Here is a 72,089-nt window from a genome sequence, read left to right as displayed (position 1 = left end):
TGGAATAAGCGTTTTTTAATTTCATGGCTGCAGTCACCATCTGCAGTGATTTCGGAGGCCAGAAAAATAAAGTCAGCCACTGTTTCCCCATCTATCTGCCATGAAGTGATGGGACCAGATGCCATGATCTTAGTTTTCTGAATGTTGAGTTTTAAGCCAACTTTTTCACTCTCCACTATCACCACCTGGAAAGCCCAACAAGTGTAGCAACTCCTAGTATTCACCTGTGTGTCTCTCCAACCTAGGGGTCAGCAGTTTGCCCTGGACCTTCCCTTCTGGTGAGCATCCAGGAAGGACTGTCTTTTTCTTTTCATTCTCAGTATCTTACTGGTTGTTAGGACTGAGTGGCCACCTCTAGTCTCCATGCATGTGGCCCTGGAATGTGGGAGTCTCTTTTCCCACCACCTTCAATATGCTACTTGCTTGTGTTCCAAGATCAAAAGTCTGAGATCCGTGTTCCTCAGCTGAAAATAAACCTTGAAATAAAAGAAATGTAAAGAACAAAAGAAGGAATAGTTGGCCAATAGTTTGCCTGCAACAAGGACTCATGAAATGCCTCTCTATGTCATTTGGAGTGATGGGTAGTAGACAGGTCAAAGAGATGGTTTTCTTTGAAAATATTTGTACAGATCAGACAGGGTTCTTCCCAGAATAGCTTCTGTTACAACATGGTAGGACTATGTGCTCTGATTCTCTCTGGTCAGGGACTGAGACAAAGGCCAGCTTTTGTGGGAGACATAAAGGTGTCCTGCTCTGAAGGTACAGCCATGTTGGGTGTCACATGTGATGACCTTACAGGACATGCTGCTGCTGCTGCTGTTAAGTCGCTTCAGTTGTGTTCGACTCTGTGCGACCCCATAGATGGCAGCCCACCAGACTCCCCCGTCCCTGGGATTCTCCAGGCAAGAACACTGGAGTGGGTTGCCATTTCCTTCTCCAGTGCATGAAAGTGAAAAGTGGAAGTGAAGTCGCTCAGTCGTGTCCGACTCTTCGCGACCCCATGGACTGCAGCCTACCAGGCTCCTCCGTCCATGGGATTTTCCAGGCAAGAGTACTGGAGTGGGGTGCCATTGTGTTCTCCTATAGGATATGAGGCAGCTCCTTCCCTGAAGGAAGTTAGGGAACCTTGGGCAGCAACCCCAAGTGATGGGTATGTGTGGGACATGACCCTGTCTCATGGTCAGGGAGAAGTCCTCCTTCCTGTTCGTGGTGGACAAGAGGGTCTGAGGCCTGAGTGCAAGTCGAGGTTCTGACTTCAGGGGTTCTGAGGAGATTCTTTGTGACCAGTGCAGTTTGGGAGAACAGAGGAAGCAACCTTGGCTGTGAGCTGTATCTGTTTAAAATGATCTTTACTATGGTCTGAGATATTCTATACGCCAGGCCTTGTCTTGGCCACTATGTCTGTTACTGGGATCTTCTTGAGCTGGACTTGGATCTGCAGACATTGGAATTGGGCATGGAACTTAAGTCTTCTCCTTGACCACCACTGAGTTCCCAAAAGACAGTTGAAAACCTTAGTTCTGAGGGAGGGTTTGAAACTTCAAATTGCCTCCATCCCATGGGGTCAAGCTGTTTTAATGGTTCTAGCTGTAGTTGTAAATGAGAAATTTTATGTTACCTTTATGCCCGAGTTCCTTGTCTCATAGGTTTCAACTCAAGTCTTCTCTGAAATTGGTCAAGTGGCTGAATGTCACTGTTCTGCTTTAGATGTATTGCAGATTTCATTACTGGATCATCTTTGGGACTATATGAATGAGAGAACCTATAGTAACTCCTGTAGTTTATCTACAATTTCTTTAGGAGGTGTTGCTGCAGTATGATAACCCCATCCAAAGTCATCTTAGAAACTGATCACAAAACTGAACTTCATGTCTTTGAGTAGGTAAACCAACACCAAAAGGTGGTCCTTGCCCTTGATCATGGAGGTTAACAGGTCTTAAAGGATGATAGTTAATGTCAAAGCTAGACCTGTGATTTTCAGAGTAGGATCCCCTCGGGGAGATAGCAGGTGTGAACTCAGAAGGCTAGCCATCTTACTGTGAGCTAGTTTTAGAGAGGAGACAAGTTAGATCCTTCTTCCACATTTATTCCCACATTATCAGTCACACACCCCTGACTTTGTTTTAGGAAACCATCTGTTCCCTGGTTTTCTTCCAGGCCCAGTGAGTCTCAGTCATGGGTCTGACTGGCTTCACCTCTTAGAGTGTCCCATTTCCCTCCTATCGATGATGTCCGCAGTGACTAACTCAGGGAGGGATATGCTGTCTAATCAGCCCCTACAACCCAGAGAGATTGCTGGAAAGGTGCACTTTGTTTTTTGAGAAGGTCTTTTGGAAAATATATTTGAATGAAAATGAAGGCTAGAGCATTTGCTGTTAGGAAGGGAGAGCCTTCCCAGAAGGTGGGAGCCAGAGTCTTGTGTGGGTCCCCCAGGTTGACACTGAGGAGTGAATGTGAAAAACCAGTGAGAGCTGAGGAGTGATGAGGAAATAAAGTTGTCTGGTTCTTGGAAAAACTGATGTCTTGATTCAGCCTCAGTGGACAAAATACCTAGACTCTTCATTTTGTAAGCCAGTGTGTTCCTGACTCAAAGAAATTATAGTTGGGGTTTTCTATCACTTGCAAGCAAAATAATCCTAAGTGACAGAGTTCAGTGGACCATCACAAAGATGTTGGTATTAGAATAAACTGGATTCTTCCATTGTTTACAATATGAAAGCCGACTTGCAACTTAAGAAACTTGGGATATGTAGTAGAAATGTATGTTACAGGCTTTTCAGAGTAAGTTCACAATGGGGCAGGGGGAGAATGAAAAGGCCCTCAAGTGGAGGCTGGCAAGTCTTGTCCAAGGCCAGTTTTAAAAAGCCTATATCTATAAGGCTATCCTAGTTATAACTGAGTTTACAAATAATGGTGCTATTTTTACAAAGACAGTGTGTCTTAAATAATACAAGTCTAGAAAACTTGAGAAGCCATCCTGATTCTGGGACTTCTGTCTAGAAATGATGAAACTTGAAGCAAGGAAGAAAAAATCTTAAAATAGAAAGTGAGTTGCTATGTCCTCCTCCAGAGGATCTTCCTGACCAATCCAGGGACTGAACCCACATGTCTCAAGTCTCTCACATTGGCAGGAGGGTTCTTTACCACTAGCACCACCTGGGAAGCCCCCAAATAGAAACAACAGATGCCAAATGGGAGGATGAGCTGAGTGATGTCATGGTTACTAACACCAGGGTTTGTGCTAGCTGTGGTCTTACAGAGTTGCCTAGCTATCAGTCAGTCTGGATCCAGTGAGCCTCTATGTAAAGGAACAGCTCTGATCCGGTCTCCCTGGTCAGGCTGGGTCCCTCTAGCCACTTAAATTTCAGATGTCCACGGTCTGCTTCTTTTTGAGGCACAGTGAGGATGTTGATGGCTGTCACATGTTGACAGCTACATCTGGGGTGGTGGTGAGTTAATGTGGGTCAATAGGAAAATGAAGTGGTACCTGGTGAAAAGTGAAGACAAGAACAGAATAACCCAAAAGGATTGGACCCGAGAGCAGTGAGGTGGAAACTTGGCCAACTGTTCCCCTGTCTCCTAACCCTTATCCTTGAGGAACTTTGGGAAAGGAGTATCCTTATCTCAGGCAACCCATCAATACAGGATAAATGAATATCCACAGTGATGAGGTCATTCAGGAGTTATACCTTCACCTCCCTGCCCTGGGTGGTCACTGTCCCAGTGACTGGGTATCTGCAGGTACAATATATTCAGATATAGCTTTGTCCTGTATATGCTGCTTAAGATTTTGGTGCGGTCTGAAGAATTCTACTGTGGGTTTGCATTCTCTGAGAGGCAAATGCCAAGATGGGATGAATGTCTGAGAAATTTTTTTGTGTTGAGAAACAGGTTTGCAGTGGAAATTTAAAGGGAACTGGAATATCTGTAGGTGCCATAACCATAATGCTGGTCTAATGTTGTGAAGGTAAGAAGGAAGGGATATGGATAGGAAATCAGCTAGACTGTGCTGCAATACTAAGTGCCTTGGCATCATCAATGGCAATGGAGAGATCAGAAATGACCCCTCAGGAGACCATGGTCCCCACGGGATGGACCTTTCCCAGGTCCTTGTTGCACTCGGTCATTGGTTGGAAACAACCCATGGGGGATATGGCTCTAATGGTCACCAGAGGCCCCCTGTGTTCACAGATTCACTTCTCTACCAGGTCTGCAGAGCAGCCCATCATGGTTCCCAAGGCCTCCCTTTCAGAGGATGTGAGTGGGGTGAAATACAACTCCCCCTGGGGGGCTTGATCTTGGGTCATGACTGATAGCCCTCTTCTCCCTTTTCTCCTCAAAACTCTCTGATGAAGAGAGTTTTGGCTCTCACTTCATTTGAAGATTGGTGTGGTGTGACCCTAAGTATCATCTGTAGGGTGTGAACCCTCACTGGTAGACCCTTTTCAAGCCTGAACAGCTGACTGTATCTGAGCTACAGTGACACAAGGAAAGGAAGTCTGATCACTTGAAAAGTGGATCATTCTTGTTCAATACACATTACTGCTCCCATCATGTAAATGTTGCCCAGCCTCTTGATCAGTCAGTTTTGCCAACAACAATGACTCATGAAATGCCCCTTCACGTCATCTGGAGTAAGGGGTAGTAGATAGGTCAAGGTTTTACCTCATGATTACTGGACCCTAAAGGTCTTCCTAGTAGGGACACAAGAGTACATAGATGCCTCTTTAATGTAAAGACCGCATCCTAAAGGACAATCCTAAACGTACAACTTTGTGTTAACTAAGTTAGTGCATCTACCAAGCTTTCTGAAGTTTTTTCAACTTTCTACTTAAAGGGTAGTCTCTTCCTAGTGCTATGTTTTGTGATAGGGCCATGAACTCCATGGTCAGGGGCCCATTCTGTACCTTCTTCTTTCTAAAGTGATCAATGGTTAGGTGTGTTCTTTTATGGGGTACATGCCTGTGGCTGGAACATTGCAGAAACTCCCAGAGAGTGGTACTGTTTGAGGCTCTACAGGCAGGAAATACTAACCCACACCAAGATTAGGAATCCATTCATGGGTGTCTTCATATATGGTTGTTTTCTAATGGAGAGGCCTTCATGTAGTTGAGGTAGTTAGCTTGCTACCAAGTTGCAAGTTGGCAGCCTTTACAAATCCTGCCACGCTGAGAGCTCAAAATTGCCTACAAGTTTGACTTTCAGAGGGAATGGCAGAATGTCACGTTCCAGAGAAAGTCTAGCTATGTTGTTTGGTGCTAAAGTACCTCCATGTCTGCAATCATGACCACTGCATTCATTTGCCCATTGAAGGCTTGCTGATGTCAACAGGCAAAGACATTTTCTCTGTCTGGTCATATCATGCTTCTTCTGTGATGGGTACTTTGTAGTGGATATGAAAATCTGCATAGTTTGTATGTCCACATGCCCTTTCCTACATCTTGTTTAATCTTCCAGTCCTTCTCCACCTAGACCCTGACTAGATGGCTGGGCCTTTGCCCACTGCCCAGGAATCAGTATATATTCACCATATCTTTCACATGAAGCTGGTTTATACAGCAGCAGCTGGAGCTGTGCCTTCTCTCCCTTAAGTAGGAAGACCCAGAGATGCCTTGTCAAGGCTGCCACACTTGTAGTGTGGATCAAAGATGCTTTGGTATTAGAGTTAGTATTCACCTACCAAGTGTAACATAACTCTCTTCGCCAAACCACTACTAGTGATGCTAACAGAGGTTTCTCTTTTCTCAGTTAAAAAAAAAAAGGAACTTACCTTTCAACTTTTGCCAACAGAAAACCAGGATCTGGCCCTTAGATATTGTACTTAGTATCTAGATATGTCTTTGTATACCACCCCCCCCCCACTTGGCTCATGTGACTAAATGGGTCAAAACAGGTTAGAGCGTGTGAACTGGTCTTCTTCTGAGTAGAAGCCTTGTGGTGTCTAGACTCTGAGGCTTCTGACTCCCTATGATGTTGCCATTGGATAAATTCCTCAGATTTCTGAGTTCCTTTCTCTTCCTGGTTGGAAGTGCAGGTGGGGGGATCAGATAAGCCCCAGGGGTGATCTGTATGTAGCTTAGTTAAAAACAAGGTTTGCACTTCTGAATCCCTTTGGCTTGCAGGCTTTTTGGCCCTGAAGAGATAACATGGACTGGCTGGGAGATGACAGTTGTTTCTTAGGCCACTTGGTTGAAGAAAGATAGTGGTTCTTTCTGGGAGCATGTTATAGAGGTGGCAGCAGGGGCTGGTTTTGCTGTGTAGGCAGCCAGCATCCAGACAGGGACCACAGTGTCAACTAACAAATTGGCACTTACCAAGAGAATTTGCCAGTGACTGAATGACAAGGGCATTTGCCTTCTGCCTCTGTGGAGACTGAACCCCCTCGCTGCTGCAGCTGTTGACCTTCAACACCCCCTGAGGGGGTTCAGGGTGGAGAGTGAGGCCCTCTGTGCTCCAGGGAATCTGGTGGGATGGGTCTTTAGATAGTTGGATATTTTCAGGAACTGACTTCCTGATCCCAATCTTTGCATTGGCAGACAGAATGAAAACCACAATCACAGAAAACTAATCAAACTGATCACATGGACCACAGCCTTGTCTAATTCAATGAAACCATGAGCCATGCCATGTAGGGCCACCCATGACAGACTGGTCATGGTGGACAGTTCTGACAAAACATGGTCCACTGGAGAAGGAAATGGCAAACCACTTCAGTATTCTTGCCTTGAGAACCCCATGAACAGTTCAGTTCAATTTAGTTCAGTTGCTCAGTCGTGTCCGACTCTTTGTGACCCCATGAGCCGCAGCACACCGGGCCTCCCTGTCCATCACCAACTCCCAGAACCTACCCAAATTCATGTCCATTGAATCGGTGATGCCATCCAACCATCTCATCTTCTGTCATCCCCTTCTCCTCCTACCTTCAATCTTTCCCAGCATCAGGGTCTTTTCCAATGAGTCAGTTCTTCCCATCAGTTGGCCAAAGTACTGGAGTTTCAGTTTCAACATCAGCTCTTCCAATGAACATTCAGGACTGATTTACTTTAGGATGGACTGGTTGGATCTCCTTGCAGTCCAAGGGACTCTCAAGAGTCTTATCTAACACCACAGTTCAAAAGCATCAATTCTTTGGTGCTCAGCTTTCTTTATAGTCCAACTCTCACATCCATACATGACTACTGGAAAAACCATAACTTTGACTAGACAGACCTTTGTTGGCAAAGTAATGTCTCTGCTTTTTAATATGCTGTCTATGTTGGTCATAACTTTTCTTCCAACGGGTAAGCATCTTTTAAATTCATGACTGCAGTCACCATCTACAGTGATTTGGAAGCCCCCCAAAATAAAGCCTGCCACTGTTTCCCCATCTATTTGCCATGAAGTGATGGGACCAGATGCCATGATCTTTGTTTTCTGAATGTTGAGCTTTAAGCCAATTTTTTCACTCTCCTCTTTCACTTTCATTAAGAGGTTCTTTAGTTCTTCTTCACTTTCTGCCATAAGGGTGGTGTCATCTGCATATCTGAGGTTATTGATATTTCTCCCGGCAAACTTGATTCCAGCTTGTGCTTCATCCAGCCCAGCGTTTCTCATGATGTACTCTGCATATAAGTTAAATAAGCAGGGTGACAATATACAGCCTTGACGTACTCCTTTTCCTATTTGGAACCAGTCTGTTGTTTCATGTCCAGTTCTAAATGTTGCTTCCTGACCTGCATACAGTACGAAATGGCAAAAAGATAGGACATTGAAAGATGAACTCCCCAGGTCAGTAGGTGCCCAATATGCTACTGGAGTACAGTGGAGAAATAATTACAGAAAGAATGAAGAGACTGAGCCAAAGCAAAAACAACACCTAGTTGTGGATGTGACTGGTGATGGAAGTAAAGTCTGATGCTGTAAAGAACAGTTTGCATAGGAACCTGGAATGTTAGGTCCATGAATCAAGGTAAACTGAAAGTTGTCAAACAGGAAATGGCAAGAGTGAACATCAACATTTTAGGAATCAGTGAACTAAAATGAACTGGAACAGGTGAATTTAACTCAGATGACCATTATATCTACTACTGTGGGTATGAATCTCTTAGAAGAAATGCAGTAGCCATCGTGGTCAACAAAAGAGTCCAAAGTGCCATACTTGGGTGCAATCTCAAAAATGACAGAATGATCTCTCTTCGTTTCTAAGGCAAACTATTCAATATCACAGTAATCCAGGTCTATGTCCCAACCAGTAATGCTGAAGAAGCTGAAATTGAATGGTTTTAAGACCTACAAGACCTTCTAGAACTACTGCCCCCAAAAGATGTCCTTTTCATTATAGGGGACTGGAATGCTAAAGTAGGAAGTCAAGAGATGCCAGAATAACTGGCAAATTTGGCCCTGGAGTACAAAATGAAGCAGGGCAAAGGCTAACAGAATTTTGTCAAAAGAACAAACACCATTTCCCAACAACCAAAGAGGTGACTCTACACATGGACATCACCAGATGGTCAATACCAACTTCAGATTGACTATATTCTTTGCCACCAAAGATGGAAAAGCTCTATACAATCAGTATAAGTAAGACCTGGAGCTGACTGTGACTCAGATCATGTGCTTCTTATTGAAAAATTCAGGCTTAAATTGAAGAAAGTAGGGAACACCACTAGATCATTCAGGTATGACCTAAATGAAATTCCTCATGATTATACAATGGAGGTGACAAATAGATTCAAGGGATTGGAGCTGGTAGAGTGCCTGAAGAAGTATGGACAGAAATTCATAATACTGTACAGGAGGCAGTGACCAAAACCATCCCCCTAAAAAAAGAAATTCAAGAAAGCAAAGTGGTTGTGTCTTAGGAAACTTTACAAACAGCTGAGGAAAGAAGAGAAGCAAAGGAGAAAAGGGACGATATAGCCGACTGAATGCAGAGTTCCAGAGAATAGCAAGGAGGGATAAGAAGACCTTCTTAAATGAAGAATGCAAAAAAAAAAAAAAAAAAGATGAAAACGGTAGGGGAAAGACTAGAGATCTCTTCAAGAAAATTGGAGATATCAAGGGAACATTTCATGCAAGAATGGGCATGATAAAGGACAGAAACAGCAAGGACCTAACAGAAGCAGAAAAGATTAAGAAGAGATGCAGTGCCCACGTAGGGACCACAGCAGAACATTAGCAGCCCCCACAGAAGTGATGGCACATTGAGTAGGAGGTGTAATCAGCAGAATTTGGTGGTGGGTGTAGCCACTGAGGGAAAACTCATTGATTGAACTCCTGTGTTTCCTGGCAGGGAATATTGGGGAGTGATGGTTTTCTCTACCAAGAGAAGCTCTGGAGAGGAGATCTGATCTCTGTGCAGAGACTACTGTTTTCAAAGGTAGAAGCACTTGATGGAGACTCCTATAGGGAGAATGATCCACTGTAGAGTGAATGAGCTGTAAACTGAACTGCTCTTGGTTACTTAGCTGATACTAGATTCTTACTTCAGGGAAGCCACTCCAACTCCTCAAGAGCACTAGGTCCTCATCTTTGCTGGAAGTGTTCTCTGAGAAAGCTGTTTTACTACCACAGCAGTGTAGTGTCTGGTATGATTGTGGAAGCTTTGAGTGTCCTTGTGTTTTTCTCTGAGAGACTGTACCTGATCTCTATTATATCTGGGTGAGTATTTGAAGGAATTTGAGTGGAATGTTGAAAATGTAGGTGCACTTTCCAATTCTTTAATAACTTCTCATGCATTCCTATTACCAGGGCATTTAAGAATTCCTGAAAGCAAGCCAGTACTCTGCATCATTCTCTAATCTTTTCTGTCCTTCAATTTGAAATGAGACTATTCTACTACAAGGAAATTGAGTACTTTTTAAGTGCTTAATAGGTATTTAAAAATGACCTGTGCCAGGCCTTTGACGTTTTACCTTAAACATTTTATTTGTAATATTTTTTGATATTAGGACTATTAGACATGAGTGTATCACATTTCTCTCAATTCACTTGCTTTGGTCTATTTAGCTGTCTACCTTCTTGTATTTTTTTCACTTTGCTTATCCTGTGTAGGATTGAAACCATGTAGTTTTCCCCTATTCTTTCTGCAAACAACCCAATTCTCTCATCTATAAGAAACCCTCTTTCTTTCCTTCTAGATATTCTATGCGTGCACTTCAATTTCCACAAAGTAGAACCAAACTACAAAGAGTATTTTGTGTGTAAGTCTGAGGAGAGTTTCACTTTGCTAAAACAAATAAGTAGGCAGGGCTGCATTCTTTTGGGAGGTTTTAGATGGGATATTAATCCATTTTCTTGATTTGTCCGGCTACAATGGCTTTGAGTTCCTTGGCTCCTGGCCCCATCTGTTTTTAACACCAATGATGGCTGGTCTAGATTCTTAATTCCATTACTCTGATTCATCTGCCTCCCTCTTCCAGTTTTAGGACTCTGACTGTACCTTCCAGCTGGGATAATGTAGGATAATCTCCTTGTTCTGTGCTCTGCTGATAAACAACCTTAATTCCGCCTGCAGTCTTAATTCTCTCTTTCCATGTCTCTTAATCTGTTCATGGCTTTGGGGAGTTAGGATGTAGACCTCTTGGGAGGCCATTCTTCGACCACAGAAGGGAGTGGGAATCAGTCTCTACCTGGAAAGAACAGGTGCTCATGAAGAAGTCACTGAGGTCCACTAACTATGCAGACACTGTCTGTGGGATACATGCCGGGCACTCTCGCTGCAGTAGAGATCAAGTCCAAAGCTTGTTTCCTATGGAGACTGAAAGGACAGGTCTGTGTACCAGAGAGTCTGAGGCTACTCTTGGAAGGAGGACATGATCCTTCTTTGATCTTCCTCTCCTTTGACCTGAGAGCTTTTCTTGAGATTTCCTTATATTTCCTACCTCTTCAAACATCTGGTTATAATTTGAGGTGCTATTAGATCTGTTACTTTCCATTCTTGTATCTGGATACAGAACATTTGGACTTAAGGACGGGTGCTGAAATTCTTCCTCTGTAGCCTGACCATCTTCTTAGCTTTGTATAATTAATTAAGCATTCATGTTGTCCTGGTTTCTGAGTGATTTTTCTGCTTACATTGGTTTGATCTTCAGGGTTCCAATTGCCCTTCTCTCCTAAATGAACATATGAGACTGATTACTTGGATGCGACAGCCAAGAAGCAGATAGGCCAGCCTTAGCATGCTTTTGATTCTTCTACTAGGCTAGGAAAAATACAGCATCCTTGATTTCTAAATGGCCAAATGACCTCTACCTTTGAAATGACGTCTACTTTTGAGCCCCAGATAAATATATCAATTACTTGAGTTACATTTGGGTTAAAGCCTTTTTTAAATTACAAACAATCAATTCAGATTCACTTCTGCTTAGTTAGGTTTCCTAAAAAGCAGCCAGGAGAGATGAGTATTTGCTGCTCCTGCTGCTGCTGCTGCTGCGTCGCTTCAGTCATGTCCAACTGTGTGCGACCCCATAGACGGCAGCCCACCAGGCTCCCCTGTCCCTGGGATTCTCCAGGCAAGAACACTGGAGTGGGTTGCCATTTCCTTCTCCAGTGCATGAAAGGGAAAAGTGAAAGTGAAGTCACTCAGTCGTATCCAACTCTTAGCAACCCCATGGACTGCAGCCTACCAGGCTCCTCTGTCCATGGGATTTTCCAGGCAAGAGTACTGGAGTGGGTTGCCATTGCCTTCTCCAGACAAGTATTTGGGTGCAAGTCAACTCCTGGAAGGTAATGCCAGGAAACACAGAGTTACAGAAGTGAGTTAGGGAAGGCAGGTCAACCACTGCACACACATGAGTGGAATGATCACTGAGGATCACTTGGGCCACCTCTGCTGGGACAATACTGAGGAATGATCTAGGCAGACTCTGAAAGGGAAGGCTGCCTACTCCACCTCACTGACTGAGGGTTCTTGCTGGGGCACTTACTAAAGGACTCTTGGCCTGCCCTGCACAGCATTGACCTGTGGCAGAACAGACACACAGGAAAAACTGGCATGTGGATGTGTCTGTAGGTTTCCTCTGGGTGGGCTGAGCAGTTCAGCAGGAGAAGTGAGTGTCTGCTCAGTATACTTGGTTCACTTTTGGAACCACTATTCTATTTGGAACCACTTGTGCCCCATATTGAGTGCACGTCCCTTCTCTTGACTGGCCACCATCTTCAAGAATCAACCTGTACAAGGAAATTGACAATAAGGTGATTAGTGTGAGAAGCCACTTTTCCCACAGCTGCCATGATAAGTTCCTAGACTGCAATAGATACTCATCTCCCTCTTTAACTACACATTTTATATGTGTAACTACACATCTTCATCTTCTGCCAGTACCTCTGCTTATTCATATCAGGACACAGATATTACTTATCCACAGAGCACCCAAGCAGTTGGCTACTTTGTCTAATCACATGACGGTTCCTACGTAAGTATACTTGTCACCAGTCTCACTAACAGAGCCACCCAATCCCAACAATCTATACATGGTCCCCCTTTGTGTAGCAGAAGCTGGTTTCTTCATGATGTTCGGGGTCAGTGATCTCTGCCTTATTTACTGCTCGTTTGGTCTACTTGCCTCCTGGCATGAGGTCTGTAGCCTGACCAATTGTGGCTGTAGATCTCTGGATCGTATTCTGTACCTCCTGGTGGAAGTCTTCCTCTTTGGGGGGTCAGAACCACTAATCCTGCAGGGCCTGGAGTTGTGGGGACAGGAAGCACCTCCTCTCCCAGTGGATCACAGGGTAGAATGGTGAGAAAACCTGTCCTACTTCTGTCTTTTGTTCTGGAGAGCTACAGTACTATATTCATAACCAAAATACCAACTAATAGAATATAATTTGGTTATGGTATTGCAGATACTGAATCATATCCTCAGTGGACATGAGGCTAAACTGCTAAGATCCTGGATAACAGTCAGGCGAAGACAGGAAATACAGTGTTGAACTGTGCTGAGTCTAGGTGACCCTGTTCAACTTGAGGTTGAGTATCTCTGAAAGGTCCCTCCCAGCTAGTCTGGGGCTTGTCTTATCTGTGCTGTCTGCTCAGGAAGCCACTCCTCTTAAGGCGTTGTAACTTCAGGAAGTGGTTCTCCAGGTCATCACAGGGGTGGGCATATATCTGTGGTATGCAGACTCAGGGTATGTAGATTCAACAGGGTCAGGTTCAGATGTTTATGTAGATGAACTGTGACCTCATCCATTCTGTGGAGATGGTACAGCTAATTGACTGACTCAGCAACTACAGGATGTCTTCATTACTTTCTTCTTCCAGGGCCTAGGGAAAGTAGTTCATTCTGTGGTTTCCACTGAATATAAGTGTAACTGTAGTATTAATGAGTTGGAGACCATCTGTAGTCTAAATATTGGCATCTAAGAATCATTGTAGTTGCTCTGAAGATTGTTCTGTAGTATATTTCAAAGGAAGGGCTTGTTGGAGCAGGATTCTGGCTGTATGTTATAGCTTTTGAACTTATTCTTGAAAGTCATTTCTGTTTTTCTTGTAATAATGAAGTCATTTTCTTGATAGAATTTAAGATTTCAAAACTGTCTCCTATCTTAGTGCTGCTGTAGAATTAAGAATGATTTGGTTTTGTTGCTGAAGTTCTCAGGATTCTATTTTGAAGTCCAGTGTGCCCCCACGTTGCCCATTATGAGTAGATTTTTCTCTGGAAAGCTTATTCTGGGGAATGCCCATGTGGTGGAAACCATGCCTTACACGGGATTGACAGAAGAAAAGGGGGTATAATACATACAATATGAAAGATAATGTGTTTTTTCTTCTACCATTTTGTCTTTTGCTATACCTTGCAATTTTTGTGTGTGTGATAGCAAGACATGATGTATCGGGTAAAAATACTGTGAGTAGAACTTTGATTAGTCGGGTAACAAATGGGGGAAGTATTTCCTTATCATAGGATGAGGTCTAAGGGTTTCAGTTTCTGTTCTTTGGAACTATGACCTTCACAAGAGTTAATCAGTAGTTTTTCTCCCTTTGAGGGTGGACCAAGCTGCTTGAGTGAGTTGGAGTTGGGTATTTCCCTTCTGGTTCTCATGTGAAGGTGAGGATCTGGTGTACTAGTTCCCTGAGGGTAGGTCTAGTAACAGAATGCACTGACCTTTCTAAATGGCTTTTTCTCCTTTCCCTGCCAGACACAAGAGCAGATTGTACTCAGATTTTTGCTGTGGGAACCCAGCTGAGGTCCTGTGGAGAAAAATGAAAGTGAAAATCGCTCAGTCGTGTCCGACTTTTTGCAACACCATGGACTTGTCCATGGAAACCTCATGATATTCTGAAGGCCTCCTATGGCTGGGTCCCACAGGAGTTTTTAAATCTCAAGTGTGTCTGCACTGAACTTTCAGAAATTGATTAAGTATAGTTCAGGTTTTCCTCCCCCTGCTGGTTCTCCCTGGGTTTTTCCCTTGAGTCCCTGCTCATGTAAGCAGGAGCTCCCTCTGTTTACCTGTCTCTCCAATCTAGGGGGCTGCAGTTTGCCCTGGACTTTCCTCTCTTGTGAGTGTCCAGGAAGGACTGTCTATTTTTTTCCTCTTCAGTCTCAGTTATTTACTGGTTGTTAGGACTGAGTGGCCACCACTAACGTCTATGCATGTGGCACTGGAATGTGGCAATCTCATCCGCCACCATTATGAATACTACCTGCTTGTGTACCAAGACCTAAAGTCTGAGATCTGTGGTCCTTGGCAGAAATTAAACCTTGGCAGAGAAGGTATGTGAAGAATGAAAGAGGAAAGAGTTAGTTGTGTTTTTAAATACTCGATTTAACATATCAGAAGCTATTCTGGGAAGCGCACTGTCGGTTATGACATGATGGGACTAAATGCCTTTTTTTCCTCCCTGGTCTGGGGCGAAGAAGAATACCAGATTTCCTTGGAGACATCAAGGTCCTCTGAAGGCACAGCCACGTTGGGTGTAACATGCGATGACCTCACAGGACATGAGGCAGCTCATTCCTTGAAAGAGGTGGGAGAACCTTGGACAGCACCTCCATGTGATGGGTACACATAGGATCTGACCCTGACTCATGGTTAGGGAGAAGTCCTCCTTCCTGTTCCTGGTGGGCAAGAGGGTCAGAAGCCTGAGTACAAGTCTAGGCTCTGCCCTCAGGGTTCACAGGAGATTCCTAGGGACCCAGTGCAGGGCGGGAGAACAGAGGAAGTGACCTTGGCTGTATCTGTCTCACAGTTCCCTTTACATGTGCCTGAACTATTAATATTTGCCAGCTCCCATCTGGCTCTTATGTCTATTGCAGGACCCCTCTTGGTATGGACGTGGATCTGCAGACATTGGAATAGGGCATCAAATGTAAGACGTTTAGGACTGTGTTGCTAACTGCTGAGTTCCCACAAAGAGGTTTGGAAACCTACTTACCTCTGAGGGAAGGTTTGAATCTTTAAGTTTTCCTCCAGCCCAGGGGATCAGGAGTTATTAACTGGTTTAATGGTTCCTGATCCAGCTGTAGTTGAAACTGAGACATTTTCCCTATTAGTTCTATGCCTCAATTCCTGGTGTGATAGGTTTAAACTCAGTAAGTCTTCTGTAAAATTGGTCAAGTAGCTGGATGTGTAGTTGGGAAACTTATTGGAAGTACAATGCAAGCACTGTTCTGTCTTGGATGTCTTGCAGATTTTGTTACTGGGTCATCTTTGGGGCTATGTGAATTTGAGAACTCACAGTAACTATCGTAGTTTATCTACAATTTCCTTAGGAGGTGTTGCTGAACTATGTTGCCCCTATCCAACGTTAACTTAGAAATAGATCATAAAACTGAATTTCATGTCTTTGAGTAGGTAAACCAATACCAAATGGTAGTTAAGACTTTGTCTCCTTGCCCTTGATCATGGAGGCTAACCAACAGGTCTCAAAGGATGACAGATGCATGCATCCTAAGTCACTTCAGTTGTGCCTGATTCTTTGCAATCCCAGGGACTGTAGCTTGCCAGGCTTCTCTGTCCATGGGATTCTCCAGGCAAGAATACTGGAGTGGGTTGCCATGCCCTCCTCTGGGGACTCTTCCTGACCCAGGGATCAAACTTGTGCCTCCTGCATCTCCTGCATTGGCAGGTGGGTTCTTTACCACTAGGGCCACCTGGGAAGCCCTTAGGATGAGAGTTAATGTTAAAGTTAGACCTGGAATTTTCAGAGTGGGGTCACCTCAGGGAGGCAGGAGGTGTGAACTCAGAGGCCAGCCATCCTACTGAGCTTGTGTTTCAGAGAAGAGACTTGTTAGATCCTTCCTCCATGTTTATTCCCACATTTTTAGTCACATATATCCCTGATTTTGTTTTAGGAAATCATCTAGTCTAAGTTGTGAGTTGGTTTCAATCTAGTCTGTTAGTCTTGGTCATGGGTCTGACTAGCTCATTAGACTGTCTGCTTTCCCTGCCATAGGTGATGTCCACAATGACTAACCCAGGGTGGGGGCACGCTGTCTAAATCAGCCCCTAAATCCAAGAAGAGATTGCTGGAAAGGTCCACTTTGTTTTTTGAGAAGGCCTTTTGGAAAATATATTTGAATGATAATGAAGGCTAGAGCATTTGCTGTTAGAAAGGGAGAGCTGCCCAGAAGGTGGGAGCCTGGGGTCTCATGTGGGTCCCCATGTGGACCCGGAAGAGTGAATGTGAAAAACCACTGAGAGTGAAGGAGAGATGAGGAAAGAAAGCTGTCTGGTTCTTGGAAAAACTGAGGTCTTGATTCAGCCTCAGTGGGTCAAACACTTTGAATCTTCATTTTCTAAGCCAATGTATTCCTGTCTCAAGGAAATTACAGTTGGGCTTTTCTGTCACTTGCAAGCAAAACAATCCTAAGTGATAGTGCTTAGTGGACTGTCACAAAGATGAGGGTATTAGAGTAAACTGGATTCCTCCATTGTTTGCAGTATTAAAACCAATTTGCAACTTAAACTTGGGGATTTAAGTGGTAGAAATGTGTGTTAAAGCCTTTTCAGACTAAGTCACAATGGGTCAGGGAGAAAGAAAAAGCCCCCCGAAAGAGGCTGGAAAATCTATTCTAAGGCCAATATAAAAAGTCCTATATCCATATGGCTACCCTGCTTACAGGTGAATTTACCAACACAGGTGCCATTTTTGAGACAAGGTAGTTAGTAGTGCTTTGGAAACAGTCTGTCATGAATAATTGAAGTCAAGAAAATTTAGGAATCCACTACCACTTCTGGGACTTCTGTCTAGAAATAATAAAACTTACAGCAAGGAAGGAGAAAGCTTAAAAAAAGTATGCCAAAGAGAGGATTAGTTGAGGAATCTCATGGACATTAACATCAACCCTTGTGCTAGCATTGATCTAGAGAGTTGCCTAGGTAACAGTCAACATGGATCCAGTGAGCCTCCCATCTAGAGAAACAGATCTGAGTCCTGGCTTCCCTGGTAAGGCTGAGTCCTATAGCCACTTAAATTTCAGATGCTCTGTGATCTGCCTCTTTTTGAGGCAGGATGGAGATATTGATGGCTGCCACAAGTTGACAACTCACAACCATCCCTGATGTAGCTCATCTGGGTCAACAGAAAAATGAAATTTCTTATGGTGGAACATGAGAAGGCAAGAACAGAAGAATCAAAAAGAAATGGACCCAAGAAACTATGATCAAATTTGGCAAATTGTTCCCCTATCTCCTAATCCTTATTCTTGACAAACTTTGGGAAAGAAGTATCCTTATCTCAGGCTTATCCCCTCATTATGGGATAAATGAATATCCACAGTGATGAGGTCATTCAGGAGTACCCCTGCCACCTCCCTCCCCCGGTGGTCATTGTCTCTCTGAATGGAGCAGCTTTGGGGGCATCTTCAGGCATAAGTTATACAGATATAAAGGTGTCTTATATATATTTGTTAGTATTTTAAGTGGGATCTAAATGTTTATATTGTTTTGCAATCTGTGCTATATAGATGCAAAGAGGGGATTGTTATTTGGAAACCTTTTCTTTTTTTTTTTTTTTTTGTGGTGAGAAACAAGCCTGCAGTGGAAATTTAGAGGGAACTGAAGTATCTGTAGGAGCTATCAATTACAATGCAGGTCTAACCCTGTGAAGGAAAGAGGGAATAAATGTTGAATAGAACATGAGCTAGATTGTGCTGCAATACTAAGTGCCTTGGTGTCATCAATGGCAACTAAGAGACCAGAAATGACTGCTCAAGAGACCCAGGTCTCCCAGGGATGGACCTTCCCCAGGGTCCCTGCTGCGCTCGGTCGTTAGTTGGAAACAGCCCCTGGGGGTGTAGCTGTAATGGTCACCAGAGGCCCCTTGTTCTCACAGATCCACTTCTCAACCAGGTCCGCAGAGCAGCCCATCATGGTTCCCAAGGCCTCCCTTTCTGAAGGTGTGAGTGGGGTGAAATACAGCTCTCCTTGGGGGGCTTGATCTTGGGTCACAACCGATACCTGTCTTCTCCCTTCTCCCCTCAAAATTCTCTTCACTCTTGGCTATCATCTCATCTGAAGATTGGTGTGGTATGACCCTAACTATCATCAGTGGGGTCTGAACCCTCACTAGTAGATCGTTATCAAGCCTGAGCAGCTGACAGTACCTAAGTTACAGTGAGGCAAGGGAAGGAAGTCTGAGGAGATGGTCAAGAGGGTCACCTGGGCTTAATATACATTATTCCCTGCTCCCATCATATAAGGAGAAGGCAATGGCAACCCACTCCAGTGCTCTTGCCTGGAAAATCCCATGGACAGAGGAGCCTGGTAGGCTGCAGTCCATGGGGTCGCTAAGAGTCGGACAGGACTGAGCAACTTCACTTTCACTTTTCACTTTCATGCATTGGAGAAGGACATGGCAACCCACTCGAGTATTCTTGCCTGGAGAATCCCAGGGATAGGGGAGCCTGGTGGGCTGCTGTCTATGGGGTTGCATAGAGTCGGACACGGCTGAAGCAACTTAGCAGCAGCAGCAGCAGCAGCATGTAAAAGTAGCCCAGCTTCTTGGTGATCGGTCAGTTTTGCCTGTAACAATTCTGACTCATGAGATGACATGGTCTGTCTCTTAGAGAGATGGAGAGTAGTACAGTTCAAGCTTCTAACTCTCAGTTCTGGGACCAAAAAGGTCTTCCTACTATGTTCATCCTATGTGGGATTTTTTGTGCTTCCTGGACTTGGGTGACTCTTTCCTTTCCCTGGTTAGGGAACTTTTCAACTATCAAATCTTCAAATATTTTCTCGGGTTGTCTCTTTCTTTCCTCTCCTTCTGGGACCTGTTTCATGCAAACATTAGTCCCCTTGATATTGTCCCTGAGGTCTCTTAAACTGTCCTCATTGCTTTTCATTCTTTTTTTCTGTTCTGTGGTAGTGATTTCCACGACTCTATCTGTTCTTTTTGTATTTAGTCTACTATTGATTCCTTCTAGTGTGTATTTCATTTCAGTTATTGTATTCTTAAGTTGGTTATTCTTTATATTTTCTGACTCCTTGCTTAAAACTTCCAGCTTTTCACTCTGTGCACTCATTCTCCTGAGTTCTTTGTCTTTATTAATCTGAACTCTTTGGGGGTAGATGCCTATCTTCATGTCACTTAGTTCTTCTGGGATTTTATCTTGTTTCTTTGTCTGGAACATATTCCTCTGCTGCTTGATATCTCTTTGGCTTAGGGTTCTGGGATCTACAGCATCACCGATGGGTCCTTAACGAGCACTGAAGGGACTCCCTGAGGCTGCAGCACTGTCGGAGCTCTAAGGGAATTTCCATGTCTGGCAGCCAGGGCCCAGAGTAGATAGCACTCTTTGCAGAGCCAGTGCTTCGTACATTCTTGGCTGCTGGGGCCCGCAGAATGGGCCCATGTAGTGGCAAGGCACCAGCTTCAGGCCTTTAAACATCTGTTTTACAACCAACCCATAGTGATGGGGCAGCAAGGGTTGGGACCAGCTCCGGGCTCACTGGCAGCTGCAGGGGTCCTGGCTGTCAGTCTTCCCCAGGTCACACCCACTACAGTGGAGGCAGGTGACGTGTTGGGCTGGGGATGTGCAGGTGACAGCTGGAGGGGCTCGCTACAGGTGGGCCTAGTGGTGCCAGCCAGGTCCAGAAGGCCCACAGGCAGCTTCAGGGGGCTTTGGCTCCCATGCACTCATCTGTGGTTGCACACGCCCCGAATCAGGGCACGCATGCAGCCATGGAGGCTTATTACAGGCGTTAGGGTGGTGGCATTCAGGAGTACAGCTGGAGGGCTTGCCCTGAGTGTGGGGATGGCAGTGGGGGCCATCCTGGGGGGACTCAGGTTGGCTTCTTTTATCTACACACAGCCCACCTGATGCGTGGAGAAGGCATTGGCACCCCATTCCAGTACTCATGCCTGGAAAATCCCACGGATGGAGGAGCCTGGTAGGCTACAGTCCATGGGGTCGCTAAGAGTCGGACACGACTGAGAGACTTCACTTTCACTTTTCCCTTTCATGCACTGGAGAAGGAAATGGCAACCCACTCCAGTATTCTTGCCTGGAGAATCCCAGGGACGGCGGAGCCTGGTGGGCTGCTGTCTATGGGGTCGCACAGAATCGGACACGACTGAAGCGACTTAGCAGCACCTGATGCGACGAGCTGGCTCACTGGAAAAGACCCTGATGCTGGGAAAGATTGAAGGCAGGAGGAGAAGGGGATGACAGAGGATGAGATGGTTGGATGGCATCACTGACTAAATGGACGTGAGTTTGAGCAAACTCGGGAAATAGTGAAGGGCAGGGAAGTCTGCCATGCTGTAGTCCATGGGGTGGCAAAGAGTGGGACACGACTGAGGGACTTAACAACAACAAGCCCAAACCAACTGCTGGTCTCTGGTGAAGGCAGGGAGGAACTCAGGCAGCTGGCATTTTACACTTGTGTGTCTGCTGGTGTGGGTCCCAACCTTGCCTAGGGGAGCAAGGAGGGGCTTGGTAGCTGCATCAGCCAACAAAACTTCTTGTGGGTTAGAATCTGCAGGGATCTGTAATGGCTGCTGGCTGTCAGCCTCTTCAGCAGTGAAGTCAGCTGGGTTTGTCTGCAGAGCATGTCACTGAGAACACCATTGCTCCTGCTGCATGGCTGTTGTTGATAGCACCTGCTGCCTTTGTTCCTAGCCATCTCTACATCTCTGCCAGTCTCTGGGTGGGGTGGGATGAAGTGGGACATTCGTGCTGTGCCCCAAAGGCTGCAGAAACTGATGGTTCACCCTGCTTTCCTTTCCCAGCAAGGGAAACTCTAGTTGAGGACTTAGCACTTCGTGCTGGGCAACACCAGCTTGGGGGATGGATTGATGGAAGCATCCTTCTTTTTGTGTAGTTACTGTTGAGGTTTCTCTTCTACTGTATTACTAAAGCTCCTAAGTGGGCCCCAGAGCTCTCCCAGAGCTGTCTGTTCATGGATAGCTGCCTAACGGTTGACCTCTGCTGGGGGACAGAGTGGAGTTTCCTATGTCGTCATTTTTGATGATGTCACTCAAGATTCAGTATGGTTTAAAGTGATGTACAGCTGACCCTTTGAGCAACACAGGTTTTAACTGTGCAGGTCCACTCACATGCAGATTTCTTTCACTAAATACATACTACAGTACTGAATACAGGCATACAGTACTACATGATCACCAGTTAGTTGCATCTGCAGATGCAGAACTGCAGTGAACAGGGCCGATTGTAAAGTTATATGTGCATTTTTGACTGGGTGGAGTGTGGCTGCTCCTAACCCCTACGTTGCTCAAGGGTCAGCTGTATGTGTGCCAAATTGACAAGGGGTGGACCATGCTGGTCTTCTGGTGTGTCAACCAGGCTACAGTCCCCAGTTATTCAGTTAAACATTAGATATTTCTGTGAAGCTTTTTATAGGATAGGGCTTCCCAGGTGGCACTAGCAGTAAAGAATCTGCCTGCCAATGCAGGAAACACAGGAGACAAGAGTTCAATCCCTGGGTCTAGAGGATCCCCTGGAGAAGGGAATGGCCATCCACTCAAGTATTCTAACTTGGGAAACCCCCATGGACAACGGAGCCTGGCAGGCTACTGTCTATGGGGTCACAAATAGTTGGACATCACTGAGCATGAGCAAAAACAAGCAAGTGATTTATAGAGTAAAGTTCCATGGTTAGTTGTCTGTAGGTCAGGTAGATTGTTTTAGATAATCTTATGGGCCTGGTTCAACCAGTTTAAATGATCTGAGAGCAGAGCTGAGGAATTTCTAAAGATGTCTGTGGACAGAGTTTGGACAGATTTTGGATCTGCCTTACTACCACGGTATAACTCATTCCCTTGCAATCAATATCTTAATATATATCTCCTACTGGCTGTTTTTCTGGTTGAACCATAATGACCACATCCTCTTGTTTAAGTACATAAGTTCCAAGATTAAAAAAGTTTTTTTCAATAAGAGTAATTCCAACCACACAGGGGGAGAGTGAAAAGGATTTCTATAGCCTTACAGGTCTGAGCCTTTGGCACCTGCTGTGCTCCCCAGGTGGCGCTAGTGGTAAAGAACCTGCTTGCCAATGCAGGAGACATAAGAGATGTGGGTTTGATCCCTGGGTCAGGAAGATCCCCTAGAGGAGGGCATGACAACCCACTCCAGTATTCTTGCCTGGAGAATCCCATGGACAGAAGAGACTGGTGGGCTACAGTCCATGGGGTCACAAAGAGTCAGACACGACTGAAGCAGCATAGAGGGCACTCATGTCCCATGATTAATCCTCTTCTACCATCTTGCGGTGATACTTGAACGTTTACAGTGATGACTGCTCAAGGAATACTCCTGAAAATCCTTAAGCAATTCTGCTGAGTTACCATCTCATAGGGAATGATGCCAGGATTACAATCAGGTGATATACATTTTTCTATTTTGCCAGTAATGGGAGTTGAGTACCTAAACACACAACGTGTTACCTTCCTATCTGAAAACAACATACTTAAAATGTGAACATCTGTGGCAACAGTCAGAATGAATATTTTTATATCAAAAGTTTAGAATTAGAAAAGCAACACCTTCTTTGTAGAAAAGTTCAATGCATTTCTCTCTTGAGGTTCAAAGTCCCTCCTTTCTCACTATCCACCTCCCCATCCCCCTCAACAGGTGTTCAGTTGTCAAAAGGTCACCTAAGGTCATGGTTTAGGCGACTGAGCAAATGCAAAATGAACATAAAGGATTTGAGAAGCATAAGAATTAACTTGCAAAAGTTTAGTTATAATGTACATTTTTTATGTAATTTCCTTTTATACTCCATATATCATGATCATTCTTCAATGAAGATTGGCTTATTCCTTAACGTATTGTGTAGTATGTATGAACTACATAATACCCAGTATTGTGTAGTATGAATGAACCATCATTTCATCTTCTCCTTGATAGACAACTAGCTCAGAAGGTCTTAATGTCATTCTTAAACCTGAGCCGTGATTATTGTTGCCAAGACTTTATGAATTTTGCTGCAGAAAGTTGTTGGTCAGAGAGTAGTAACATTAAGATGGTAAAAGAGAAATCTAATGGGAGGAGGGTAGAGAATGACAAATCACCACCAGCCTCCTTAGAGCCACCTTGATTCTCAGGAGCTGCTATATGTGTGGATTCTAAGGCAGATAATTGAACTGGGAGGATGAGATTTTCTCAGTGGCACCTCTCTGACTGGTGTTTGGAACCACATTTCAACACTGCTGGTGATCTTAACTGCCCTCATTTCAGTGTACTAGTTCACTACCCTAAACTAAGGAGATTCAACTCAAATTCTTTGCAATAGGAGGGCCATGTAAATAAATGTCATAAGACGAATATGCTATAAAAGCAAAATAAGAAATGGCTAAACCTTTTAGATGTATACTATTTACCATGTACATAAACACAACCAATCTTCATGCTGACCCAATAAATTAGGTGCTATCATCTCATTCTGAAAAAGGCAAGCATCACCCCCTCTAGGAAACTTCTCAATGTTGATCTTGCCCTTCTTGGTACCTACATACTCCTTTGAGGCACGAATGGGCTATGAAATTGGTTGAATTGCTTGCCAATGGTTAATAAGGTCATGAGAGAGGGAGAAAGTGGGAACCTTTAGTTCTACTGAAAGGTAGGTTGCCAGATAAGATCCTTCTCTAGGGGAACTTCCCGACCCAGGGATCAAACCTCCTGCACTGCTGGCAGATTCTTTACTCACTGAGCCACCAGAGAAGCCCCATATAATACAGGATGCCCTAATAAACTTGTATTTCATGTTAACAATGCATAACTTTATAAGTGTATATACTAAATTGATACATGTATAAATATGGGTATATTTACATAAGAGTTTCCTCTTTCTGTGGGCCCATGCTGAATAGCAATCACTGGATGAGGGCCAACACAAGGGATGTAAACTCGCAGACACGTCCAGGTCCAGAGTCCAGTGACAGGCCTCAGGAGAGATGAGTGTGGGCAACTGGAAAACAATGCTACTGAGATTGGGAGAGACAGAGATGCTAAAAAGTGTTCAACTGAATCTGGGTGGAATGTCAATAGCATCTTCTAGATAGAGTCCAAGAACCATCCTGAAGATGTGACAGGTAAGAATAAACTTCAAGTGAGACTCAAATAGATGTGAGAAGTGTACAAGGTGGTCACAATTTAGGGGGAAACCTGTAACAGGGTCAGTGGACTAGCTCTAACCCTCACTGCTGCACGTGGTCCCGAGGTCATACATAATTTTCATCATTTTTCTTCCATTACTACACATTCTAGATTACCTGCCCCTCTGGCTAGTATTTTTGCTGGATTAGACCACTTGCCCGGTGGCCTAAACATTTACCGAGTTTCTGATTACCAGAAGGGGCTATTGCCCTATGGATATATATGATCCCAGCCATGTCACTACTTCTATCAGCTCTGACTTTCAAACAAAATCACATATTGCAGGAGAAGGAAGTTCTCAGCAATGCTGGTTTTCCATGTATCCACACATTCCTGATGGCCTTAGTGACACAGTGCTTAAGTGTGAAGTGCTAGTTCTTACTAGGGAAGAGTGGGCCACCTCTGTGTACTTAAGGGTTCAGGGGGTCTGCAGAACCAACCCCCTCAAGGGACTCTGGATGGGGAAATGTGGATAGTATTTTTCCAAACAGGGCCCTGACTTGAGTATAACAGACCTGCCTTAAGTGAAAGTTGCTCGGTTGTGTCCAACTCTTTGCAACCCCATGGTCTATGTAGTCCATGGAATTCTCCAAGCCAGAATACTGGAGTGGGTAGTCTTTCCCTTCTCCAGGGGATCTTCCCAACCCAGGAATTGAACCGGGGTCTCCTGGATTGCAGGTAAAGACCAACTGAGCTATCAGGGAGCCAGTATTCTGGCCTGGAGAATTCCATGGATTGTATAGTCCATGGGATCCCAAAGAGATCTGCCTTGGCTGAGCATTAAAATGTTGTTCATTGAATAAGAGGTTAGCTATGGATTTGTCACATATGATCTTTATTATGTTGTGGTATGTTCCTTATATACTCAAGTTTTGAGTGTTTTTTTAACCTTGAAAGGATGTTAAATTCTAAAATGCTTTTCCTGAATCTATTGAGATGAACATATGATTTTCATCTCTCATTTATTAATGTGCTGTATTACATTTATTGATTTACTTATGTTGAACCATCCTTGCATCCTAGGGGTAAATCCTACTTGGTTATGGTGAACAATCCACTTAATGTGCTCTTGAATTTCATGTGCAAATATTTTCTTTATAATTTTTGCATCTATATTCATCAGGGATATTGGTCCGTGGTTTTCTTGTATGCTTTTATGTGGCTTTGGTATTAGGGTAATGCTAGTCTCTTAAAATGAGTTTTCATTTTTAGAAAATTTTATTTTTTCCAAAAAGTTTGGAAGGATTGGCATTAATTCTTCAAATGTTTGGTAGAAATCACCTGTGAAGCCATCAGTCCTGGGCTTTCCTGTGTTTATTATTAATTCAGTCTCCTTTTTATTGGTTTGTTCATATTTTCTATTTCTTATTTAGTTTTGGTCAGTTGTTTAAGTGTGTTAAGAACTTATCCAGCTTTTCTAGGTTCAGTTCAGTTGCTCAGTCATGTCTGGCTCTTTGCCACCCCATGGACTGCAGCATGCCAGGTTTCCCTGTCCTTCACCAACTCCTAGAGCTTGCTCAAACTCATGTTCTTCCAGTCTGTGACGCCATCCAACCATCTTATCCTCTGTTGTCCTCTTCTCCTCCTGCCTTCACTCTTTCCCAGCATCAGGGTCTTTTCCAGTGAGTCAGTTCTTTGCATCAAAACATCCAAAGTATTGGAGTTTCAGCTTCAGCATCAGTCCTTCCAATGATTTTTCAGGACTGATTTCCTTAAGGATTGACTGGTTTGATCTCCTTGCTGTCCAAAGGACTCAGGTCCCTTAATTTTCTAGGTTATCCACAGTTTTTTGGCATATTTTTGCTTATAGTAGTCACTCATGACCCTCTATATTTCTGTAGTATTGGTTGTAATATCTCCCATTTCTGATCATATTTGAACCTTCCTTTTTCTCTTAGACTAGGTAAAGGTTTGTTTTGTTTCTTTTTGAAATACTAGTTCTTATTTCATTGATAATTTCTATTTTGGTCTCTGTTTATTCTCATCCTGATCTTTATTTTCTTCTCAATTTGGGCTTTGATTTTTTTTTCCAGTTCATTGAGTAATAAATTGAGACTTTTTTCTTAATGTAGGCATTTTTCAATATAAACTCCCCTATTTGAACATGCATGTTTCCATTTTCATACGTTTCAAGATTTTCTTAACTTCTTGTTTCTTTGACACATGGGCTGTTCAGGGCTGTTTTAATTTTTACATATTTGAATTTTCCAGTTTCCCTGTTGATTTCTAGTCATGCCATTGTGAACAGGAAAGATACCTAGTATAATTTCAATTTTTTAAAATTTTCTGGGACTTGTTTTGTGACTTACCACATGTTGAAAGTGAGGTATTGCAGTCCCTTACTATTATTGTATGTTGTCTATTTCTCCCTCCATATCTGTTGTTGTTCAGTCACTAGCTGTGTCTGACTCTTTGTGATCCCATGGGCTGCAGCACGCCAGGATTTTCTATCCTCTACTCTATTGTGGAGTTTGCTCAAATTCATGTCCATTGAGTCGGTGATGCTATCTAATCATCTCATCTTCTGCTGTCCTCTTCCCCTTTTGCCCTCAATCTTTCCCAGCATCAAGGTCTTTTCCAGTGAGTCGGTTCTTTGCATCAGGTGGCCAAAGTATTGAAGCTTCAGCTTCAGTATCTATTAGTGTGTGCTTAATGTATTTATGTTCTCTGAAGTCGAGTGAATATATGCTGCTGCTGCTAAGTCGCTTCAGTCGTGTCCGACTCTGTGTGACCCCATAGATGGCAGCCCACCAGGCTCCTTCGTCTCTGGGATTCTCCAGGCAAGAATATTGGAGTGGGTTGCCATTTCCTTCTCCAGTGCATGAAAGTGAAAAGTGAAAGTGAAGTCGCTCAGTCGTATCTGACTCTTCGCGACCCCATGGGCTGCAGCTTACCAGGCTCCTCTGTCCATGGGGTTTCCCAGGCAAGAGTACTGGAGTGGGGTGCCATTGCCTTCTCCGAGTGAATATATATTTATGGTTATTACAGCCTCCTGAAGGGTTGACCCTTTTATCATTACACAATGACCTTCTTTAAGTTTGGACTTAAAGTCTGTTTTGTTGGATGTAAGAATAACCTTCCTTTTTCTGTTTCCACTTGCATGAAATCACTTTGAGCCTACATGTGTCCTTGAAGCTGAGGAGTCTCTTGTAGGCAGCTTATGTTTGGGTCTAGTTTTTTTTTTTAATTATTAATTCGTCCAGTTACCTTGTGCCTTTTGATTGGAGAATAATCTATTACATCTAATGTAATTATTGGTAGGTCAGGACTTACTGTTGCCATCTTGTTAACTGTTCTCTGTGCTTTAGTTTTTCATTTGTTCCTTTCTTCCTCTCTTGCCATCTTCCTTTTGAATGGATAATCTGCCCTAGTGGTATGCTATATCACCGCTGCTTTTATGCTTGCTTCTAGACATCCTGGGCTTGAAATAAAGATACTGTGCTACTGTACTCTCTACAGTGCTATGCAGTGAAGTACACAAAATCACAACCACTTGTAGAAGATGCACACATGTGACAATGTACGCCAGACACAGGAACTAACTAACATGATTGGACATGTGAACACACACTCACATCTTTGCAAGTTTGCAAATTGAAGGTTTGTATGTAGGGGACTTACTGTTATCAGAAGTTCTGCCAAGAATGTAGGGAGCACAGAAAAGGTACCAGAAGGAAAAAAAAACAAGCAACCAACCAACCAACCAAACACATGCTTATGGAACCATTCCCAATACAGCAGGTATCAGGTATCAGGCCTCTGTAAAATACAAGGTAATCACTTCCCTTTGCACAAACTGTTTTGAAAGTATGACTAATTCCTGTGTAAGTATGTTCCTCTTTCACTTGGAGTGTTCGGTGTACTCTAACCATGTGAGGAGGGTAAGTACAGATAACTGCTGTTAAACCTGCCACAGATCCAGCCATTAATCTGTGTACAGACCAGAAACTCAGCTTTGTAGTAGTAAATGTTCCATTATGCTCAAATGCAATAAACTGGATTGCACCATAGGGAAATATTGGGATCATCATTGCAATATTCCCTTTATATTAATACAATCCAAGGTATCCATCCTTTGGGAAACAGCATGCAATGCAGAAAATACTTCCAAATGTTTTTAGCATTGACTGTGAGCTTGTAATAAAACTTTCACTTGATCCAAAGGGGCAACTGTTTTGGCACAGCATTCAGCACACCTTCAGCCAGGAAGAAGCAAAACAAGAAGTCCTGGCCTGCAGTGGGCCCTCCAGTTCCTGCTGCCGAGGTGGGTTAGCCAAAACCAGTGCTGCCTTGGGAGCTTTGGTCAAATTACAACCCAAGGGCATTAGCCATGGCCAGAATGGGTAGTGACAGGGCACTGACTGAATGGCAGGTAGTTCAGTTCAGTCGCTCATTCGTGTCAGACTCTTTGTGACCCTATGAACCACAGCACGCCAGGCCTCCTTGTCTATCACTAACTCCCTAAGTCCACCCAAACCCATGTCCATCGAGTCTGATGCCATCCAGCCATCTCATCCTCTATCATCCCCTTCTCCTCCTGCCCCCAATCTTTCCCAGCATAAGGGTCTTTTCAAATGAGTCAGCTCTTCACATCAGGTGGCCAAAGTATTGGAGTTTCAGCTTCAATATCAGTCCTTCCAAAGAACACCCAGGACTGATCTCCTTTAGGATGGACTGGTTGGATCTCCTTGCAGTCCAAGGGACTCTCAAGAGTCTTCTCCAACACCACAGTTCAAAAACATCAATTCTTGGGCACTCAGCTTTCTTTATAGTCCAACTCTCACATCCACACATGACCACTGGAAAAACCATAGCCTTGACTAGACGGACCTTTGTTGGCAAAGTAATGTCTCTGCTTTTTAATATGCTATCTAGGTTGGTCATAACTTTCCTTCCAAGGAGTAAGCGTCTTTTAATTTCATGGCTGCAGTCACCATCTGCAGTGATTTTGGAGCCCACAAAAATAAAGTCTGACACTGTTTCCACTGTTTCCGCATCTACTTCCCATGAAGTGATGGGACCAGATGCCATGATCTTAGGTTTCTGAATGTTGAGCTTTAAGCTAACATTTTCACTCCCCACTTTCACTTTCATCAAGAGGCTCTTTAGTTCTTCTTCACTTTCTGCCATAAGGGTGGTGTCATCTGCATATCTGAGGTTATTGATATTTCTCCCAGAAATCTTGATTCCAGCTTGTGCTTCCTCCAGCCCAGCGTTTCTCATGATGTACTCTGCATATAAGTGAAATAAGCAGGGTGACAATATACAGCCTTGACGTACTCCTTTTCCTATTTGGAACCAGTCTTTTGTTCCATGTCCGGTTCTAACTGTTGCTTCCTGATCTTCATACAGGTTTCTCAAGGGGCAGGTCAGGTGGTCTGGTATTCCCATTTCTTTCAGAATTTTCCTGTTTATTGTGATCGACACAGTCAAACGCTTTGGCATAGTCAATGAAGCAGAAATAGATGTTTTTCTGGTACTCTCTTGCTTTTTCGATGATCCAGCGGGGCAGTGAGTAAAAGTCTCTCAGTCGTGTTAGACTCTTTGTGATCCCATGGACTATACAGTCCATGGAATTCTGCAGGCCAGAATACTGGAGTGGGTAGCCTTTCCCTTCTCCAAGTCTTCCCAACCCAGGGTAGAACCCAGGTCTCCCACATTACAGGCAGATTCTTTACCAGCTGAGCCACAAGGGTCCTTTAACTGCCATACTAGAGTTAAGTGGTTATAGTATTCAAAGTATTCTGAATTTGACTATATACTTAGCGTTACCAGCGTGATGTATTTGTGTGTGTATTTATATTTGCACTGGGCCTTCATTGTACTAGACCTACTGTACTAGATATTTGTTGCTTTTCTCTAGTTGTGATGAATGGGGGCTACTCTCTAGTTGTGATGCGTGGGCTTCTCTTGTTGTGGAGCATGGGCTTTGAGGTGCATAGGCTCAGTAGTTGAAGTTCCTGGAATCTAGGGTGTGCAGGCTCAATAGTTGTGGTGAATGGGCTTAGTTGCTCCATGGCAAGTGGGATTTTCCCAGATCAGGGATGGAGTACATGCCTCCTGCACTGGCAGATGCATTCTTTACCACTGAGCATCCAGGGAAGCCTCTACATTTGTGACAAATACTTTCATAAGCTTACATTAGAAGTTAGCATCCTTTCATATTAATGTAAAAAACATCTTTCAGCATTTCTTGTAAGGCAGGTATAGTGGTGATAGATCCCCTCAGCTTTTGGTTGTTAATGAAAAGCTTTATCTACCCTTCATTTCTGAAGGATAACTTTGCTGGGTAAACTTTTCTTGGTTGGCAGTTGCTATGTGACCATGCTGATGCATTATCTTGGACTTCCCAGGTTTTGGAACTGTGAAAAGTATCTGTTTATAAGTCATCCAGTTTGTGGTATTTTGTTATGGCATCTTGAATGGACTATATCAATTAAAATAGAATTGTTTAATTATTTTTCTCTTGTAGTGCTTTCTTCCTCCTTCATATATTACATACTTTGGTCTTGATGATTGTACCCCTAAGCACTTTACATATATACGTACCTCTTTACATACAGATATTTTTCAAGATGATCAATAAGATCATAATTGCATATGTTCAGTATTTTTCCTATGAAACAGAACGTGGACAGGTTTCTAAGTCAGTACATTCTGTTATACTTTGGTATTCTTTAAATGCTATATAAAGCTGGATAGTATGGACAATGTGATTAAAAAAAAAAAACCACTTTTCTATGTAATGAAAATCTTTGTTGTGCCCAAATCATTGCTCTTGTAAGCCTGTTCACTGGAAAAGTTACAAAACTATTTAAGGATATGTATATGTGTGTGTGTGTGTGTGTGTGTGTGTGTGTGTGTGTGTGTATGAAAGATTGCTAGCAGTGCAATACAATCCTTTCAGTTCAAGCAACTGAGAGATACAGAGGGCAAGAAATTTATCTAAGGCCAGATTTAAACCATGTCTGACGCCAGTGATCATAAAATTTCCATGAAACACTGCCAGCCTTTCAGCTTATATACTTAATAAGGAAGAATGGACTCTTATTAATGTGATTGATAGGTTTCCTGAGTAATTTTTGAAATCCAAGGCAGTAACTGTCATGTATTTTCATCTTGTCACTCTTTTGCTAAGTATGGTTCTTAAACTTCAGGGATATTTTTGTTGGGAGGATGAACATTTACAAGTTTTTTTTGGAATAGAGAATTGAGGCCCTGGGTCTTCAGATTCTTTTCTCCTCTCTTCCTTTTCCCCCTTTCTTTTCCTTCTTTTCTTGGTTATTTATCCAAGGCTGCCCATGGGCATAATCTGAGTACTCTAGTACATTAGCCTATGTAATGGGGATACAGAAGAACTCTGAACAATGGGAGCGACAACAAGGAAGTTAATACTCCACAGTAGGGATAGGGTTAAGTGGATAGCTTGGCCATAAGAGAAGGTGAAGAGTCTTTTCTGCCTGGAGATGGACATAGTTGGTAATGCTTGAGTTGAAAATTGAAGGATGAGTAGACATTTTTCAAGTAGGCAGGGCATGCTAATCATAGGGAACGGCATGTAAGCGTTTGGTGTTCTGAAAATAATTGGTACAGTCAGACAAATGTCTATTTTCTATCCTGGGATTCGCAGGAGTTGCAGTGGGAAGTAAGAAAAACCAAATCACAGAAGGCCTGTCCCCTGAAAAAACTCGGTCTCTCTTGCCTCCAATCTTGTCTCACGTTGCAGTAATCATCTAGATGAGAGACGAGGGCCTCAACTGTGGGATGAGACAGGATAGATTTGAGAGATTTAAAGATTGAATCAATGCCAGCTGAATCTTAGCCAGGGTCCTAGTTCTGTTGAGCCTCAAACTAATTGGGAGACAAAGTTAGCCAAGAGATGGGAAAATTGGTAGCTAGCCAATTTCTTGTCTGATTCAAGATTTCCTGAGTTACTTGATATATCCACGTCCAAGGCACTTTTTCAGGGACAATCGAAGGCATTTCAGTGTACTAATACTTGGGATTTTAAACTTCTTTTCAGGACAGTGTGAGAGTAGTCAAAACTTATAAAACAATCCTGAAGTAATGGGTTAAAGATAGAGTTCAAAGCTTGAATCCTGGTCAATCCTGGTGTAAAAGGTTGCTAGGACTTGAGTCTTGGTACAACGTATTTCCATTGCAAAGGCCAACAATAAATGATGTCTGTCTTGCTTTGTACTGTATCATAGTAATTGAGATGTTTATGTTTCAAAGGAGAATAACATAGAGGAACATTAATACTATCCCCATTCCTAAAATTCTCCCCTACCTTCTTTTTGTAACTTCACCGGTGTGATAGTTTGAACTGTCCACACCAGCTAATTCCCGACTAATCAACTTCAAAAGTCTAAATGAATGATGTTCAATTTAAAAGCAAAAAGGCCCACTGGCCCCTGTAAATAGAAAATAAACTTAATTCCATGAACTACTTAATACCTTCTTATTTTCAGGAGCAGAAGGATCAGGCTGAGAAAATGTGTAAACAGGGGCAGAGCTGAAAGCTCCCCACAAGAGTCAGTTGAAGATAAAAGCATTAGTGCTAGGACCTCATGCGGCCGGCAACTCCACACTCAGTATATCTGGGGCAAACACCACCAAGAAATAAGGACACTGGAGAATTTTGACACTTTCGTTAGTGGATGCAGCAAAGCAGGGTCAAAGTTTCATTTGATTAACTGAGCCCAGTCATGTGCCCATGCCTGGTTGCCAAGGTGACAAGGCAAAGTTGAGTATACCTTTGGACTTCTAGATTTGCAGCAGGAGGTAAGTAATGTTAGACACCAAGACTCACTTAGGACCCAATAAGAAAGGGTTCATGCTGGGTATAATCTGTTGCCACACTAATGCTGTACTAAAAACTACCGCAGACTTAGTGGCTTAAAATGGCCATTTATTATGATCACAAGACAATGGGTCCACTGGGTGGTTCTGCTGGGTTTAGCTTGGCAGTTCACTTGGTCCTGGCTAGACTTAACTCTGGTTGACTGGCTTGTGCTGGCTAGTCAAGAATGATCTCAGCTGGGGTTATTGGCTCTATTCTATGTATTTTATCTTCCAATCAGATTCCCTGAGCAAGTTCTCATGGCAACTGCATGGGTCTAATACCCAGGCTTGGACTTGGCACACTGTCAGTTCTACCACACTCAACTGGCCAAGGTCCAGATTCAACGGATGGGGAAATTATGGTTCCTCCCATGAAGAGGTAGAATCTAAGACCAATTCTAAAAACAGCCTCAATTCTCCACCTCTCCTGTATCTATTATTATTACTGTTATATTTACTTTAGAATGATAGACAAAGTATCTTGCCTGCCATTTCACTTAGCACCCAGCTTCTTTTCTATTCTGACATTATCAGTAATTAGAGGTAAACACGTATGCATGGGTCCTTTTTCACAAAAATGGTTATATTTTCAGACAACTTTGTACTTGATTATTTGCATTTTATGCAACTTGAAGTATATCCCATATTCATATATGTATACATCTGTAGATGTATACATTAATTCCTAAAAGTAGAATTACTGAGTCAAAGTGTATATGCATTTTAAAAATTTGATAGTGATAAACTGCCCTCCATAAGAAACAGCATTTTTATGTACTTTCCCACCTAGAAATCTATGCAGTTGTTTTTCCAATTCCTTGCCAAAATGCCAATCACCAAACCATTTTATATTATAAACATGATTTTTAAAAAGGTATTTCAGTAAATTTTTAAATTTCAAATGTACAGAAAAGTTGCAATGACAGTAAAGTACTGCCATATCTCCTTCATCAAGATTTCCAAATTATTAATGTATTTGCTGTGTAAGCAACTCTATGAATATCTATTGCCATTACTTGTTTTCTGAGCCACTTGAAAGCAAGTTGCTAACATGATGCACCTTCACCTCTAAATCTAGAGTACAAAGACTCTCTCTTACTTATGAATGGTTGCATTGTGGCTTTATATTAGGATGTCAACACTGATGGAAAATACTATTCAGAAGTGATGCTGTGTTCTTCTCAGTTTAGCACATCAGGAGGCATATGACATTGACCCACCCACTGCTGTTTATGTTAACTCTGATCACCTGCTCAGTTGGTGTCTGGTGAATTTACATGGGGAGAAGCCTGCCATTTCCTCCTTAGCAACTGAGAAGTATTTTGTGCGAAGATTTATATTAAAATTTTTTTTTTAGATTTTTTTTTTTTAATGTGAACCAGTTTCAAAGTCTTTATTGAATTTGTTACCATATTGCTTCTGTTTTATGTTTTGACTTTTGGCTGAGAAGCATGTGGGATCTTTGCTCCCAAACCAGGGATCAAACCCACACCTCCTGCATTTAAAGGCGAAGTCTTAACCATTGAACCACCAGGGAAGTCCTTGTGGTAAGTTTTCTAATAAGAAACGGGATCCTGGCCCAATTTCAAATATCTACCCACCAGCCTTAGCATCCATTGACAATTCCCACTTGAATCAATTAGCATTGCAATGGTTGCCAAATGGTTTAATATTTTTCTCATTCTTCTTTCTACATTTATTAGTTGATATGCAACAGCAAGGGTAGGCATTTCCTTCTCTCTAATGTGTTTAAATTAGTATGTACTTATATAATTCAATGGATTGCAATCCATTACTGTCCTTTATTTTTAAGTATAGTTGATTTACAATATTGTGTTTCAGGTATACAGCATAATGATTTAGTACTGCACACTACACTCCATAACAGGGCATTACAAGATGATAGGTATAATTCTCCATGCTATACAGTATATTCTTGTTGCTTATCTATTTTATATATATATAGTAGTTTGTATCTGTTAATCCCATGCACTTAGTATTTCCTTCCCCACTTCCTTCTCTTTTTTGATAATCACAAGTTTGTTTTCTGTATCTATGAGTCTGTTTTGCATATACGTATGAATTTTTAAGATTTCACATGTAAGTGGTATTATATAGTTGCTGTCCTTCTAACTGACTTATTTCACTAAGCATAACACTCTCTAGGTTCATCCATGCTACTGCAAGTGGCAGTATTTCAATTTTTATGGCTAAGTAATATTTTACTGCATATATACCACATCTTAATCCAGTCATATGTTGATGGGCACTTGGATGGCTTCTGTGTCTTGGCTATTGCATATAGCACTGCCACAAACATTGGGGTGCGTGAATCTTTTCAAATAAGCGTTTGTATTTTTTCCAGACACAGATCCAGGAGTGGAATTGCTGGATCATGTGGTTGTTATAGTTTTAGTTTTTTAAGGAATCTCCATACTGTTTTTCATCATGGCTGCACCAATTTACATTCCCACGAACAGTGCAAGATGGTTCCCTTTCTCCACATTCTCACCAACGTTTGTTGTTTCTGGACTTTTTGATGATAGCTGTTCTGACAGTTATGAGGCAATACCTCCTTGTGGTTTTGACTTGCATTTTTCTAATAATTAGCCATATTGAGCATCTTTTCCTGTGCCTGTTAGCCAACTGTATGTCTTCTGAAGAGAGACATTTCTCAAAAGGTCTCTGCCCATTTTTTAAAATTGCATTTTTTCTTGTTATTGAGCTGTATGAGCTGTTTGTCTATTATTTCTTTTGTGCAAAAGCTTGTAATTATGTCTCATTTGTATATTTTTGCTTTTATCTCTTTTGCCTTAGACTGATTCAAGAAAATATTGTTATGATTTATGTTAGAGTGTTCCACCTATTTTCCCCCAGGAGTTTTATGGCATTGGGTCTTTAAAACCATTTTGAGCGTATCTTTCTATATGGTGTGAGGGAATGTTCTAATCTCATTGTTTTACATGTGGATGTCCAGCTTTCCCAGCACCATTTAAGAGACTGTTTTTCTCCATTGTGTGGTCTTGTCTCCTTTGTCATAAATTAATTGACTGTAGGTGTGTGGGTTTATTTCTGGCTCTCTATTCTGTTCCATTGATCAGTATTGTCTATTCTGGGGCCAATATCACACTGTTTTGATTACAGTGCAGAATACTCTGAAGTCTGAGAGGATTATACCTTCAACTTTGGACACTTTTCTCAGGATTTCTTTGCCAATTTGGGGTCTTTTGTGGTTCAGTATTTTTCACAGATCTAGGACAAATAATTTTAAAATTTGTTTGGAATACAAAAGACCCCAAATAGGCAAAAAAAATCTTGAAGAAGAACAGAGCTAGAAGTAGCATGCTCCCTAACTTCAAGCTGTATTACCAAGCTATAGTTATCAAAACAGTATGGTACTGGAAAAAAACAGACACATAGATCAGTGGAACAGAATAGATAGCCTAGAAATAAATCCACACACTTATGGTCACTTTATCTACAAAAGAATATAAGAATATACAATGGGGAAAAGACAGTTTATTCACTAAGTATTGAGGAGAAAACTAGGCAGCTACATGTAAAATAATGAAATTAGAACATTTTCTCATACCATATACAAAAATATTCCAAGTGGGTTAAAGACTTAAATATAAAACTTGAAATCATAAAACTCATGAAGAAAACATAGGTAGGCATTTATTTTTGTTCAGTCACTCCATCATGTCCAACTCTTTGTGACCCTATGGACTGCAGCATTCCAGGCTTCCTTGTTCTTCACTGTCTCGTGGAGCTTGCTGAAACTTGTGTCCATTGAGTTGGTGATACCATCCAACCCTCTCGGGCTCTGTCATCCCCTTCTCCTCCTGCCTTCAGTCTTTCCCAGCAACAGGGTTTTTTCCAGTGAGTCAGCTCTTTGCGTCAGGTGGCCAAAGTATTGGAGCTGCAGCTTCTGTCCTTCCAATGAATATTCAGGACTGATTTCCCTTAGGATTGACTGGTTTGATCTCCTGGCTGTCCAAGGGACTCTCAAGAGTCTTCTCCAACACCACAGTTCAAAAGCATCAATTCTTCAGTGCTCAGCCTTCTTTATGATCCAACTCTCACATTCGTACATGACTACTGGGAAAATCCATAGCTTTGATAATATGGACCTTTGTTGATAAAGTAATGTCTCTACTTTTCAATATGCTGTCTAGGTTTTTGACATAAATTGTAGTAATATCTTTTTTTGGATCTTTCTCCAAAGGCAGAGAAAATAAAAGTATGAAAACCAATTTGACCTAATTATACTTAAAAGCTTTTACACAGCAAAGGAAACCATTAACAAAATGAAAAGACTACCAATGGAATAGGAGAGAATATTTTCAAATGATATTACTGATAAGGGGTTAATATCCAAAATATATAAAAAGCTCATATAATTCAATTTCAAAAAAGTAAACAACACAATTTAAAATGGGCAAAACACCTGGACAGACTTTTGCAAAGAAGGCACACAGATGACCAATAGATACATGAAAAGATGCTCAACAGTGCTAATTATCAGAAAAATGCAAACCAAAGCCACATGAGATATTACTTCACATCTGTCAGAATGGCTCTCATGAAAAAGACCACAAAAGGCAAACACTGGCAAGGATGTGGATAAATCGGATCCCTTGTACACTGTCTAGACAACATATTAAAAAGCAGAGACGTTACTTTGCCGCCAAAGGTCCGTCTAGTCAAAGCTATGGTTTTTCCAGTAGTCATGTGGGGATGTGAGAGTTGGACTGTAAAGAAAGCTGAGTGCCAAAGAATTGATACTTTCGAAATATGGTGGTGGAGAAGACTCTTGAGAGTCCCTTGGACTGCAAGAAGATCAAACCAGTCCAACCTAAAGGAAATCAGTCCTGAATATTCATTGGAAGAACTGATGCTGAAGCTGAAACTCCAATACTTTGGCCACCTGATGCGAAGAAGTGACTCACTGGAAAAGACCCTGATGCTGGGAACGATTGAAGGAAGGAGGAGAAGGGAACGACAGAGGATGAGATGGTTGGATGGCATCACCGACTCAATGGACGTGAGTTTGAGTAAACTCTGAGAGTTGGTGATGGACAGGGAAGCCTCTTGTTCTGCAGTCCATGGGGTTGCAAAGTCAGACTACTGAACTGAACTGAACCGTACACTGTTGGTGGGAATGTAAATTGGTGTAGCCACTGTGGAAAATAGCATGGGGTTTCCTCAAAAAAGAAAAACAGAACTACCATCTGACCCAGTAATTCCACTTCTGGGTAAGTATCCAAAGAAAATGAAAACACTTATTCAAAAAGATACACACACATATATATACACATACACATACACAATGGAATACTACTCATCCAAAAAAAAGAAAATAAAACTTTGTAATTTACAACAACATGGGTGGATCTGGAGGGTATTATGTTTAGTGAAATAAGTCAGACAGACAAAGACAAATACCATATATTATCACTTACAGGTGGAATCTTCAACCAACCAACCAAAGACCTGAGTTCGTGGAAACAGAAAATTGGTGGTTGCCAGAGTGGAGGTGGGGGTGAGTGAAATGGGTGAAGGGGGTCAAAGGTGCACATTTCCAGTTCTAGTTAGTAAGTCATGGAGATGTAATTTATAGCATGATCATTACAGTTAATAATACTGTATTGCTTGTTTGAAAGTAGCTAGGAAAGTGGATCTTGAAGGTTCTCACCACAAGAAAAGAATTCTTCGTACCAATGTATAGTGACAGATGTTAGCTGGACTATCATGATGATCATTTTGCAATACACACAAACACTGAATCATTGCCTTGTACACCTGAAACTAGTTACAATGTTATGTCATTTGTATCTAAAAAGAAAATCCATGGGGTGGCTTTTGGAGTCATAGCTGGAAATGTGCCCTAGAGTCTGTGTCAAGTGATTTATAGAACTGATGAGAGAAAACTCTTCAGTCCCTGCCTACTTTTCAAGCAGGAGTAGGCTCAATTGTCTGTGCCTCACTCTGAGTGGATACACCTGGTTACTGGACTGAGATGGAACTTTCACTACAGCAACATTGTAGAGTTTCAAAAGTGAAAAGGAAAAGGAAGTGTTTCTTTCATCACTAATACTGATGACCATGTAGGAATTTGAAGGAGGGACCTATGAATAGGACCACTCTTCTTCACCTGAGTTCAGAACAGATTGGGACAGAGAAGGGTTGATGTAGAGATTACTTTTTTAAAAAAATATTTTTTTCTTAGCTGATAAAGCTGTTGGGAGAAATGCAGTTTAGCTTTTTGGTCAAAAAGACTTGCGAATATTGCACCCAAAGTTAAATTTACCCACTCAGCCTAGGCTAAGCTGGATTCTGGCAGGTTTCCCTAACAAGGTCCAGCCCCTGAAAAGCTTATGGTATAGAGAAGCAGAACAGATGAGAACACATACCTTTCTTAGAGACAGATCAGAGAGTGAGAGAGGTGTTAAGACATCTCCCACATCCTTCCCCTAAACTCCTCTATCACCAGTGCACAATCTCCATCCTTCCAGGTTTCAGGTGGAGGAACTTCCATTCTGGGTGAGTGTTCCCTCCACTTTCCAATGTGCATGTCTCAAAACTTGCCTTCAGTCATCTCTTCCATCTAACATTTATTTCTTTTCAAGAGTTCTTAGGCTTTTCCCCCTGCTGGTGTATCTTTCTGGAAACGAAAACAATAACCTAAAATATTTCAGTTTTATAAAAATAAGTTAGTTTTCAATCTTAATCAATGATAGGTATAGTGGATGGCATCCTGTGTCACCCAGATACCTCTTCAGGAGTGAAGTATGTTTCACCCACTACTGAGAATGTTCAGCTGTCAGTCTTGAAGTCTTGCCTGAGGAGAAGCACTTTGTCTGACAGCACAGCCTCCCTAGAACAGTCCACATTCAATGATCGATTATCCTACTCATTAATCCCTTTGATCCAACTCAGAACCCCAGCAAGGGATCCTCTCAGCTTCAGAGATTGTGGAGAACTCTGGTGAGGCCTTTCAAAAATATGAAAGTGAAAAGTGAAAGTGTTAGTCACTCAGCCATGTCTGACTCTTTTGTGACCCCAGGGACTGTAGCCCTGCCAGGCTCCTCTGTCCATGGAATTCTCCAAGCAAGAACAGTGGATAGCCATTCCTTTCTCCAGGGGATATTCCCAACCCAGGAGTCACACCCAGGTCTCCTACATTGCAAGCAGATTCTTTACTGTCTGAGACATCAGGGAAGCTATGTAACCAAGGGTAGTCCAAATTCCCCTTATGCTGAATCTGTCTTTCTATCCACCCCTTCCCCATGTGTTTAGTTTAAGAGCAACATTTAATACACTTCCTGTAGGCTGTTATTTGTATCATAATATGATTATACAGTGGAAGTGAGAAATAGATTTATGGGACTAGATCTGATAGACAGAGTGCCTGATGAACTATGGACAGAGGTTCCTGACATTGTACAGGAGACAGGGATCAAGACCATCCCCATGGAAAACAAATGCAAAAAAGCAAAATGGCTGTCTGAGGAGGCCTTACAAATAGCTGTGAAAAGAAGAGAAGTGAAAAGCAAAGGAGAAAAGAAAAGATATTCCAATTTGAATGCAGAGTTCCAAAGAATAACAAGGAGAGATAAGAGAGTCTTCCTCAGAGATCAATGCAAAGAAATAGAGGAAAACAACAGAATGGGAAAGACTAGAGATCTCTTCAAGAAAATTAGAGATACCAAGGGAACATTTCATGCAAAGATGGGCTCGATAAAGGACAGAAATGGTATGGACCTAACAGAAACAGAAGATATTAAGAAGAGGTGGCAAGAATACACAGAAGAACTGTACAAAAAAGATCTTCACAACCCAGATAATCACAATGGTGTGATCACTCACCTAGAGCCAGACATCCGGGAATGTGAAGTCAAGTGGGCCTTAGAAAGCATCACTATGAACAAAGCTAGTGGAGGTGATGGAATCCCAGTTGAGCTATTTCAAATCCTGAAAGATGATGCTGTGAAAGTGCTGCACTCAATATGCCAGCAAATTTGGAAAACTCAGCAGTGGCCACAGGACTGGGAAAAGGTCAGTTTTCATCCCAATCCCAAAGAAAGGCAATGCCAAAGAATGCTCAAACGACCACACAATTGCACTCATCTCACACACTAGTAAAGTAATGCTCAAAATTCTCCAAGCCAGGCTTCAGCAATACGTGAACTGTGAACTTCCAGATGTTCAAGCTGGTTTTAGAAAAGGCAGAGGAACCAGAGATCAAATTGCCAACATCTGATGGATCATCGAAAAAGCAAGAAAGTTCCAGAAAAACATCTATCTCTGCTTTATTGACTATGCCAAAGCCTTTGACTGTGTGGATCACAATACACTGTGGAAAATTCTGAAAGAGGTGGGAATACCAGACCACCTGACCTGCCTCTTGAGAAACCTGTATGCAGGTCAGGAAGCAACAGTTAGAACTGGACATGGAACAAAAGACTGGTTCCAAATAGGAAAAGGAGTACGTCAAGGCTGTGTATTGTCACCCTGTTTATTTAACTTATATGCAGAGTACATCATGAGAAATGCTGGGCTGGAGGAAACACAAGCTGGAATCAAGATTGCCAGGAGAAATATCAATAACCTCAGATATGCAGATGATACCACCCTTATGGCAGAAAGTGAAGAAGAACTAAAAAGCCTCTTGATGAAAGTGAGAAAGGAGAGTGAAAATGTTGGCTTAAAGCTTAACGATCAGAAAACTAAGATCATGGCATCCAGTCCCATCACTTCATGGCAGATAGATGGGGAAACAGTGGAAACAGTGTCAGACTTTATTTTTGTGGGCTCCAAAATCACTGCAGGTGGTGACTGCAGCCATGAAATTAGAAGATGCTTACTCCTTGGAAGGAAAGTTATGACCAACCTAGACAGCATATTAAAAAGCAGAGACTTTACTTGCCAACAAAGGTCTATCTAGTCAAGGCTATGGTTTTTCCATTGGTTATGTATGGATGTGAGAGTTGGACGGTGAAGAAAGCTGAGCGCCGAAGAACTGATGCTTTTGAACTGTGGTGTTGGAGAAGACTCTTGAGAGTCCCTTGGACTGCGAGGAGATCCAACCAGTCCATCCTAAAGGAGGTCAGTCCTGGGTGTTCATTGGAAGGACTGATGTTGAAGGTGAAACTTGAATACTTTGGCCACCTCATGTGAAGAGTTGACTCATTTGAAACGACCCTGATGCTGGGAAGGATTGGGGGCAGGAGGAGAAGGGGACGACAGAGGATGAGATGGCTGGATAGCATCACCGACTCAATGGACATGGGTTTGGGTAGACTCCGGGAGTTGGTGATGGACAGAGAAGCCTGGCGTGCTGCAATTCACGGGGTCGCAAAGAGTCGGACACGACTGAGCGACTGAACTGAACTGAACTGAACTGAATAGCATATTATGCCCCTGGGGACCCAGCTGTTGTAAGTTGGGTCCCTAGGAATGATCCAAGAAAGTCAGTGCTAAGAAACATTGTCACCAGCCAGCTGGCCATGAGGACCCTGTGGTGAGATGAACACTGTCCCCCAATTCATGTTCATTCAGAACCTCAGGAAGTCATCTTATTTGGAAACAGTACTTGCAGGTATAATTTTTGCTAAGGGTTGAGATGAGATTATGGTAGATTAGGGTGGGCTCTAAATCCAATGACAAAGAGGATACAGAAAAGGCCATGTGAAGATAGAATCAGGGAGTGGAGTGATGCTACCACAAGCCAAGAACATCTGGAGCCATCAGAAACTCAAAGAGGCAAGGAAGGATTCTTCCCAGGAGCCTTCAGAGGGAATATAGCCCTGCTGACACACTGCTTTTGGACAGATCTAGCCTCCATAATGGAGAAGGCAATGGCACCCCACTCCAGTACTCTTGCCTGGAAAATCCCATGGACGGAGGAGCCTAGTAGGCTGCAGTCCATGGGGTCGCTAAGAGTTGGACACGACTGAGCGGTTTCACTTTCACTTTTCACTTTCATGCATTGGAGAAGGAAATGGCAACCCACTCCAGTGTTCTTGCCTGGAGAATCCCAGGGACGGGGGAGACTGGTGGGCCGCCGTCTATGGGGTCACACAGAGTCGGACACGACTGAAGCGACTTAGCAGCAGCAGCAGCCTCCATAATTATGACAAAATAAAATTTCTGCTGTTTTAAGCCACCCAGTTTGCAGTTACAGCAGTTTTAAGGAACTAGTACAGACTCCGTCACTGATGATAGGCAGCGTCTTGATAACTCCTGGCACAAGGCTGAATTATTCAAAGGCTGAAATTGTTAAAAAGTTCACTGATGGTGAAGTGGAAGGAAATGAACTAGTGGGTGCACTGGATCAGGCATTTGAGAAATATGGGGAAATACTAACCACATGTTGCTATACACAATTAGTATTTTGGGAAAATAATTAAAAGTTGAGTGTTTAATCTATAATTAGATACTATAAAGAAGATTTCTGGCTTTCACACTTAGCTTTTGAAGAGGCTCTTTTCTCTTTTACCAGTGCTGTGTGCTTAGTTGCCCGGTCATGTCCAACTCTTTGTGACCCCATGGACTGTAGCCCACCAGGCTCCTCTGTCCATGGGGATTCTGCAGCAAAAATACTGGAGTGAGTTGCCATGCCCTCCTCTGGGGGATCTTCCCAACTCAGGGATCAAACCCAGGTCTCCCACATTGCAGGCAGATTCTTTACCGTCAGAGTCACCCCCCAGAAAGCAGAGCAAATGGAGGACCAGGCCCTGGACTTAATCATAAAGGTAGCAGAGCTCCGAAGAAGGTTCAGTTCTCAGCTAGGCAAGCATGGAAGACCAAGGTCAAGGTTCTGTTTGGGACAGAATGGGGTCATTTTCAAATTCTTGGATCCCTTGGAACCTATGATCCTGCAGAACATTTCCATTCTTCCCTGTGCTCCATTGCTCAGCTGTGTCTGATTCCCTGTGATCTCGTGGACCGTAGCCTGCCAGGCTCCTCTCTCCATGGGATTCTCCAGGCAAGAATACTGGAGTGGGCTGCCATTTCCCTCTCCAGGGGAAGCCTTCCCTATTAAAAATTAATTAATGGGGTTCATGATGGTACAGAACCCCAACCCCCTGCCAGACATACACTCAGTCAGTTAGATTTCAGTCACAGCATAACCGAGCTTGGGTGTGCTAGGCTGATTAGGCAGAAAGGGAACTCTACCCCAAAGGAGATTTCTTGGGCCAGAAGGATGCCATGGGACATTCACATAACTCTCAATGGGAGAACCATAACCCAGTCTACTAGAGTTCTGGACAAGGTTATTTGCAGCAGAGAATTACACACTGTTTGAAAAACAGCTTCTGGCTCACTATTGAGCCTTGCTGTAGACAGAGCATCTAACATGGTATATCAAGTGACGATGCAGCCAACATTGCCCTTCATAAACTGGGTTAAACCAGAACCCACAAATTCTTTGGGTTGGATGGATGGAATGGTACAAGTAGGATCGAGCATGAATGGGGCTGGAGGACAGACAGCAAAATAGACAGCCAGACCTCCAGGTCATTCATCACTGTTGCACTTGTGTCATTACCTCAGGTCACACCCTAGGTAACATCAGGGTTCCTTAAGACCAGATAAAGATGTCAGTCCTTTGAAGAGTTTCAGCCAGCCTGAATTGCTTCACAGGATGGCATGGTGGAGACACTGTGTGCCAAAGCACTGAGTATGAGCTAACGAGGAACGCATCAGCATCACTAGGAAGTTCAGTGGTGGCTGCCCCAGCCATAGTTGACAGTAGGAGATGCCACTATAAGACTGGCACCACTAGGAGCAAAGAGCATGATCAGATTTTGAAACAGTGGAGGCAGTCAGAAACCTAGGGGACACAATCACTGTTATCAGCAGATGGTCAGAGTGGCAGCCAGAGGGTTGCAGTCTGGCTCAAAGAGATCTGAACCATGATCTGAGGTCATGAGGACATGATCTGAGGACATGAGGTGCATGAAGGACACCCTGAAGAATGTGACATAGCCCACTATATACAGATGAAATCAGACATTAGAGAAAATGCCTATCAGAGAAAATGGAGAGAGAGCTGGATGAAGCTGAGAGAGCCAGTAGGCTACATTGCATGTCTAATCTCCCGTGGAAAGAAGGAAGGTTGCATGGAAGCTTCTTAAACTGAGTGCAACTCTAAGGAAAGTTTGCAAGGCTACTGAAGAGTACTTGAGCTACTGTACCTCCCTGCTTATCCTGCCAGAATGTCCAGTGTGAGGAAGACCAAAGGTTATTTGTCCTAGATAGTGGGGACTAGATGGTAGCTCCACCACTGACTTAGCTTTGAGGGGATTTTAATCCCGTGAGTATATATTTGAAGAGAAAACTAACTTGGTTGTGGAATTCATTAGACAGTGGGGTTGCTTTTAATTATCATCTGGCATCTCTTTAGATCTAGGGCTTGCTTGGTATTTAATCAGGCAACAAAATGTTGATAAGAATCACAACCCACATTACTTTTTAATATTACACAACTTGAGACATTAAAGTGATTCCAGATAAATTAACTTTGAGCACCACTCTGCTTTTGTATGAACTCTATTAATCAAGTATATTTTGTAATTATTGTTCATTTACTCGGCAAGCCCTAAGGGTAAGTTAAAGATTTTAATCTTCTGGAAAATGTATGCCAAAGTATGAAATCAAGAAGACTGTGATAAAAGGCAAAGGATATCTAAAATGATGGGGCTACCACAACTGATCAGTTCATAAATAATATCTGTATAATTTTACAGGCTGGTTGCCAATAATTATGTCAGCTACTCTTGCTAAGGAAGTATCCCATTCCAAGATATTAAAGTTAGATCTTACTACAGAAAATTCAATAATTTCATCGTGAATTTACAAGATTTTAATAAAAACTTATTAATCAAATTGTATAGACCTGGAATATCTTTGAAAGGGAACTCTCTGTTGGGGGGTGATGGTAGTCAAGCTTATGATGGAGATTAATAGTGTTCATTCTTTTGTTAGAATTTGCTTATTACCTCAATGTACACATTTTAAAATTATGATCTAAATCAAAACTATGATCCAAAAAAAATAAATCATAGTTGGTACAATAATCAATTTAAAATCACATAATATTTTGATACTATGATATACTTAATGTAGGAAGTATTGGATTTACATATAAACATATTTACATACTGGGAGTTCTGTTTTGTTGAAATCTTGACCCATCTCTAGGAGACCTTTTGTAGGATAATAATCTAACCATAGCCAATGCTGAATGACCCAGGTTTGGGGAAATATGTAAAAGTACCACAAATGCCACAAGTGAAAAGTGAAAGTCACTCAGTCATGTCCAATTCTTTGCGACCCCATGGACTATACAGTCCATGGAATTCTCCAGGCCAGAATACTGGAGTGGGTATCCTATTCCTTCTCCAGTGGATCTTCCCAACCCAGGATTATGAGCAGGGGTCTCCTGCATTGCAGGCGGATTCTTTACCAACTGAGCTATGAGGGAAGCCCAATGTCACAAGACCACACCACAGTAATCCTATGAGGCCACACCATGAGTCCTAGGTACTGGGGAAAGACATTTCCACATTAATTCTGGGGTGAGGGATGAGATGTATTTTTAGACTAGGGGGAGTAAGGAGGCTTGGAGTACTTCTGCTGGTGGGGGTGAGATCCATGTGGAGACAGACAAGAGTGACAGGGAATGCACAAATATTCTCTTGGTGTCAAAAATGGCATTGTGGAAACACCTCTTCCTGAGCAGCTGGGACCCAGGGCAGCAGCCTCTACCATAGGGCCCCAGATTCAAGGGCGTTGGTCTGAATTCTGATCCTGCCACTGAGTAGCAAGATAGACATTTTTGACATGTAATTGTTTTGCCGCCCTGAGTTTGGGAGGAAGACGGTCATGGGGTTCACCAAGAGACAGCTGTGTCCAGCAGAGTGACAAGTGATGAGTTTGTCAGGATCGGTAACAGAAAAGCAGCAGCTTGCAATGGCCAGGTGAGGAGGTTGGAGGAGAAAAACTTCAGATAAGTATTCCAGGGACATGTGAGATAGTACATTTGCAAACTGCTAGAAGTGAGTGTCCTCTTCCCTGCAATATTTGGCAAAAACAAACAAAACCAAAACAAACCTGTGGGGGATAGGCCAATAACCTGGCATTTATGGGGAGTGTAACATAGCTACAAGCTAGGGACCTTGACGGTGTACCCTGTACAAGCCCCAATATCAATAACTTCATAGACTAGCAGGGAAAGCTTCCTCCAAAATGATCTCTGCTGATCACTTAGTTCAGGAGCCCCACAGTTGAGATCTCATTCTGGGCAGCCCAGAGCAAGATGTTTTAGCCTCCTGTGTCTGGTGTCTCCAACCCCATAGAGGAAACAACCCCATCAGGGCTAGATGAGCCATGTTATTCCACTGGTGCCTGAATCTCTGACCTTTGAATAAGGCTCTAAGTTCCTGATTGGCAACGTACCAGAAGAATTATTTATTACACTCTTATCAACTGAGGAAAAATGATGCCTGTTACTTAAGGGACACCAAGACTCGCTGAGCAGGCAAATTTGTCAGACAATTTTCATGAGGACGTTTTTAGAGCAAGAGCTGAGGGATACAGTGAGCAATCTCTTCCATCTTGCTGGAGCGAAGAGAGTGAGGGACTTCATTAGCCTGGGCTTGTTTTTTCTTTCTTTCTTTGTTTTTTGTTTTTTTGTTTTTAAATAGCCTCCCTTGATGAAAGCTGAAGGCGTGACACCAAAATATAACACAGCAAACGTGACTGTGTGCGAGGCCAAGAAAATATCGTCCAAGTACATGAGGGTTCTTTTCAATCTGAGGCTGGAATGTAGAATAACAAGAATTGGATGTGCTGCCTGACCACTAATCAGTTCTTCCCAAATATCACTTTCCTCAATTGTCTTTTGGAAAGTGGCAGCAGATAAATTGAAATTAATCTCTATTAAGGGTGCAGAGGAGAATTGTTTTGCTTGTTCAAAGTTTATCTAACCCTTTAAAGAATCAAATGAGCATGGGGCAAAGTTAATATCCAACATCATGGTAACTAAGCAGATTAACTAAAGCCTCTGATTCAGATGAATCCCCTTTTCTCTTTTGTTTGGGACAGACTTGGAGGTCCACACAGGCCAAGGCAAAGTTTTTAATGTCCCAAGTCTACTGAATAATCTGTTATAAACTGGAAAGAACTTCCTATACATTTAGACCTTCAGGCTAAGACTCATTTTACCCAGTTCTAGACACATATGTCTGGCAGTTTCTTTTAATTCCTGAAAGCCTGCTTGGTTTCAGGGACTATATCTGCCCTTGGGTATCTGGTTATTTCTGACCAAAGGAACAGAAATCTTTCCCTATTATGATCCTGAGTGAATTCCTGTAGTAGAGCTGGTGATTCCATGTGAGTGAGTCTTAGTTAATCAGCTGTGTCTGGCTCTTTGCGACCCCACGGACTGTAGCCTGCCAGGCTCCTCTGTCCATGGGATTTTCCAGGCAAGAATACTGGAGTGGGTTGCCAATTCCTTCTCTGGGGATATTCTGGACCCAGGGATTGAACCTGGGTCTCCCTCACTGCAGGCAAATTCTTTACTGTCTGAGCCACCAGGGAAGCCAGGAAAGAGCTAACTTCAACCATGAGAATCCCCTGTGCCATGAAAGTCTAGGAATAAAGAATGAGAGAGGAGAGTATCTACAGGTTCATCTGGCTAAAGAGTTTAGATGACAGAGGATATTTAGAACATTTGGTCTCAGCTCCTTACCTTCAATAGAGATGTTGAATATCTCATTTAGCCAGTTTCACTTTTGGTAAAGTAGGCTTTTTATGTCTGCCGGAGTTTATCTACTAAACAGATTAACAACTTAACAAGAGATTGTTTTCTACTTATATGGAATCATCCATCAGAAATCTAACTCCAAAAGCTACTGTAAAAAAACCTGATCTAACTAAGAGAGATTGCTTAGAAATCCACATGAAGACAAGTATTCATCCAAATTAAAACAGTGCATTTTAAGATCCCTTTCAGATAACTCATTTGACCAGCTCAGTTGATGATAAAACAATGAGGGCTAGGATCCAAAGTTGATGTCCCTCTGTGAGGAGGATGTACTTGGACTCTGAGGGAGGTATGGACTTTAGATGGTTCCAGGGGCATCTGGTCCCATCACTTCATGGCATATAGAAGAGGGAAAAGTGGAAGCAGTGACAGATTTTCTTTTCTTGGACAGAGGAAAGACTGGTTCTGTCAATGGCAATGTGGAGGGGACTGCATTTCAAAATCACTGCAGATGGTGACTGCTGCCAGCCACCGCCTGAAATTTAAAGACATTTACTCCTTGGAAGGAAAGCTATGACAAACCTAGACAGTGTATTAAATAGCAAAGATATCACTTTGCTGCCAAAGGTCTGTATAGTCAGACCTATGGTCTTTCCAGTAGTCATGTACAGATGTGAGAGTTGGACCATAAAGAAGGTTGAGCGTCAAAGAACTGATGCTTTCAACCTGTGGTGCTGGAGAAGACTCCTGACAGTCCCTTGGACAGCAAGGAGGTCAAACCAGTCAATCCTAAGAGAAATCAACCCTGAATATCTGTTGGAAGGATTGATGCTGAAGCTGAAGTTCCAATACTTTGGCCACCTGATGCAATGAGTTGACTCATTGGAAAAGACCCTGGTGCTGGGAAGGATTGAGGGCAGGAGGATAAAGGGGTGACAGAGGATGGGATGGTTAGATAGCATCGCTGATTCCATGGACATGAGTTTGAGCAAACTCCAGGAGACAGTGAAGGACTGGGAGCCTGGCATGCTGAAGTCCATGGAGTTGCAAAGAGTTGGACACAGCTTAGTGACTGAACAACAACAACCCAGGGCAATACCAGCAGTTAACTCTCTAAGTTGTAAGGCTTATAAGATGTGGGGAGGTGGGGTCAGGAGTATCTCTTCAATCCTGGCTAGCAGTGTAGACAGGGAGCACGTAACAAGCCCAAGGGTGAACTGCTGTGACACAGCAGCTGGGACCAGGTTCAGTGCTTTGACCAGGAGATGGCAGTGTCTAATCACACAGCAGAGCTCACGGAGCCCTGAGACACCTTGGCTGGATGGAGCCGCAACTGGGTCGCTTCTGAGAGGGCTTCCTGGGAAGAAATGACCAGCATGTGACTGATTCATGCAGTCTTAGGACATCTGGGGTCCCACAACTATGGGTAAAGATACATAGTTCTTGGGAGGAGAAGGGCCACTTTAACCTAATCGGCCCAATCAGAGGCTGATCAGTAGAGGACCCCAAGAAGGGAGGGGGGGGAGGCTGAAAGGCCAAAGCAGAGCAAACATAAACCAGAGAAGATGCAAGAGTTGGACTAACAGGCGTAGGTCTCAGAAGAGTACGAATCCCAGGGAGGCCAGAGGAAAGACTGGTTCTGTCAATGGCAATGTGGAGGGGACCGCATTTCAAAGCACCAGCATCCATGGCTCTGTTGAGCTCCCCTTTCACTCCAATCCCAAAGAAGGACAATGCCAAAGAATGTTCAAACTACCGTACAGTTGCACTCATTTCACGTGTTAGTAAGGCTATGCTCAAAATCTGTCAACCTAGGCTTCAGCAATATGTGAACTGAGAACTTGCAGATGTATAAACTGGGTTTAGAAAAGGCAGAGGAACCAGACATCAAATTGCCAACATCCATTGGATCACAGAAAAAGCAAGGGAATTCCAGAAAAACATCTACGTCTACTTCATTGACTATACTAAAACCTTTGACTGTGTGGATCACAACAAACTGTGGAAAATTCTCAAAGAGATCGGAATACCAGACCACCTTACCTGCATCCTGAGAAATCTGTATGCAGGTCAAGAAACAACAGTTAGAACTGGACTTAGACAATGGACTTGTTCCAAATTGAGAAAGGAGTACGACAAGGCTGTATATTGTCACCCTGCTTATTTAACTTATATGCAGAGTACATCGTGAGAAATGCCGGGCTGGATAAAGCACAAGCTAGAATCAAGACTGCCAGGAGAAATATTAATAACAGATACTCAGATGACACCACCCTTATGGCAGAAAGTGAAAAGGAACTAAAGACCCTCTTGATGAAGGTGAAAGAGGAGAGTGAAAAAGCTGGCTTCAAACTCTACATTCGAAAAACAAAGATCATGGCATCCAGTCCCATCACTTCATGGCAAATAGAAGGGGAAAAAGTGGAAACAGTGGCAAATTTTCTTTTCTTGGGCTCCAAAATCCCTGCAGATGGTGACTGCAGCCATGAAATTAAAAGATGCTTGCTCCTTGGAAAGAAAGCTGTGACAAATCTAGACAGCATATTAAAAAGCAGAGATAATCACTTTACCAACAGAGGTCTGTGTAGTCAAAGCTGTGGTTGTTCCGGTAGTCATGTATGGATGTGAGAGTTGGACCATAAAAAAGGCTGAGCACTGAAGAACTGATGCTTTTGAACTGTGATGTTGGAGAAGACTCTTGAGAGTCCCTTGGACAGCAAGGAGATCCAACCAGTCCATCCTAAAGGAAATAAGTCCTGAATATACATTGGAAGGACTGATGCTGAAGCTCCAATACTTTGGCCACCCTATGTGAAGAGCCAACTCATTGGAAAATATCCTGATACTGGGAAAGATTGAGGGCAGGTGGAGAAGTGGGTGACAAAGAACGAGATGGTTGGATGGCATTGCCAACTCAATGGACATGAATTTCAGCAACCTCTGGGAGAGAGTCAAGGACAGGGGAGCCTGGCATACTGCAGTCCATGGGGTCATAAAGACTCAGACACAACTTAGCAACTGAAAAACAACAATAATTCTTGCAAAATAGATTATGCCACAAACATATACTGAATGAGCATAGCTGGAAACAGGTGGGTAAGACATAGACTGTCCCTACCCTCTTGGATCTCTGTTTTCTGGTTAAGGCATGTGACCTCTTTTACTTGCCTGGGGAGGGGTATTCCTTACTGTGGTTAAGCAATCTTACCTGTATGGGTCCCTCTTCTTTGGAGGTGCTGTCATGCCAAAAGCATGATGGTCCCTGGCTTATATGCACTGCTTTGGGGGTCTACTAAAATGGAAATGGTGGTGATGGTTGGGGGGAGGACTTTTATGAGATAAGAGATACTATGTTCCACAGAAAGAAAACAACCTACTATATCATAGCAACTTTGGTTCTAAAATATAAACCCAGTGAACTTTTAGGTGATTCACCCAGAAACTAAGAAAATAACTTTCTTAGAAGCTAAACTATCTAAGAAATAAGTCTAAGAAAATAACTTAGAATGGTGGTTTATAATTGTGAAACAGTGGTTTTAAAATATTTATTAAATATGCTTTTACTTATTAAAAACTAATACTTAATGGCCTTGGGTGCCGATTATTTCCTGGTGGCTCAGACAGTAAAGAATCTGCCTGCAATGCAGGAGATCTGGGTTTGATCCCTGGGTTGGGAAGATCCCCTGGAGAAGAGAATAGCTACCTACTCCAGTGTTCTTGCCTGGAGAATTCCATGGACAGGGGGCCCTGGCAGGCTGCAGTCCATGGGAGTCGTAAACAGTTGGATATAACTGAGAGGCTCATACTTTCACTTTCATTTCATATTCATATAATATCAATATATATATTTTTAGTATTTATTTATTTGGCTGCACAGAATCTTCTATCTTTGTTGTGGTACGTGGGATCTCTAGTTGCAGCATGTGAGATCTAGTTTCCTGACCAGTGATTGAACCCAGACCCCCTCCATTGGGAGTGCAGAGTCTTAACCACTGGACCACCAAGAAAGTCTCAATACTTATTAAAAATAGTGGTTTATACTTATTAACTGATTTTATTTAACTCCATTTGGTAATCAGTGACTTGCTGGCATGTTGTAACACTGACAACCTCATCTGGAGCATCTGAGTAAATGACTTGTCCAAAGTAAGTCATCTCTGAAAGCTGGACTTGCCCTGGGTCCCAGAATTCCTGATTCAGTCCAGCGAACTTTGTTCATACACCGTGTTACAGTCTACTTTATGCAGGCAGAAACTGCCCCCATATACTCTTTCAGGCCCTATGGGTTCACATATTAAGCTGTAGGGGTTTTGAACATTAGTAAATTCTCTGTAACACTCCTGAGTGAGAAGGTACCTGATGGTGATCAGGAAACCTAGGTGAATAAACCTGCACTGTTGTGTCCACAAGGAACTGTGCTTAGAGCAATGGGGCTGAAGAAACTGGTGCTCCATCTCCCACTCCTAGCCTGGCAGTTCTTCAGGGGTGTCATTCTAGACATCCAACTGTAGACTATCAATCATTCCCGAGGCCTCTCCAAAAAACTGCAACGCCCATTGTGGGTACTGTTCTCTCTTCAGTTCAAGATGGAAGACCAGATTTTGACCTTCTTAGATATTTGTATTTCAGAGTCAGATGGTTGTCAGGCAAATGGAAAAGCCCCTGGGGGAGGATCCAGCACCAGGCAGGAAGCCAGACAATGAAGCAAAATAGTCAGCCCCCAAGGACACAAGGAAATTTTAATTGATCGTGGAATTAGTGACTCGAGGGGTCTTTGGGGGTATCCTGGTAGTAAGTTAGAAAGCCCCATTGTGGGGCCAGATCTGAATAAAACATACATCAAGGGTCTCTCGTGCTTTGCTTTCAGAATACCCTGTCCTCACATTTACCTTAACTTCCCAAGTTGTTGAACTTACTCTGATTCCTTAAGCCACTGGAGCAGCTCACATCCAGACAATGTGGCATTCCTTACATGCACCATTATGTTCTGTTTAAACAAAACAGCTTTAAACCAAAGGAATGACCTATTTTGAATATTCAGAGTTTAGGCAGTTGGGCCACAGCAATTTCCAGATGCCTGTGGTCCATGCCCTCAGCCACTTACGACTTCACACCTGAGGAGCTATTTATGTCTTATTCATGCTGGTAGTGTGCTCCCCAGGCTCACGCCGGACCTCTTCTGAGGGGCTTGGCTTTTGCCAGTCCAGACCCTTTTCTATGTGCAGCTTGGAAGAGCTGAGTTGTTTTTCAGGAACGACTGAGAAGCATACCTTTGCAGAAAGGTGAAAAGCTATATCGTGGGCTTCGATACTTCACCTCACCGTGGCGCTTCCTTCACCCCTATCTGATGCTTCCCTTTACACACTCCTGTTTTCCAGATGTGGGGCAGTTTATACAGGATGTCATCCCAAAGTCTTATCTCAGGTTCTGCTTTTAGGGAAACCCAAACCAAGACTCAGGCCCCAGCTTCAGGAAATTTGGATCACTCAGGAGAAAAGACAGCATATAATTCAAAAAAGTGGGTGAGGGAAAAGTACATCATGAGCTATAAAACCACCATAAGGCATCACTCAGTGATGAAAGAAGAGACTAGAGATGAGGCTAATTCTTGACTTCAGGGAACCTCTTTTCAACGTTTTAAGCTCCCTCCATTAGTAAAAGAATAGAAAAAAATGGTGAATTCCGGTGTCTACCCTGTCTTTGCTGCCCTCTGCAGCTGCTCTTCTCTGATTCTTTTAAAGGATAGTTTTTGCCTCAATTATAAAGTAGATCTAGGATTATATGATGATTCTGGTTGAGAGGCCGAGGGAGACTGTCTTAAGAAACTGGTGCCCTGTGTAGAGGGTTCTGTGAAACGAAATATTTCCTGCTATATCAGTGGGCAAGAAATATGACAGCCATCAGCAATTTCTGGCCTCTCAGTGTGAATGAGGGCTCCCCAAAGGGAACACAATGCCTGCAATCCAGCAGATACTGCCACCCTCACCATGATTGCTAAGGAGCTGGTGAGGGGATGCAAGAAGCAGCCCCACACCTACCACCCCTTATGGTGGCAGGAAACAGGATTTGGCCCCAGATAGCTGAAGTGCATATGAAAGGAATGAATTCAGTGAGCCAGAGGCTTGCATCTTCCCATACATAGAAGAATGCTAAATTCCCTAGCTTGATATCCGGTTTTCCTTACTGTTGTTGTTGATCAGTTGCCCAGTCGTGTCTGACTCTTTGTGGCCCCATGGACTTCAGCACAACCAGGCCTCCCTGTTCCTTACCACATCTCCCAGACTTTGCCCAAGTTCATGTTCATTGCATCAATGATACCCTCTTCTCCTCCTGCCCTCAGCCTTTCCCAGCATCAGGGACTTTTCCAATGAGTCGTCTGTTCACATCAGATGACCAAAAATACTGGAACTTCAGCTTCAGCAATCAGTCCTTCCAGTGAATATTCAGGGTTTGTCTTCCTTAAGATTGACTGTTTTGATCTCCTTGCTGTCCAAGGGACTCTCAGGAGTCTTCTCTATCACCACAGTTTGAAGGCATCAATTCTTTGGCGTTCTGCCTTCTTTATGGTCCAGCTCTCACTACTTAAGAATAATCTCTGACGTTCAGATTGCCTGCCCCCTTTGCTGCAAACTGTTATATAGCCGGACTCCCTCTCCTGCCTCCTCACAGCAGTTTTTTCAGAGCTACTGAGATGCTGTCTCCTGGGCTTGGATTCCTTAACATTCCCACCAAATAAAATAAAAACTCTTTACTTTCAGATTGTGACTATTTTTTAGTTGACAGTTCCAATCCAAGATGGTGATATCAGAAGCTTCTGAACTCATGTCTTCCCACAGACAAATGGAACAATTTCCTCTGAAAAAACATCCAGAAACTGAGTGGCTCCTACACATTAGGTGAGTAAGAAAAAAAAAACCTACATCAAAAAGACCAGGCTGAAACATGCTCACCATAAACTCCACCCTGCATTCAGAAGGGAGCTCCAACTTTCAGAGTCTCCCTGAGGTGGAAGGGTTTAGACCCAACATCAGGTGCCCCAACTTTTAAGATTTCCACCTGGGAGATGAAAGTGAAAGTGAAAGTCACTCAGTCATGTCTGACTCTTTGTGACCCCATGGACTGTAGCCTGCCAGGCTCCTCTGTCCATGGGATTCTCCCAGCCAGAATACTGGAGTGGGTTGCCATGCCCTTCTCCAGGGAATCTTCCCAACCCAGGAATCAAACCCAGGCCTCCCACATTGCAGGCAGATTCTTTACTATCTGAGCTACCAGGGAAGCCCTATGGAGGCCCCCTAAATACCTAGCTCAGAAAGCCAATAGGGCTTGCATCCATGAGGTGCACCAGATTATAGCAAACAAAGAAACAGTTCTTAACAGGCCCCTGAGGACTCCCCGTGGACATACCATCAGGGCTCAGTACAGAGGCAGCAATTAGAAATACCCATCCCACAGTGTTTTCCTAAAAGAGGCCTATTTGCATTCTTAAACAGTATAGCCTGAGGGTTAATCTCCTAATTCAGCACACTTCCAGGGTGACTGAGGTTCTCTCTGGAGACCAGGGAGGCCACTGGGAGCCATCTCTGGATCCTTTCTCTGCCCGGTTACAGGTCACTAATATCTCCCTGAAAGATGCTTTTGCACATGTCTGGAGCACTGACTTTTCTGTCTCTTGGCCAAAAGACGCACTCTTCGGTCACATGGCCATGGTAGCCAGTGGGGCTTCTGTTCACAGGTCCCACCGGACTGTAGCCAAAAAGAATCAGCTCTTAACCAGCTATCTCCCCTAGGACTCAGTGCAGTGGGAGCAGACAAAAACATTCAGCTCCCAGTCTTTCTCTGAAAGAGGTCTACTTGCACACTTTAGAAACTGCTGCCCGAGGTTCCAGCTTCCAATCAACCAGCCTGTAGGTGCTGCCTGAGATCCTCCCTCTGGGACACTGACAGGTCTTGGCACACTCAAAAATATTGGGAGCCACTAAAGCAAAGGAGGCAGTTTGAACAACCACAGATATTTGAGAGATAATTAAGAACTAGGGCTGATAAGGTTCATTTTCTACATAAGGCCATTCCTTTAGGACTGGGAGGAGTAGCTATTTTATTTAAAGTGAAAAAATCAATACAAAGTGTCAAGGAAAATGAATAAATAGGAACACGTTCCAAAAGAACAAGAAAAAATTCCAGAAACAGACCTTAATGAAACAAAGGTGATTTGCTTGATAAAGAGTCCCAAAGATGGTTATAAAGATGCTCACCATGTCAGGAGAACAATGCATTAGCAAAGTGAGAGTTTCAAGAGAAAGAGAAAATATAAGAAAGTACCAACTGGAAATCACAGAGCTGAAGAATGTAATAATTGAACTGAAAAATTTAATAGAGGCTGTTTGACTGTAGACTAGATGAAGTAGAAGAAAGGATCAGCAAACATGAAAACAGGGTAGAGGAATTCATCTCATCAGCAGGCAAAAAAAAAAAAAAAAAGAATAATAAAGAGAATGAGCATAGTTTAAGGGACCTATAGGACAACACCAAGTGGATCAACATTTGCATTACAGGGATCCTAGAAGGAGGAAAGAGAGAGAAAGGGGCACAAAACTTACCTGAAGAATAATGGTTGAAAACTTCCCTAACTTGGGGAAGGAAACAGACATCTAGATCCAGGAAGCCCAGAAAATATAAAATAAGAAAACACAAAGAGACTCTGCTAAGAAATGTTATGATTAAAATGACTAAAGTTAAGACAAGGAGAGAATCTTAAGAGCAGCCAGAGAAAAACAATTTGTTACATATATAGGAATCTCACAAAACTATCAGCTGATCTTTTCAGCAGAAACTTTGTAGGCTGGAAGGGAGTGGCATGATATAATCAAAGTGCAAGGAAAAATTGCCAACTGAGAATACCTTTCATGGCAAACTTGTGCTTTAGAATTGAAGGTAAGATAGTTTTCTAGACAAGCACTAAACCTGCCCTACAAAATATTAAAAGGACATCTTTGAGCTGAAATTAAAGGACACTAATTAGTAACTGAAAAACATATGAAAGTATAACTCTCACCAGTAAAGTAAATATATAGTTAAATTCAGAATATTCTAATGTTGTAATGGTCAGAGTAAGTCACTTATAAATCCAGTATGAAGATTAAAACCTAAAAAGTAGTAAAAGTAACTATAACCACAGTAATTTGTTAATGGATATATAAGGCTAAGTGATATAAACTGTACTATCAAAAACATAAAACATGGAGGAGGAAAAGTAAAATTACAGTGCTATACTACATGTTCAAACTTGTTATTGGCTTAAAATATACTGTTACAAATATATTTTATATAAACTTTATGATACCACAAGTAAAAATCTATAACAAATATACAAAAGATAAAGAAAAAGGGATCTAAGCATACCACTACAGAAAAATCATTAAATTACAAAGGAAGAGAAAAAGAATGAAGGCATCATAATGAATAAAATGGCAATAGTAAGTCCATTCCTACTGATAACATCTTTAAATGTAAACGAAGTAAATTCTCCAGTCAAATGACATAGTACGGCTAAATAAATTTCTAAAAAGATCCAGTTATGCTACCTATAAGAGACTCACTTCAGATATAAGATCACACAGAGACTTAAATAATATACATGAGATTAAAAAAAAAAAGAACTATTCTATGATCCAGAAATTTGATGTCTGGGTATATATATGAAGAAAATGATATTTCTATTTCAAAGAAATATTTGCATGCCCGTATTCACTGTATTATTATTCACAGTAGCCAAGACATGGAAACAATGGAAATGTCCATGGACAGAAGAATGGGTAAAGAGCAAGTGAAAAAACACACAATGGAATACAGTTGACCCTTGAACAATATGGGTGTTAGAGGTGTCAACCTCCTGTAGTCAAAACTCTGTGTATACACTGGTCAGAATGGCCATCATCAAAAAGTCTACAAACAATAAAAGCTAAAGAGTGTGTGGAGAAAAGGGAACCCTCTTGCACTGTTGGTGGAATGTAAATTGATACAGCCACTATCGAAGATGGTATGGAGATTCCTTAAGAAACTAGGAATAAAATGACCATGTGACTCAACAATTCCATTACTAGGCATATACCCTGAGGAAATTAAAATTGAAAAGATAGATGTACCCCATTGTTCATTGCAGCACTATTTACAATAGCTACAATATGGAGGCAACCTAGATGTCCATTGACAGATAAATGAATAAAGAAGCATATATACAATGGAATATACTCAGCCATAAAAAGGAATGCATTTGAGTCAGTTCTAAAGAGGTGGATGAACCTAGAGTGCATTATTCAGAGTGAAGTAAGTCAGAGAGAGAAAAACAGATATCATATACTAATGCATATAGATGGAATCTAGAAAGATGGTACTGATGAAATTATTTGCAGGGCAGCAGTGGAGACACAGACATAGAGAACAAACTTATGGACACGAGGGCAGGAGAGGAAGGAGAGGGTGGGATGTATGGAGAGAGTCACATGGCAACTTACACTACCATGTGTAAACTAGATAGCCAATGGGACTTTGCTGTATGACTCAGGGAACTCAAACAGGGGTTCTGTAACAACCTAGAGGGGTGGGATTGGGTGGGAGGGAGGTTCAAGAGGGCGGGGACATATATACACTTATGGCTAATTCATGTTGATGTTTGGCAGAAACCAACACAATTCTGTAAAGCAATTATCCTTCAGTTAAAAAATAAATTAATTAAAAAAAACCTGTGTATAACAGTTAGCCCTCTCTGTTCATGGTTTTGCATCCATGGCTTTAACCAACTTATGGATGGTGTAGTACTATAGTACATATTTATTGAAAAAAATCCACATATAGGTAGATCAGCACAGTTCAGACCCATGTTTTCAAGGGTCATCTGTTATTCAGCCATGAAAAAGAAGGAAATCTTGACTTTTGTGACAACCTGGATTGACCTGAGGGCGTTATACTGAGTAAAATAAAGACAAATACTGTATGATATCACTTCTATGTGGAATGTTAAAAAAAAACACCTAATAGAAACAACAGATGTGTGGTTGCCAGACAGGAGGGGGTGGGTCAGGGCATGGGCAGAATGTGTGAAAGTTGTCAAAAAGGCATAAACATTCAGTTATAAGATAAATAACTCCTGGGGATGTAATACACTGCATGGTGAACTACAGTTAGCACTGCGGTGTTGTATATTTGAAAATTGCTATGAGAGTAGACCATAAAAGTTCTTATAACAAGAAAAAATTTTGTAACTGTGTGAAAGGATAGATATTACATAATCATGATTGCGGTAATCATTTTCCAATAGACACACACATCAAATCATTATGTTGTGTACCTTAAAGTAGTACAGTGTTATATGTCAATTATATCTCAATGAAATTGGAAAGAAAAAAAAGAGAGAAACTAATCCTGGGGATGCCCTCTCAGACCTTTCAAGAAAGAGCTTACCAAGGAGCTCTGAGGAGAGCAGTTGCTGACAGTCTCTCTGCAGTGCTTTGGGATCTAACCCCATATTGAAGCAGGTCCCAGCCAGTGGGTCAGTCCAGGGCAAACACAAGGGCCTGCCTGGCCACTTCTGACCAGCCACCTCCTCTGGAGGTAATCTTTGCTCCAGAGTCCCCTCGAGTTGCCCAATATCTCTCTGGCTATGTAATGTGGTACAAAAACCTTCCCTGCCAATCCTGCTTCCTCCTGCTTCATTTCTCATAGGTGTTACCTGCCCCTCCCATAAGACTCTTACACTGCAAATTCCATCTCAGCGGCTCTTTCCCAGGGTGTATGAACTGACATAGTACCAAGGATGGTCTGAGAAAGCAAGATAGGTAGTGGGAACTGGATCCTTCATTTCCCTGCTGGCAATGCAAACCTTATGCTGGTTGTTATGTCACACATGGATAACCTATGAGTGTGTGTGTGTGTGTGGGGGGGTGGTTGGGCAAACTACAGTCCCAAGGGCCAGATTCCATCTGCCACCTGTTTTGTTGTTGTTTTAATCTGTATGCAAAAGTCTTTAATTAACCTTCAGGTTTTTTTTTTAAATTAATAGACTTTTTAAGGTGCAGTTTTAGGTATACCGAAAAATCGAGCAGAATCCTCTCACATCCCCCCGAACTTGACCCTATTGTTAACATCTTGCATTAAGGCAGTGCATTTGTTACAATTGATGAGGCAATATTGGCTCAATCTAAATTAAAGATAGGCCGTAGTTTACAATATGGTTTACTTTTTCTGCAGTGTGTTCAATGTCTTTTGACTAAGGTATAATGACATGTATTCACTATTATAGTTTCAGGCAGAATAGTCTCACTGCCCTAAAAATCCCATGTGCTTCTTCTATTCATCCCCAAATTCCTGGCAACCACTAATCTTTTTACTGTCTCCATACTGTTGCCTTTACCGGAGTCATAGAGTTGGAATGATACAACCACCTGTTTTCTTCTTTTTAATGTTGTATTGGCTCTCGGCCACGTGCATTCATTTCCACATTGTCTATTTTTGCACTACAGCAAGAGAGTTGCAGATGCTGTTGGGTCTTCAAAAAGCCCCTAAGTCCTTACCATCTAGCCCTTGCCTGGGAGTCTGCTGACTCCTATCTATGCACAAGGTGGCAGCCCAATTGTTGAAGTTTTCTCCGGGTTGACTTGGTAGAATACTTTAGTAGCATTTCTCCCAGCCAGAGAAATCATCTGACCATTTGAGAAGCAGGCATGGGTAGATATGAAAGAAAATGAAAACAACAATAACACTGTCTGGTTGGTGCTAAGTCACAGTGAGTCACTAGAAAGAGAGAGTGACAAGCTGGGGCAGTGAACAACCCATTAAAAAATGTGAAGGGGGAAAAAAATCAATTGTGAGATTGATTGCAGAGAACTTCAGAAGCTTCCAAAGGCCCTTACTGCCTTCCAAAAGCCCTTAGAGCAAAAGCAGTGGATGACCAAACTCTGGATTTCATAGTTAGAGTTGCTGAGAAGCCTGGTGGCTCAGTGGTAAACGATCTGCCTGCAGTGCAGGAGACGTGGGTTTGATTCCTGGGTTGAGAAGATCCCCTGGAGAAGGAAATGGCTACCTACTTCAGTATTCTTGCCTGGAGAATCCCCATGGACAGAGGAGCCTTATGGGCTACAGTCCATTGGGTCGCAAAGAGTCAGACACCCTGAACACAGAGGCACAAAGTTGACGGAATGTTCAACAGAGGCAGTTCTCTTATACCAACTTCAAGACCTGGTTGTATATCCTTGAGACGGTTAGAATGGGATGGAACTCATTACTTCTCATATCCCCTGAATTCTTTAGAGACTTCAGATTGTGGCTAGCCCACCCTTCCCTTTCCTATAAAGAGAGTTACCTCTTATCCCAAGCCCACCCCCACCCTCCATAAGGCAGCAGAGATGTGCTGTCATCTTCCTCTGGCAGCCAGGCAGATACCTGGGATTAAGTAAAACACAGCCAGGTAGATAATGGGCCTGCACAAATTAGCCAAGAACTGGCAGGGGTCAGGAGAGCACCGTGGGTTTAGATTTAAACTTGAGGGTGCTTGATCTAGAGAACCAGGTCATTAGACAAGATAAGGGAGAGTTTTTTGACTTGGTGGCACTACCACTGATGCTGGATTTAACACCCTGGCGAGGGCTTCAGAGGATGGTGACCTTACTTCTGTGGTGGCTTCTAGAAGCTTGGAAAATGCAAGGGCCCATGCTGAGTCAAGCTGAAACACCTTAATTGTGATGGCAGAGAGTAGAAGAAGGAACTGAAAAAGCCCAAGGACAGCCCATGGTCATACTAGATTAAATATATTTGTGATGATAAAAGACCTACATGGAAACATGGAATGATGTTCCACGGAACAGCCCAAAAGATCCTTTTTCACCAAGGTCATTAGTAGTTTACTGGCATGAGGGACACCAGCCTCAGTAAAAAATCCCATAGTCACTCTCTTCTGAAAGCCAGTTACAGAGAGTAGGCAGTGCATTTAAAGGTCTTGGCCCATTTCTGATACTGGAATTGTGGGGCTCCTGAAGCAAAAGAGGCTAGGTGGCAGCCCTCAACCAACAAAAGTCAGGGTGCCATGATTATTACAAAGCCAAGCAAGGCTGGAATGACAGCTGTGCAGAAATGACCTTGAGAGTTCTGAGCTATGTAACAGAGCATGGCATTCACAGAAGCAATATACAGGAGAATCAATGAGGGCACTGATCACTACCTGTAAGAAGAAGAACAAAGAAATGGATGAGAAGAAGGCTGAGAGTGGTTACCTCAATAAAAAGTCATAATTGCTTGCCCTGTCCTCAGATTGAGCCAAAATGACTCTGCCAGTTGATTGATGTTTGTTAACGGTTGTCATCTGCCAACCCAGACACAGCATATAGGCATACAGACAGAGGGCCTAGAGTGGCAAGGAGGCTATGAGTGGACCCAGCAACATGGATTCTCACTCAATAAGGCCAATCTAGCTACTGTTGCTTCTGAATGTCCAACCTGCTGCCAACATAGACCAACACTGAGCCCCTGAGATAGATCTCTTTTCAAGGAAACCAACCAGCCATTTGGAGGCAAATCAATTATACTTCAACGCTTCCATCTCAGAAAAACGTGTGAATCACTCTCACAGGAATAGACACTCCTGCTGTGGGTTTGCCTTCTTTCCCTCAGAACCTCCTTCCGCATCACAAGCCAGAGTATCACCGAGTTCCTGATCCCCACAACACAGTATCTGACCAAGTTCTCCCATTACAGTGAAGGAGATACGGGAGTGAGCCTGACCATGGGATTCCCTAGGCATATGACACCACACCACCCAGCATCAGCCTTTCTCAGAGAGCTTTGGAAAGGCTTACCGAAGGCAGAACTGAGGTTCCAGCTCAGATGAGGTATCTTTCTCCAGAGTACACTGCACATACTATCGGGAGAGCTCTAGATGGCACGGTGAGTCCAACAGGGAGCACATTTGGACCAGGAGCCAAGAGTTGGAAGCAGAAATGGCTTTATTCATCATCATCTCCAATATCTCACTAGGGAACATGATGCATCTCATCCTCACAAATCTTATCTTCTCATCGCTCCACTATTTCAGAACTCCTGGTCTCCAAAGTAGGAGCACTCTTGCCTGATAATACAGAAGAGGTCCCAGTGAACTATAAACAATGGTGGCCACTAGGGCACAAAATTTCTGCTTGGCATTACTCTCTGGTTGCCCTCAGTGGTATCTGGCTTGGTAGTATGCTCTTCATTGGCTACTTTGCTTCCCTGTTTCCCTTCCCCATGGTCCTGTCATGGTTCTGTCTACCTCTTAAGTGATTTGCATTCTAGCCTCCATAGTCTGCTTTGGGGGACCCCAAATCAAGGGACTGGCCTAGGGAACACAAGAGAAACTGCAATAACTTTTTCTCCTGATTAGGAATAGTATTATGTCAGATTAAAGTCATTCAAAAGCTAAATAAATCGAATAGACCTATACTCCATGAACTCTGAAACAAGAATCCCCAGATATTCTATTTATGGTTGTTCTGCTTTGAACATAACACGCAGTGGTCACACCGAGATGACATTCAAGTGGTGTTGATGATGTTGCTTCTCCATAAATTGTTCCATCAGTTCAAGAACATAGATGGTACAGAAGGAACAGAGGAGATTCAAACTCAAGGTGTCTGAATTTTACACAGGCCATGATCAGGTAACAAGAAACATGTGGCCAAGACTCTTTCCGCTAATGATAAGATGGGGAAGATGGCACCTAGCTTGGAGCGAGAAGAATGTCTCTCTCTTTGTGTGCATGGACAACTGAGGGGGAGGGACAACATCCTCCTGGCAACTCTCAAGCAGAGATGAGTAGTGATGAAGCGTTAATGAAGGCAGGGAGATTAAGGGGGATACTGTGAAAATACTGAAACTGTGGCCACCATTCAGATGGGAACTGGGTTGACTATGTTAGAATGGAAGACAGCAGGGAAGCTGCCATCCACACAGGATGCTGCCTTAATCAAGTTCATTACTGGATGTGTAAGTTATTACATGGACAGCTCCACTCCGGTTTCCCATTTCAGTGACAGAGCCAGCCTTCTGCTCTGCCAGCCCCTCTTGACTCTATTGTCCTATTACAGAAGGGCCACTCTCCCTGGAGGAGGGTGGGAAACAGCTAAAGTGACATTTAAACCATGTGTTCAGAGATGAGCATCTTTGCCTGAAATGATCTTTTGCCACTTTCCCATAGGACAGAGGTCATGGAGGGTCACTGTCCTCAAGATAGCTCTTGCCCAGAGCTGCGGACCTCTGCCTGCTGGGGTACTTGTAGAAGGAGACTCCGCTCAGGGTAGTTCTTCTCCTCCAATGTGCAACACTGCCTCCACCTACTGAACCTCCAGAGTGCATTCCAAGCTCCCTGGTTCCTTGTGCATAAGAGAAATTGAGAGAAGTGCCATAGCAGACCAAAGCTGGCTATCTCTCTAGGCAGGATATGGGTGTGTATAAAGAGACCTCATGAAAAAAAAACAAAGCAATATAAATGAACAACAACAACAAAAGACAAACAAGAACAAACACATTGATAGAGTAATGGTTACCAGAGAGGAAGGGTATGGGAAGGGCAAAAATGGGTACAGGTGGTCAAAGGGATGATGATGGATGGAAGCTACTATAAAGTAGGAGTATGCAGGAGAGCCTTCAGACTATCACATGACATCTGTGAAAGGAGAGAGGGAAGCAAGTGTTGTTAGGAAGCGCCTCTTAGCCTGCAGTACAGCTCTGACAAGTTGTGATCAGGCAGATGTGGTCCTGGAGCCAAAGCTGCCTGTGAGATGAAACCTGCATCCAGCAGGACTGGCTGGCTTCAGAACTCCCGATGTGCCCTGTCATCGGCTTGGGAAGCCTCAGACCCCCTGGCCTCTGGGTGATCTCCATGGTAGATCCAGAGAACATCTGGGGTTGCCAGTCAACTATGTTTTCTGCAGCTGGTTTCTTTTTTAAAATATGTATTTATTTGGCTGCATTGAATCTTAGTTGCGGCATGCAGGATCTTTTCTTACGGTCCATAGACTCTGTAGTTGTGACTTGAGGGCTTTGTTGCTCCGAGGCATGTGGGATCTTCGTTCCCTAGCCAGGGATTGAACCCAAGTCCCCTGCATTGCAACACAGATTCTTAAGCACTGAACCACCAGGGAAGTCCCGATAGCTGGTTTCTTGATGGAACATCAGAGTGAGGCACCTTCACGGCCCTCACACCCTCCTCGCCTGGATACAATCCAGGTGACTCACAACAAAGCTGGAGTTTGCTCTCTAGATGAGTGACAGAGTTTGGTGGAACCTAACAAATTATGTTTTTCTTTCCTGTGAATTCTTAAACAATATAGACACAGGACAAAGGTCAGCAGGCAGTAGCCAAAATGCCGTCTTTCCTACTGAGAAGCCAGATAAGGGAGACAGTAGCTTATATCTGCAGAGAAGGCAATGGCACCCCACTCCAGTACTCTTGCTTGGAAAATCCCATGGACAGAGGAGCCTGGTAGGCTGCAGTCCATGGGGTCGAGAAGAGTCGGACACGACTGAGCGACTTCACTTTCACGCATTGGAGAAGGAAATGGCAACCCACTCAAGTGTTCTTGCCTGGAGAATCCCAGGGACAGGGGAGCCTGGTGGGCTGCCGTCTATGGGGTCGCACAGAGTCGGACATGACTGAAGTGACTTAGCAGCAGCAGCAGTAGCAGCTTATATCTGCAGGGCCACTTGGGCTTCTCAGAATGAGGCCCAGAATTAGACACTTAGCTATTTCAGTGACACTGATCACTACAGGACTCTAAGTCATGAGTTACAGCTAGAAAAGAAACAGAGGCAGGAAAGGGGAGAACACGTTTCCTGTGGGCAGCCTCACTCCCAAAAGGAAAGAGGAACAAGCTGGGCTACTCACCCCCAGTCTACACTCTCAGGGAGGAGGGAAGGAGTTGTGAGAGAAAAGTCAAGAGGGCTTGAGCTGCAGGAGACATGGAAAGATCAGGAACAAGGGAAGACCCTTTTCTTTCCTTCTGATTCTAGTTTGAGTTCCTGCCAAAGACTTGAGTACAGGTTGGTGTACATTTGTGGAGCAGAAGTGGACGTGTGAGGAGAAAGATGGGGAAAATGTTGCAGATTGTTTTTTTCTAGAAGCAGGTTCTAGGCAGAGTTGGGTGCAAGATGTTTCTTAGGGGTCAGTGTCTGTGAAAGGAGGGAAGGGGATGTAGAGTTGGACAGTCACACTGGATATAGACCTAACAAAGCCAAGGCCAGCCTGGGAGAGTGTTCTGGAGCAAATGTTGCCCATAGCCTCAGCCGAAATGGGACCAAAATGGCCACACTTTTGTGCGCTCATCTCACATAGTTGTCAGACTCTGGGCTTCTCAGGAAGGGCATGACCTCAGATGAGACAATTGTGAGACTAAGGTAGATCCTGAAGGTGCTGATGTCTGGAGCTGCTGGTACGACTCTCTGGATTAGGACACTGTGTCTCTTTATCTACCACAGGAGGAAAGCCAATACAGTTGAGCAGGATACTGATGTAGCAACCACGGTTCAGTTCCCCTGGGGACTCACTGAGCATCCACCAAAACTATGCCTCAGAAGTGCCCTACCCAGGGATGGGAAGGCTGCAGTATTTCTCCATTGCCTTCCATCCGTCATTGGTTGAGGGATACCCCGAGGGGCATTCAGTCTTTGGTGCTTCCAGGCAAGCACCTTTAGCACCAGAGAAAACCCTCAGGCAGAGCAGCTCAGATAAGATGCTTGAGGTGGGAGGCTACCTACTGCAGCCACAGACCAGCTTGGAAGAGGTCGGGGGGAGCAGAGTGGGATCTAAGACCAGCATCTGCCATATCCGCGAATATGCCTAGCAACGCCATCTATTCTAAGGTGAAGTTAAGAAGCATCCTGAGTTTCTGCTGCATTTTGGGGTTGTAACCAATGGGTCTGTCATTCTGTGATTGGTCCAGTTCCACAAAATGTGAGCTCTGATATTCATTCTAGTAGCAGAGAATGAAAAGAGTGTGAATGATGACTGATAGGGCCATGGGAGATATGAGACCTTAACCCCACTGAGGGCAGGAGACTGCAATTCAGGCTGCATTGAAGACAATCTTTGATTCTCCGTAGAGATGTTCAGTCTACTCTGTAAGAACACATGTTTGACTTTGGGAGGTGTTTGGCCTCTTCCTAGTCATCTAGGAGTTCAGTATTAGCCATTCTGCACCATGCAGCCAAGAAATCCTGAAAGGGACTGAACCTGAAGTGCCCAGCTCACTGGGGGTTGTCCTGCAGCAGCCCTTCTCTCCCCAACCTCTCCATGGGTGGTGTGATCCACCAAAGTGAAAGTTACATGTGTGAATGCCTACAAGTTTCCAGAAGCTGAGCTTCTTGCATGGCCTACTCTTATGTCTAAGCCTCTAGAATTTCTATCCATTTAATCCACATCTCTAGTGATTGAAATATAAGCCTTTAGTGATTGTTGGCCTATAGCTGATGCCAGCAGGACTGTTGTCTTCCCTAGTGTTGAAAAGGGAACTCTTTCTTTCTTGTGAAATCAGGATATCATGGATCCAGTGGAGAGGGAGGCTTAAACAGCTGGTTGGGGAGACAGACTGCTTGAAGTACTTCTATGTTTTGTCTAGAAAGCAGTGGTTTCTGGACTGTTTTCCAGTGTCCTTCTGCCCTGTAGAGTTAATAATGTACAAGCCATCTGTGCTATCCAGGAAGCTGACTGTTCCTCTTCCTGCATGGAGAGAACATGGTCAGTTTGTAATTATTTTCCCATTCTTAGAATATGTAATTCCAGTAGTCTGTTTGGAATAACTTGGCTAAGAGTCAAGTTAAAGTTTGCAACTATTTTTGTCCTGAAGAAATTGTAATTATATAATAACATGAACTTGGAGAAGGCAACTGTGTCTTATCATTATACCTAGAAAGTAAATATTAAAAAAACATTAACACAGGTATCTGCAGCCCACTTAACTTTCCATCTTGTGAAAGAAGTTCGGGCAGTGTCCACTGAGCTCTTGTTGTCGTTGTGTTAATCACTCAGTGGTGTCAGACTCTTTGCAACCCCGTGGACTGCAGCCTGCCAGGCTCCTCTGTCTATGGAATTCTCAAGGCAAGAATACTGGAGGGGGTTGCCATTCCCTTCTCCAGAGGATCTTCCTGACCCAGGGATCGAACCTTCATCTCTTATGTCTCCTGCATTGGCAGGGGGGTTCTTACCTGGGAGGCCCCATTGAGCTCATACACCCCACCCAACTCAGTCTGGCCAGAAGTTCCTGGATTCTGGACCTCTTTAGGCAGAAAGGTTAAAGAATAGAGAAGAAATATTTAATTTTAAGCATACACTATCTCATCTTCTTCATTTCAGTGAATGGCACAATCTTGATCCCTTGGTCCTCATAACCAGTCCATCAGCAAGTCCTGTAGAATTTAACTCTAAGGTATTTGGGATCAGCTCATTCTTTTTTCTCCACTGCCACTTTTCTCACTTAAGCATCCTCATTTCTCCATAACTGACCCTCCAGCATCCATTATTGTTCCATTGAAACAATTCTCCTCAAAGCTACCAGCATAACCTTATTTTAGAAACTTACATTTATTCATGTTATCTGTCTATTTAAAACATATCCTAACTTCCCATTGCTGTTAGAATTAAATGCAAGTTTTAGAGTACTACAAAATGTGTATGTGTATAACTGAGTCATTTTGCTGTACAGCAGAGACTGACACAACACTGTAAATCAAATAAAAAATAAAATAAAGTACTATAAAACCCTGCATGATCCTATCTGCTCCTTCACTTCACCTCACCCCATTTCCCCTCCCTCACTGAATTCCTGACACCACAAGCTTAGTCTTAGACCGGGTGCTCCTAAAAGCAGAAGCCAGGACAAGGATTTGAAAGCTCTGGTTTATTTTGGAGGGGATCCCAGCAAGCACAGTGAAGAGTGGAGGGTTGAGGCAGGGAAGTGAGTAAAACAAGCAAACAAACACAAGGTGCTTTAGCAAGTGGGTTACTACTGTGGGCAACTGGGGTTGAGTTCCACTGGAGACCCTCAAAGAACTGCCTGGGATGCACTTTCATTGTCTACTGAGGGACAAGGAAACTGGGGTATTCACCCATCTGCTCCCCTTCCTCATTGATTGAGGACCACTGCTGGGAGTGTTGACTCTCTGGTACTTTTACCCCTCCCCATGTTACAGCCAACCTTATTCCCATGGCAATGGGACGAAGGGCCAAATCTGAATTTGCTACAGAGCCTTCTCTTGCTCTGGCTCCTGAAGCATGGGTAGTACCTCCTTAACTGGGCCATGCTGGCTCTTGATCCTCATTATTGGTCTAGAAGCCATGAGGAGAGATGGGATCAACATTTAGGACAAGCATTATCTTGCAAGGCATCTGCCTCAGGTGAGCTCTTTGCATGTTTCCAGCTAGTGGGGGTTCTATATGTTCCACCAGGGAGCCATGGGGCAAATCTACCATCCCCAGAGTGTTTAGGGAATGTGGGCACTGGAGTTCTTAAATGCATGCCTCTAGATGTTCCTGTCACAGGTCTTTACTCACTCCTTTCTCATAGGACCAGACTTTAGCATATGCAATTTTCTGGGACTGCAAGTTTGTAATAGAGAAGAACCCTTTGTGTTCTGTTACCAGTTAATAGCTAAAGGGATGTTGCCTCTAAGCTTAAATTATACATAATAGTCCATTTCTGGGAACCTTGCTTCCCAGGTAATGAGCATTAAACCAGGCCCACCTGTGATCACTGCAGGCAGAAGAAACTAACATGTGCCCTCCAGAGGTTGATAGGTACCAGGAAATGTTTGATTTTACTCCCTCCCTTTTTAGTACAAAAGGAGTCTGAATTCTAACTCAGGCAAGATGGTTCTTTGGGGGCACAAGCTCCCAAAGAAAATTTGCTGCCTCTCCAGATAAAGTTGTTATTTCTTATCCCAACAACTCATCTTGTGATAATTGACCTATTGTGTGGTGAACAGTACTCTCCCTAACAGGTTTATAATTCTGCTCTTGTATAACCAGATGTTGGATCTGGTTTTCATCACAGTCTGCTCTCAAACTGCAGGAAATAACCTTTCTTTAAAGGCTGCCTGGGGAGGTCCTTTAGCTTTCGGACTAAATTGGTAGTTAGCTGAACTGAATCTGTCATTTTCTTCCTTGAGAGCATCAGTGCACTTAACCAACAGGTTCCATGGTCCCTAAACTTAGCATTGTCCTGATATCTCTTGTTCATTGCATGAGCCAGTGCATCTCCTCCTACCTGTATCCCTGCCCAATGGGCCACAGATGAGAGTCTTAGTGACCGTGATGCTATAGCATAGCCATCCCACTCACCCCAAGAAATGAGGTTAGAAATCACAGCAAAACTCTGAGTCTGCTATATTTTCTTTTAATTTTTAAAGATTTAGAAATTGAGGTCAAACAACATGGCCAAAGTGGTCCTCCAGCTAGCTAATGGCAGAGTTAAGCCTGAAATAAGTCCTATGACTAGTACTGCTTCTGGTAGTCCAGGTATAGTTGTGTTGTTGTGTTAGTCACTCGGTTATGTCCAACTCTTTGCAACTCCATGGACTGTAGCCTGCCAGGCTCCTTGTCTGTGGAAATCTCCAGGCAAGAATACTGGACTGGGTGACCATTCCCTTTTCCAGGGGATCTTCCCAATGAGGGATCGAACTTGGGTCTCCTGCATTGCAGGCAAATTCTTTACCATCTGAGCCACCAGGGAAGCTCAGGTATAATAGAAGCCCTTCGTTTCAGTCAAACAGATCATTTCTCTAAGGTGGATAGTATTCTTGATCCTCCTGGTGCTCTGTTCCTTTACTGGCTGGTGCACCCATTCGCTAGATGCTCTGAATGTTGGCCAATGAAGTTCATGGCTGCTCCTTCCCCAGAGAATTGCTTCTGGGCA

General features: G+C 43.1%; 1 pseudogene; it reads right to left on the bottom strand.

The window, feature by feature from the left end:
* Nucleotides 1–28,257: 28,257 nt before the first annotated feature.
* Nucleotides 28,258–68,006, bottom strand: LOC145515395 (mitochondrial coenzyme A transporter SLC25A16 pseudogene; annotated as a pseudogene).
* Nucleotides 68,007–72,089: the final 4,083 nt, after the last annotated feature.

The sequence above is a fragment of the Giraffa tippelskirchi genome, chromosome 1 (assembly GCF_054371585.1).
Source record: "Giraffa tippelskirchi isolate mGirTip1 chromosome 1, T2T-mGirTip1v1.2.pri, whole genome shotgun sequence".
NCBI lineage: Eukaryota > Metazoa > Chordata > Mammalia > Artiodactyla > Giraffidae > Giraffa > Giraffa tippelskirchi.
The sequence above is the reverse complement of the archived record's forward strand: the minus strand, read 5'-3'. Positions and strand labels throughout refer to the sequence as shown.